This window comes from Citrus clementina, unplaced genomic scaffold (assembly GCF_000493195.1).
Source record: "Citrus clementina cultivar Clemenules unplaced genomic scaffold, Citrus_clementina_v1.0 scaffold_4, whole genome shotgun sequence".
NCBI classification, from domain to species: Eukaryota; Viridiplantae; Streptophyta; class Magnoliopsida; order Sapindales; family Rutaceae; genus Citrus; species Citrus x clementina.
Genome location: NW_006262274.1, coordinates 19,439,409 through 19,506,552, shown reverse-complemented (window position 1 = coordinate 19,506,552; position 67,144 = coordinate 19,439,409). Strand labels below are relative to the sequence as shown.

The window sequence follows — 67,144 nt, the reverse complement described above, 5'->3', positions numbered from 1 at the left end:
ATGTCAATTTTGTTCTCGTTCATGCTTCGATCTTCCATCCCTCCAAAGTCATTATATTCACTACTTTTCCAATCATCATCCCATTCAAAAGCCCCACATCCTTTGCACTTCCAAAACTTACGATTCGGATTTTCTCTCGTACGTGAAATTCGTAAGACCTTATTACTATTGCTACATTTTTCACAAGCTTTCACCTGTGTTCGATTTTCACTTGTGCTGCTACAAGACATAATGATTGAACAATTTCTCTACAATATAAACAAATAGCACAATCATTGTAGCACAAATATATACAACACATAATGGCAATTCCCAGCACAAAGTTATAATAATTCTTTTATCGTCCAATTTCCAGCACAACGCCATCTCAATTAGCCCCTCAGACTACCAAAAATGCAACCCAAATCAACCTATCCGAACTATATATCAACATAATTTAACAATTTCCAGCAGCAAGTTTTAACAGCAGATAAAATTCCAACAACAACTCATACCAAAATCAGCAACTCATCAATCCCAAATCAACCTATCCGAACTATATATCAACAGAATTTAACAATTTCCAGCAGTAAATTTTAACAGCAGGTAACTTCCAACAACAATTTGTGATAACAATTTCCAGCAGCAAATTAAACCAATTACCTCCACGAATTGATTACCCGACGAGATGCGTGAGAGAAACCCAACGAGATGCGTGAGAGAGACCCACGACAAGAGAAAGCCGAAGGAGAGACCAGTGAGATGCGCGTGAGGCCGGATGAGAGAGACCCACGGTGAGAAAGAGAGCCACAGCCGAAGAGAGACCCACGGAGAGAGAGAGAGAGCCACAGCCGAAGAGAGACCCACGCTCGAAAGAGAAAGAGAGAAAATCGAAGGAGAGAGCAATCCCACGATCCGTTTGGTGAGGCGAGTGTGTGAGGAGAGTGTGTTAATTTTGAAGTACAATATTTTCTATCATAGTTAGCACAAAACGAACCGTTTTGTGCTAACTGTGGTGCTAAGCGTGGTGCGTTTCTCATTTTCCAATAAAGATGCTTTCAAATTCACTGAAAACTAACTATTCATATTCTAAAACAAATGTAAATACACCATTCGAAAAACTAGACCAAACACAGCATTTAGTATTTTGGATAATCAATCAAGTACATTCTCCATAGTTTTCTTTTTGTCATCTAGGGCTAGTTTGAAATTACTTTTAAGATACTTAAAAGTGATTCTAAAAAGTTAAAAATTAATTTTGGTGTTTGGTAATTTTTTTAAAAAAAATTACTTTTAAAAATACACTTTATTTTACATTAGATTTTGAAAAACCTGAAAGAAGCAACTTTCCAAAATCTGAATTTGAGAATCACTTTTAAACTTGATACAATTCCATATATAGCCTCACATATATTATAAAAAATTAAAATTATCCTTATTAATTAGGAAATAAAGTCATTAACTTTAAAGAGATTATTATTATTACTACCAATTATATTGAGATAACAAAATAAAATTAAAATTAATAGTATAAAAATATTTTATATACATGTGCATAAATGTGTAAATAAATTTTATTCTACATTATGTCCAATTCAATCATTTATATTCTTACAACACTTTAACAATAAAATTTATCAAACAAATGTTATTACTTTTAAAACTTACAACACTTTTAAAAATAAATTTTACTAAACATTTTAAATGACTCTCTTCACGGTTGATTGCTTATACGTCACAAAATAATAGCAATTATTTTAAAAAATTGACCCTTAGTCCCCTTGATCATATTTGACAATTAAGATTACCTTAGTATAAGATTAATTTGATAAATTTTCTTTATTTTTTTATAAAATGACCAAATTATCGCGAAAACATTAGACCTGAATACAAAAGAAAAATTAATTAATTAACTGTGTAAATTAATGATTTTATTGAAGTTCAGGCAAACAGTATAGATTATATTAATTGTGGGAAATATTGAACAAAACGGGGGGGGGGGGGGGGGAGGTGAAACTGTCACTAGTCGAAAACTAATTGGGTTTTATAACGAATGCCTTCAGTCCATTTATATTAGACGAGGCCCATTTTACTACAAGAACAGAATCCACATTATAAAATTAAAACGGTCCCACAACCGCTTCTCATCTTGAAGAGACACGTTCTTGACTTCGTTGGAATTTAAAATCCAAACTCTCTTCTTTGTTCCCTCTAAAACCAACACTATGTACTCTTCAAATGCAATTGGTCATTTTCATGAAGAGTCACCATCATTGGCACAAACAGCGCCGCCATGTCCACAGCCTCCACCGCGGCCACCACCGCCACTTGCTTCCCGTTTGGCCAACACAACCACAAGCAATGACGCGATTGCTTCTGCACCAAAACCTTGGTCCACGGGTCTCTGTGATTGCTGTGACGACGTTAGCTCTTGTAATATACTGTCGCTTCTTGGATTAGTTTAATCGTTTCTATACCAATTAATTAGTTATTTTCATGTTTAATTAATTAATTAATTAAAACATATATTCTCTTACAGGTTGCTTAACGTGCTGGTGCCCCTGCGTTGCTTTCGGACGTATTGCTGAAATTGTTGACAGAGGATCTACCTGTAAGTTAATTTGATATTAATTAGTATAATTTGTTTCTATGATAATTGAACCGACATGCATATTATTGCTTAAATATTAATTGGGACAGTGTTTTTAATGAAAATTTAAAATGGTGCAGCATGTGGAGTGAGTGGATCGCTTTACGCCATAATATTGTGCCTGACGGGATGTTCGTGCCTGTACTCGTGCTTCTACCGATCAAAATTGAGGGGACAATATTTCTTGGAGGAGAGTCCCTGCACCGATTGCTGCATCCATTGTTGCTGTGAGGAATGCTCTTTGTGTCAAGAATATAGAGAGCTTACCCACCAGGGCTTTGACATGTCTATAGGTCTAATTACTTTCATTTCTTTCTTTATTGGTTACGTACATTTCTGATATGATTCCATTTTCTCAATACGAGAAAAACACTTACCTGGAACAGCACACTTAGGAACATTTGAAGAGAATGTCTTTGGTGCTCCTAGAGCATTACTTGTTAATTATTCAGTGTTCGCCATGTATGTATGTAAATTATTATAATTAATTGAAACATACAGATAATAAGTAATTTTTTTTTCCCACATTTGAATGAATATAGATTCATTTTGAAATTGACCAATCATAATAAAGAAAAACTGTGTCGTAAAACTTTTTTCTCAATGCTAAAATGTAAATATCCTGTTAATAATGTTCTAATTAAGCTTTTTTGTTGCTCTTGAATTAAATATAAGGTTGGCATGGGAACATGGCAAGGCAGAAACGATTGGCTGCAAAAGTGGAAGGTGGCATGACTCGTTAGAGTTCAAAGATGTGATGATAACCAATTTTTATTTCTAGGAGTTGTAGTTTGCACTTAATATATTTACATTTAGATTATTCTTTACTGAGAACATCATATTTTAATAAAATTTAAAAAAAATATATAAATTTTAATATCTTAGAAACATGAAAAATTATGGCTAAAAGTTTGTGTATCATTCATTTTTTGAAATAATGAGATCTATATACTTGCCCTTAAGAATTAAGATAGGACCTGTTTGGTCTATCTAATTAATCTATCGATTTTGTAATGTCCGGATTTAATTTGAATTCAAATCCTCAGATTTGTTTGCTTTATTCACATGTCATATTGCATAACGGATCTTTTTCATGCACCACAGCTGGTGAAAATATTCTATTATTCCATATCTCGTCCCGTGCGCCTCATATATGATGGCATGGGCTTTAATTCCTTTTCTTCCTGTCCCTTTACCCTTTATCAATTTTGAGATACAAAGGCGATGGATACGGCATTGGAATTAACATTGCTGGCCATAAGCCCATTTGCACAAGCTTCCACCTTCCAGATTTAGTTACCCACTGGCCCCAGGCCCCTCCCTCCTTTATTTTTTAAAGGATATTAACCAAATATCCACTAAAGTTTTTTTTTTTTTTTTTTGACATATCCATTTATCATCATAATTTATGACAACTACATTTTATCACTTAATATTTCGATTGTTATTATTTTATTACTAAAATTTTAAAATTATTAAAAAATTGATGAGGTCACAAGGGGTATTTAAGGAATTTCAAACTGAAGTTATCCTCTATTTTTTTTTAGTTGTTTTATGAATTTTTATATTTTTCTCTCAAACATCCAATTTACGAAGCTTTTCTTCTTTGTTTTAGTTATTAAAATTTTATTACATTAAAATATTTTCATAATAGAATTCTAGGTTTTTTGACAGAGTGACAATGATTGAAAATTTTTCATGCAACCAGAAAAAACTAATTCTTGATTTTATTTTCACTTGTACAAAACTAAATTTCGCCATCAATTAAATATAATAATATAAAATTATATGATTTTTTTTGGGGATTTCATTACAATTGAGCTTTATATGTTGATTTTTTTAATAAGTGAAAATAATCTCATAAATTAGTTTATTTATGGAGGATGCATGAAAAATTTTCCATTATTGTTACCTTGTCAGAAAACCTAGAATTCTATTTTGAGGATAGTTTAATATAATAAAATTGTAATAATTGAAATAAAGAAATGAAAAAAAGGGCTCGTAAATCAAAATTCTAGAAAAAATTAAAAATATGTAAAAAAAATTAAGAAAGTAAGAAAATAAATTCAGTTTAAAATTTCTCAAATACCATTATGACCTCCACAAAATTTTAACAGTGTTGAGATTTTAATAATAAAATGATAACGGCTGAAAAATTAGGCAATAAAATATAACTGTTAGAAAATCTTAATAGAAAAATGATATGTCATGAAACTTCTATATGGGTGTTTAATAATTTTTTTGAAAAAAAAAAAACGAACATTTTTGCTTTTCCTTTTTAATCTGCTTTTATGATAAAGTGGCTTGGTTTTGATTCATTCGCACAGAACTCAGATTTTGGAACATGCATGATTAATGTTAGGTGAATCGAATGACTCGTTGACTGTATCCAAAGCCTGGCTTTATTGACAAGCCAAAGCTTTTGACCTTAAAGTCTTAAAAATTGCTCCAGCTTTTCGGCTCCAAAAGATGTATGTGTAACGTTGAAAAGACAGCTACCATATTCCACGGCAGCCCTGAAAACATGGAGGGGGCCGGGCCTGATACTGAAAAAGCTACCATTATTGCAAGTTTAACCTGACGACTTGCCCAATCCAAGTCCCAAACATACACGTATCTTCTCTCCACTCAAAGAAAAATCCAGAATGCTAATGCCTCAAACAGTAGCCTTGAAAAGATGTTAATGGGAGGCAGCCTAACGTCTGGTCCACTACTGCATTGCCCATTGCCTCTGTTTCTCAAAATGTCGACAGTGTAATGAAAACTCATTCTTTAAGAGTTTGGTGCAAATCAAACGACATACACACATGATACGGCTGCAACATTTCATCTTTGACCTTCCGCCTACCTCTTAAGTTTGAATTTGCTGCGTGCACTTACAGGGCACTGTCAGCTTTGGATTGATCTATCGGCTTTAATTAGAATGTAGCAATATTTGTGAAATGGCGCTGCTAGTCAAGTGATCTTTTTTTTTTTTTAAAACTAATTAAGCATCAGGTTACTGTATTACACAGAGATATTTACAAATGACAACATATCATTGCACTGATATTTACAATCAGATATATACTTGGGACTTACATTATTATATTTTTATTCTATGAAGTACATGCCCAGCCAAATACCCTTCATGAGAAAGGGATGATATTTACAAATGACAACATATCATTGCACTGATATTTACAATCAGATATATACCTGAAACTTACATTATTATATTTTTATTTTATGAAGTATATGCCCAACCAAATACCCTTCATGGGAGAGAGATGTCTCTACTCCACTCGCATTTCACAAGGGAGAAAGACGTTATAAGCAATCTTCACACAATTATACTTAATTAAGGGAGTTTAAGTCCGTGAAAACTCGAACCATTACCATCATAGTCATTCTTTACTTTAAGAGCAATGGTTCACCACTGGGCTACAAACCCAAGTGGCTAGTCAAGTGATCAAATCTAGGAGTTGGTGGCGATTAATGGATGGAAATTACTGTGTTATTGATAAAAAATTTCAACAACATTTTGCTCCAGCCACGTGACAAACAATTATTGTTAGATACATTGGTTGTTGTTTATTTTAACATGTTTTTCAAATCACACACATTGCGTAACAATAAAATGGCATTTAAATTGTGATGGATCTCAACAAAGAGGATTTTTAGAGTTGTTTTGTGCGTGCAGGCCGTGACAATCCACCAAACAAGAAAGTGATGAAAATTACAAAAATGCGATTAATCTAATGAGAATAATATTACTTTATTGTTTGGATGAATATCAAAAGCCGCAGACCACCATCTCACGGGATCCACGTGATGACATGTGGCTAAAACCCAATTTGCCCATTTGGCATAAAAAGATATGATGGTGGTTTCTTATTCCACTTTTGTTATATACCCAAATTACCCCTTGCCGTTTCTTTCTTTTTCCTACATAAACTAGTATCAAGTATCAGGCATTCACTCAGGACTCAGCTAACAAATTTTCAAGTCTCATTCTCTTTCAGTGAGAAAAAAAGAAGAATGGCAGCCACTATAGATCCAAGTTTAAGCGGCTTAGAGATGCATAAAAATCTCAATCCACAGGGAGCTGTTATTGATGAAATTGAAGGGCTCATTAGAGTTTACAAAGATGGACATGTGGAGAGACTCCCTATTGTTCCATGTGTCACGTGTGCTTTGGCTCCGGACATGGGCGTGACATCAAGAGACATAGTCATTGACAAATTCACAAACATTTGGGCACTTTTTTATGTCCCAATCCTATGCCAAAGTACTAAACTTCCTTTGCTTGTCTACTTCCACGGAGGAGGATTTTGCGTCGGCTCGGCTGCTTGGAGTTGCTACCACGAGTTCCTAGCAACGCTAGCGAAGAAAGCCGGTTGCATAATCATGTCTGTCAATTACCGTTTAGCCCCTGAAAATCCTCTGCCAGCTGCTTATGAAGATGGGTTTACTTCCCTAATGTGGCTTAAACAACAGGCAACGTCATCATGTGGGGGTAGTGTTGACTGGTTGTCAAGGCAATGCAATTTCAGTAGCATATTCTTAGCTGGTGATAGTGCTGGTGCCAATATAGCCCACAATGTAGCCTTAAGGCTTGGTAATTCTAACAATAAAGTTGCAACCTTGAAGCCATTAACTTTCAAGGGTACGATTTTAATTCAACCATTTTTCGGAGGAGAAGCACGTACAAATTCTGAGAAGTATTTGGCACAGCCACCACGGTCGGCGCTGAGCTTGGCCGCCTCGGATACTTACTGGCGATTAGCCTTGCCTCGTGGATCAAACCGTGATCATCCTTGGAGCAATCCGATGTCCAAGGGCTCAACAGAGTTGGAGCAATATTGCGGGCTTTTGCCTTTGCCCACATTGGTGTGCATTTCTGAGATGGACATACTGAAAGACAGGAACTTGGAGTTTTGTTCTGCTTTAGGCAGAGCAGATAAGAGAGTGGAGCACGTGATGTATAAAGGTGTAGGCCATGCATTTCAGATTCTCAGTAAGTCTCAGCTTTCCCTTACTCGAACTCATGAAATGGTGGTCCATATCAAGGCTTTTATTACTACTCGCTCGTGAGATTCATTTATGGACTGAGCACTCCTATTTGACGGCACTAAGGTATTAGAAAGATAAAAATATGGGTGCTGTTCATACTACAAAGCCATTGTAACGTATAAAATAACACCACTGTTCATGCTACAATGTTATCATTTCTGTCTTCCTGATATTTTATTGCTGTTCAAATAGATCTCTCCATGTTGTCTCTTGTAAAAGTACTAATGAATTAAAATTTAATTGTTATTGTATTTGCTAGGGCTCATCAAATATTATTATGATTACTGCATTATCAGTACTGTTTCTTGTCTGGAAGTGTATATAGTATTCCACTGCTGTCATAGTTTTCATGATGATGCGGTGAAATCGATGAGGATCTTTTGTAAATCTACTAGATAATTAACTGTAAGAATCTTGATCTCTTGAATAATAACAATAATCTATGGTTGAGTTTTATTTATTTATGAATTCTTGTGTAATAATCACTAGCCACAATCTAATAATTTATTCGACAGATAAAAGCTCACATCATCATCAAATCCAAATCAAATCAGTGCGTGATGGTATGATAAGAGTTAAAATGAGTAGTGAATAGAGTTATTATTGTGGATTATTCCGTCAAGCACGAATGTAATGCCTATATGTAATCTTGCAATGATTTCCTTTAGAGAAAATGGAAGAGAAGAGGAGGAGAGGAGTTTGCACCAATTTCTCTTTGATTTCTTTTATCGGCCAAAGAGAACTTTTATGTAAATTCTGCAACATCTTAATTCTCGATGACTTAATTAATTAATTGAGATTTATTTTATAATAATTTTAATTTTATTTGATTATAATTGAATGGAAACTTTTGTAAAAATTAAAAAAAAAATTATCATCTTTTTAAATTGAAAATAATTCTCTCTATCTTTGAAGGATAGCACAGTTTGTTGGTCTCTTTCCATGCACAAAAAAAAAAAAAAGATTTTTTTTTTGAAGGGCAAACATCGGTGGTGGTAAAGGAAGCTTTGTTAATACAATAAATAGGTATACCCAGTTAGGGGACAAAACATCAACAGTTCAGTTTCTAGAAAATATGTTTAATTTAATGATGGGCTGAATAATGTTTATGGTTAAAAATATTAATACATTTTGAAAAAAGAAAAAGAATTTTATCTTAGGTAGTAGAGAGAATTTTGAGATTATTTTTTAATCATATCAAATATAATCGAATATAACGAGTTTAAATTTTTTTTTAAAAAAATAAAAGGTTTGGACAGAATGAAAAATCTCGTATCTACTAAAAACAACCTTATCTTTTACTTTTACTCAAGTGATGACGCAACATAGTAAGTAAAAAATATGGTAGCTTAACGACTTGCTATATGCTAACATATATATATCAGTAGATCAAATTTAATAGTAATTTAGTAAGTTCTTATGAAAATTCTTTCTGTAAATTCTGAACCAACTAAATGATATGGCAGAACCTGGCACCACACATCCCTTGAAACAAACAAATACTCACGCTAGACACCTCAATATTGGCAGGTTTGATGAGTTCAATGATGAGATCCGCAACTTTCATTTTACGCTTTTGAGGGCCTCAAACCATTAATAACCTTGCGAGTTTCACCAAGGAATCCACCAAATCTACCAAATGACATATCTATCACGATTAAAAGAAGGCACCATTTCAATGAGATATACTGAGATGGTATGGACATGCCATTTTGGCAAGTCTGGTGCTGAGATGGAATCCACTAGTGTAGGATCCACCGCCCACATCAGTCTCTCTCTTTGAAAGAAAAGCATGTAGGCTGTTTTGTCAAATCTTTATCCAAATTTTAGCCTACCCAAATTGACCCCACGCAAATTTTGAGAAGATATGATACCCTCTCCCATCAGTTGTGGCCTTTTCACATTCAGTTGTCTTGATTGATGTTTATAATGACCCTCCTCTTTGTCCCGAATTCTGGAGATAATCAGTGATCACACTAGGCAACAACGAATTATGAGACTGAATCTTTATCGTTAAGCGAATCTTTCTCTCTCTTTCTTGATTTATGGAATTTTTCGGTTGAATAATATGCCTAAACATTTTTTTAAGGACTAAAATTAAAGTTTACCTTCTTTTTCTTGTATTTGTAATTATTCTAAACTCGTAGAAAATATTTTAAGAAGCAAAGGTCGATATTTCTATTTTTGTAATTTTTCTCGTTATTAATTATTGCTTATACAATCGAGGCTGCTTGCTTTAATAAATGGCGTCCACCAAAAATTAAACATTGCTCCAAGTACAATTTCAACTGTAAGAATTTCTAAGAAGAGTAATGACTATATAGATTGATATGACATAATATTATTAGTTGAATTAAAAGTATATTACGCGATTTAGTTTAAATTTTTTATATTTTTATTAACTAATCATATCTCCCACTTCAATTTGCACAATGTTATTTTTTTTTTAATTTTTTATTAAGTGTTTGTGGGGTTGTGGCCCCATAATCATTCTTTTATATAAGAAAATCGAATATTACGTGCAGACTTTTCCATCTCCCGCATCACATGCACAAGTGCTAACACAAAATTTCTCGTACTGAATTTGATTTCAGAATAACACAGGTAAAGGTTTACATACTGTTTAGATTGATTCTAGGCGATTTACTTATTGAACAAATATGCGGCCAAGACCAATATGCATGCTACGAGAGATTTGGTGCTCGAATCTCAATAGCCTCAAGATGATAATTTGTCTTAATTTGCTGAGTTATTGTAACTAAGCTTGGCCTTGAAGTGTATTCTCGCATATATTTGTATATGAATCTTCTAAGAATTGGCACATGCGTAACACGTTTAATTAATTTTCTAATTTGTACAATTTTTTTCTAATATGAGACACATTTTCTTCCGGTGTCTATCACTTATATTTAATTAATTATGTGTTTATGAAAAAATGACGTACAAGCACTGAATAGAAGAAGCGGCTTCTTATAGCTGTGGTCTCTTCAATGGCATGGAGAAAATTTAAATACCTAAACACTCCCAACGACCATGAAGGTCCGAGGTCGAGGTTCCCCAATACCACTTTGACATCGTCCTTCTTCACTGAGAGTGGCTCAAAACTTCTTGCTCAAATGAATGTTCCACATATGAACTTACAGGATATTTAATCCCAGCTGCAGAAACCAAAGTATACATTCCAAATTAGTATAAATGACAATTTAAATGAAGCTATGTAAGTATATAAACCTTATATATAGTATGTCGATGGTAAAAGATAAAGAAGCTATAATAATCAAAATAAAAGAAAAGAAAAGCTTTTCTCCCCAGGGCACAAGAGATTAAAAGTTTACTCCAAAAGGAAATAATTCAGAATTTGCCCATTGCTAACTGTATATATGACATGATGAAGCTTATTGACTAGAAAATAATTCATACATGCAGCTTGAGAATGAGAGTCGTACAAATTATATGCTATGTTAAAACTTATAATTTTATATATGCAGCTTGAGCATATATATGAGAATGACATAAATCTCCAAGCTTTAATTACCTGAATACCTGAGTTTCATTGTGAAGGTTGTTTGTTTGTTTGTTTGTTTTCCCCCCTTCTTCTCCGTTTTCTTCTTCATTGGCTTCTTCCCTTTTCATCATTATTATTATTATTATTTCTTTTTGCTAACAATGAAAAGGGTAAGCTAGGTAGCTTAAGATGAATTTACTCAAAGCTTTAAGATTTGTATTTATAATATGGTAAGTTGGAAGAAATTAAAATATGGTGGTTGGAGGGTTGGCTACCGGTACGTAGCATATAAGCCTCAACCCCCGTACTGTACTCAATGTAACCATTAGATACTGAGGCTTACAGCTGATCACATCGGACTAGCAACGTGGGCGAAGGGCACAGGCTCTTGGCATCATTCACCAGTTATTGGTTTGTTTGCTTGCATATATATCATTATGTACGTGTTGGCTAAACCTGAACCCACTTTTATTTAATGGAACTGACCAGTGACGACTGAGAGCTACCATGCAGGCACATGCATCCTCTCGATCGGTCGAGCCTATCCCTAGTTTCGATTCTCGAAGAAAGTTGCTGCATCCATCAATCATCATCAATGCGACTATGTCAATTGTCAAGTCCCAATTAATAGTACTTTTTCTTTGGCACTTTTTTTTTTGCGCTATTATTTATGGCTACTGTTCGTTAAAGAAAAGAAAGTGTTTGGTTGAAAGGAAAATTTTAAAGTTCGAGAGAAAATATTATCAGACTGAATTCATTTATTATTATTATTAAATTGAAATGAGGAATTACATACTTTATATAATCGAGCCTAGAAGGTTCTTCAGCAACAAACGTATGGAAATTATCTTAACAACTTATAACAAATTATTGGCGGGAATCATTAACAACTTCTAAGAGTTGTCCTGCACGTGTAACTAATTGCTGACTCAGCTGCTGACATGGATTCATTCTTAACATGCCCCCTTAAGCTCAAAGTCTTGGACAGACATTGAGCTTAGCTCTCATATAAGCAAAATGATCAAAACCAAGTGGCTTAGTAAGCACATCTGCCAATTGACTTGAGCTTGACACATGTTCAACAGCAAATTCCTTCTTGGCAATGTGTTCTCTCACGAAATGAATGTCCAATTCAATGTGCTTGGTTCGTGAATGATACTTTGGGTTACTTGCCAGTGTCTCTGCACTTTTATTATCACAATACAGAACAGGTGTGCTGGTTAGCTGTATTCTGAGCTCCTGTAACAAGTATGAAATCCATAACACTTCTGAAGTTGTCAAGGCTAAGGCTCTATATTCTGACTCAGCTGATGACCGAGAAACAATATTTTATTTCTTTGATGACCAGGAAACAAGATTAGACCCAAGAAAGATGCAGTAGCCTCCAACATATCTTCTGTCATCAGGATCTGAACCCCAATATGCATCTGAGAAGGCTGTGAGAGAAAAAGACTTTGAATTGTAGAACTGAATCCCATAGGTAGCTGTACACTGAAGATATCTAAGTACCCTTTTGCAGGCCTGCCAATGAAGCAGGCACATGCATCCTCTCGATCGGTCGAGCCTATCCCTAGTTTCGATATATCAGGCCTTGTCAGAGTTACATACTGAAGAGATCCAATAACACTTCTGTAAAGTGAAGGATTCTCAAACAACTTCCCTTTATCTTTGTACAACTTATCAGCTACACTCATTGGAGTATTACAGCCTTTGCTGTCAAGCATGTGAGCCTTCTTTAAGATATCTCCAACATATTTTGTTTGAGATAGATGTAACCCAGCACTTGATGGAGTAACTTCTAAACCAAGGAAATAGTTGAAGTCACCCAAATCTTTAAGAGCGAACTCAGAGCCAAGAAGTGCAATAATCTTTTCTATTTGTGCACAGCTAGAACCAGTAACTAAGATGTCATCTACATAGATGAGAATGACTAAAATATCTGAACCAATGTGCTTAAGAAATAGAGAGGTATCTGACCGAGAGGTTTGAAAGCCCCACTGCAGCAGAGAGCCTCTTAACCTGTCATACCATGCACGGGGTGCCTGCTTAAGACCATACAAAGCTTTGTTCAACTTGCAAACATAAGTTGGATGTTGAGAATCAATAAATCCTTCAGGCTGATGCATGAAAACCTCTTCAGTTAGTACACCATTCAGGAATGCGTTATTGACATCCAACTGCCTTATGGTCCAATGGTTCATCACTGCAAGGCTCAAAATTATTCTGATGGTACAAGGCTTTACAACAGGGCTGAAAGTCTCAAAGAAGTCCACACCATAGGTTTGATGAAAACCTTTTGCAACTAATCTTGCCTTATACTTTGAAACACTTCCATCTGGGTTATACTTAACTCTAAACACCCATTTGTTTCCAACAATTTTGGTTGCCAACTCTGCTGGCACAAGAGTCCAAGTTTCATTGTTCCTCAAGGCATGTAACTCATCTGTCATTGCCATATACCATTTCTGATCTGCTAAGGCTACTTTGACACTAGCTGGTTCAACATCTTGTGTGGCTGTAAGATATGTTTTAGGCTTGAAAATTCCTGCTTTGGCTCTTGTAACCATTGGATGAGCAGAAACTATTGGCAAGGATGGTTGAAGAAGAGCTACTGAGGAGTTTTGGTTAGATATATGAGAATGAGCATTTGAAGAGAGTGGTGAAGGAGAAGTGTTTATATGTGGTAAGGAAAGAGAGTTTAGTGTTGGTGATACTGCTGGAACTGATGATGATGTTGAAGGCTGCTGTGATGAGCTACTGTCATGAAGAATACAGAATGAAGGAGAAGAAATTTGAACTGACTTTGATTCAGAATCAGAAGAGAGAAACAATTCAGAATAAGAAAATGCATGCTCATTAAATGTAACATGTATGGCAATGAACACTCTCCCTGTTTTATCTAGACATTTGTAACCCTTATGAAGAGGGCTATAACCTATAAACAAACACTTTTGAGAGTGGAAGTCAAGTTTGTGTTGATTATATGGTCTGAGTAAGGGATAGCAAGCACTGCCAAACACTCTAAGGAAGTCATAATTTGGTAATTGCTGAAACAACTTTTGATAAGGTGACTGGTTGTTTAGAACTGTGGTTGGCATTCGATTAATAAGATAAGAAGCTGTGTGAAAAGCTTCCCACCAGTAAGAAACAGGCATTTGGGCTTGAGCAAGAAGGGTTAACCCTGTTTCAACTATATGCCTATGCTTCCTTTCCACCACACCATTTTGATGATGTGTGTGAGGACAGCTGTGCCTAAATTGGATACCCTCTTGGCGAAGAAAAGAAATAAAGGCCTTGAACTCTCCCCCCATGTCAGATTGTAAAGCTTTGATAGGTAAACTGAACTGTTTTTCTACCAGGGTTTTGAAGTTTTTAAAGGTACCTAAAGCATCTGATTTTAGCACAAGAGGAAAGATCCAGCAGTACCTAGTGTAATCATCAACAAAAGAGATGTAATATCTATAGCCTTCCATAGAAAGTACAGAGGCTGGTCCCCAAAGATCAGTGTGGATTAATTCAAGAGGATATTTTGATTTGATGTCAGTTGCTGAAAAATGAAACTGGTGTAATTTGCCAAGTTGACATGCATTACAGAATTCAAGTTTTTGCTTATTATCACCAGTAAAGGTTATACAATTGCTTCTCAAGAGAGTTTGAACAACATGCTTGCTTGGATGACCAAGCCTATTATGTAAAAGACTGACTGAAACATTGCTTGAAGCATGAAAGTTTACTGGAAAACTAGACTTTATTTTCTCAAACAAAGGATCAACACAAACTTGCTGAGAAGAAAAAACTGACACCATTGAACTTGGTTGGAATACTGATGTATCAGAAGAAAATGACTCTCCACATGACAGTAGCTTATACAGTCCACCTTCAACAATCCCCTGAGCCAGCAGTGTTCCCTTCATTTTGTCCTTTAGAAAACAGGCATCAAAGGAGAATTCAATTGTTATATCACTGTCAGAAAGAAGCTTAGAGATACTTATAAGATTCTTGGTAATTTTGGGAACACACAGAATATCATGAAGATGAATGCATGAACCAAAAGAGGTATACAAACATGCATTACCAATATGTGTGATTTGAAGACCTTGACCATTTCCTACAAGTAGAGAATTGGTACCAAAATAAGTCTTACCATCAGTTAAGTTCTGAGCTGAGTTGGTAAGGTGATGGGTAGCTCCACTGTCAAGGTACCAGCTTTGATCAGCAACTCCCTCAGATGTAGCCATATAAGCTGACTTTGGTCCCTGATTTGGTTGATAGCCTTGAACTGGAAAGCTTGGAGCAAAATTTCTGTTAAACCTGTCTCTACACTCAGCAGCAGTATGATTAAACCTAAAACAAATCTGACACATAACACCTCCCTGGGCAAAGTTCTTTCTATTACCCCCAAAACCACCTCTGCCAAAACCACCAACATTAGCATTTCCATTGTTAAAGTTACCAGCAAAACCTCCATTATTAAAATTTCCACCAGTGTTAAAACCACCAGCAAAGCCTCTGCCAGCATTAAAATTCTGATTCCAGTTACCTCTTCCTTGACCTTGATATCCACCTTGATATCCACCTCTACCTCCAGAATTCTGATTCCAGTTACCTCCACCATTTTTGTTCCAGTTATTCTGATTATTACCATTCCCTTTCTTTTGAAAATTCCCAGTTTGAGCTACATTAGCCATAAAGTTGTTTTTAACTTCTTTACTGTCAATATTCTTACTGTTATCAAGCCTAGCCTCATGTGTCAATAAAATAGCTTAGGCTTCACTCAGATCCATGGTCAACATATTTGCTTCAATGTAAACAACTACAGGATAATACGAATGATCTAATCCAGTGATAAGATGAGTGATTAGATCAATGTTGTTAAGAGGACTTCCAGCTAAAGCAAGACCATCAGAGATAGTTCTAAGTTTTGTGAAATATTCAGTCATAGACACAGATCCTTTCCTTAGATTACTAAGAAGCATTTTAAGATGAACTTTTTTAGCCATTGATTCTGATCCGAACTGTTTTTCAAGTTTCTTCCATAGCTCAAGAGAAGTTTGAGAGCTTACCACGAGACTGAGGATCTCAAGACTCATTGAGGACATGATCCAGCTGAGTAGAAGCTGATCCTGACGTTTCCATGCAACATAATCTGGATTTTCACGACCTACTTCACTTGCTTCACCAGATCTAGATCTATTAGGAAAAAATTGATCTGGACAGAGCTTAGATTCATCAATGTAATTCTCAAGACCATTTCCACGAATTGAAGAGAGAACTTGTTGTTTCCAGATTGTATAATTTGTGCGATCAAGTTTGATTGGTGTGGTAAAGGTAAAGGAAGTTCCAGAAAGGATATGAGCTGAAGGATTCGAGCTTGAAGAAGCCATCACTTTGTAAACAGAGTAGGCTCTGATACCAAGTTAAAGAAAAGAAAGTGTTTGGTTGAAAGGAAAATTCTAAAGCTCGAGAGAAAATATTATCAGACTGAATTCATTTATTATTATTATTAAACTGAAACGAGGAATTACAGGCTTTATATAATCGAGCCTAGAAGGTTCTTCAGCAACAAACGTATGGAAATTATCTTAACAACTTATAACAAACTATTGGCGGGAATCATTAACAACTTCTAAGAGTTGTCCTGCACGTGTAACTAATTGCTGACTCAGCTGCTGACATGGATTCATTCTTAACACTGTTTGCTTTCGGTTTTTTTTTTAAACATATAACTTGGATATAAAATTATTTTAAAGTTTTTAATATTTTATTTAATACGCTAATTTTATAGTATCAATCATGGATGAGGATTTCTTCTTAACCTTTTAGTCACAGCGTATGGGTGGAATTTAGTTTCTTTATTTTATTTATATATTAACCATCAAATTTTACTTACATTTTTTACTCAATACAAAATTAGGTCACGAGGGAATCATAATTTGTTTGTCATAATTTGTCATTGATTTGCATATAAATTTAGCAGGCAATGGCATAATCGGAAGTTTAGTTTGATAAGGGTCATATATACTTTTTGTTGCCTCACACTATACAAAGGTAGAGCTATGATTAGAAATATAATGGGAGCCAAAAGCTCCAAGGGTAAACTTTTAATGGTCAAATTTAAAAGAAGTATATTAATTTGGGGTTAAAATATCACAATGTTAAAGCTTTAGCACTAAATCATAAAAAAAATGAAAAAACTTATTTTGTAGATTAAAATAAATATACTAGAGTTTGCAATAAGCAATTACACATGTTGCTGGACTTTATAATACAATGCTCGATTCTATTGCTGTATATGATACTAAAGTGGTTGATTAACCAAATGACATTGATAGTGTCATTACTTCTCATTTCCCAAATTGAGGAATTAGAATTTGAAATCAAAATTATTGATAGGGTTTACTTTATAAAATAAGCGTGGGAATTAGAATTAGAATTATGGGGCCCACGCCATTTATTAGTCTCCTATTATCTGGATTTCCTATTTGCCACATCAAAATTTTAAAATTTCAAAAATACCCTCATTCAATTAAAAAATATAAATAGAAAAAAGAAAACACAACAAAAATCTTCATTGTCTTCACCAAACTATCGTTGCCAAAATCAACATCGTCAGCCGTTGAGCAGCAGCAGCCCAATCCAACAATGACAGTCATCGCCAATGATGATGTCGACAATGACGATGACGCCAACAATGCTAAGATGTTAACAATGTTGTTATTGTTGATGACGATGACAAAGATGATGGTGATGATGATATTATTATTATTATTACTACTGCTACTACTATTACTACTACTACTACTACTACTATTAAAAAGAGCAATTATTCACCGGCCACTTGATTTTTCAATCTTTTTCAAAGATACACATTTCTTTTTTACAAATTTCACTGAAAGTTTACATTGTGTTGCACCCATCCACTTTCATCTTAACTTTGTTAATAGATTTAAAGGAATATTGATCAAATAACGTTTTTGCCCCCAAATATAAATTTACTGTTATGCCATAAATAAGTTTCAAAATAAAAATATTTGCATTACGATAAACAAACAACAAAGATTGAAAATATTTCAAATGGAACCACGAGCCATAGTTCAGTAACTACAAATTTTTAAAAACTTAAAATTTTGTAAATCACAGTTGAGATACATATCTAGGTAGGGGATAAACATGCATTGAATCATACCATCAACAATACTTGATGCATTTGCATCTCAACAGCTCTAAAACAACCTATTAATCCCCGATTTGGACTTGATTTTGAACAAAATTGAAGATCAACATGAACATGATACTGAAATGGGATCAAGATTGCTTGAACTCGCTAATGATTTGAAAGTAAAAATCGCTGATAAAGTAGAAATTCTAGAATACATCTGGGTATCATGTCAGATATACAACAAACAAATAATGTCATGACATGTGTGATTTATTTTCAAAAACCACCTTGCAAATGGTGGTTGTATTAAATTCAACTACACATGTCATTCATGTATCAATTAGTTATAATACATCTGATGTATTTTAGAATTTCTCTCCTGATAAAGATAGATTATTGGTCGAAATCGTGAAATCACTGAGCTTAGGTTTCAATCAGAGACTAAACGAGGCTAACTTGTCTTGCCTAATTGCTATTTGTGAAAACAATGTTGATTAATCACAGGCATCCTCAAAACGCGCGAAAAGAAGCAGAGATATGAGTTCGAGCAAGCAAGGGAGAATGGAGATATATCGGGACACAACACTGTTAAATGGCATCGTCCATAGGATGCTAAAAGTATCGGGTGCGGCTATGGAGCACGTGGTGACGATATTGTGGAGTGTGTGTTATTTGTTTTGAGATCAGACGGCGTAGGAGGCAATGGTGGTGGGTCACAAAGGTTGATGGAGATGAGACTTAACAATGACGTGCTTTTGTTGCTCGCTGTATTGCTTAACTGGACCACTGTTGCCTTTTTGTTCCCTTTCTATCGCGTCGAAACGATGCTGTTTTTTATGACAATTTTACTCCTATAATCTGAACAAGATTATAATGGCCTACAGATGGATGTGGATGGGTGCAACATAATATAAACTTCAGGTGGAATTTTGAAAAAAAAAATTTATATTTTTTAAAAAGTATAATAAACAGCTGATCAATGGATGATTGCCCATATATTAATGATAAATTTTTTTATAATTAATTAATATTGATGTTAACAATAATAATTAATAATAATAATAATAATCATCATCACAATAACTAAAATACAAAATGATAATTATGACAATAGTTAATTAATGATTTTTTAATAATTTATAACAATCTAACTTATTTCGATTTTGATTTCAAGATAAAATATAATGATTAATGACAATACAACTCCTTATGATTTCGATTCTTACAATTAAAGTAAATAATTTATTCTAATTTTTATTCCTCATTTTGATTCGAACCTATTTTGATTTCAGTTTAATACACACACCATAAGTGCAATGTGAAAATACAATACAGTATTACACACCATAATAAGAGCAGGGCTCCCCCTAGATTTTATCTAATGCAAATACATTTCCATTCCAGAAAATATAATGATAATAAATGTACGGACTCTGCATGAAATATTCTAGAACAGTTGCATGGATTTCAGTTGTATCCATCCCTTCGAATTGAATCAATTTCACGTGCGAAGGGCAGCTGCACCTGCCATCAGATTCCTTCAATTATTATTTTTATTGTTTTATTTCTTTTTTTGGGTTCCCCATACTTGCTTCTAGGGTTTAAGGCGTGCGTGCGAAAAGGACAGGATAAATAAATCATCGCAGATTTAAGAAAAGAGGTCTTCAAAATAGGTTTCGATATTCAACGAAGAATTGAAGATAAATATGATTCCTTTAAATTATAATTATATAAACAAACAAATCTACAATACTGTACTAGCTTTTTAGTTTTTACATCCAACTATAAATGATGAATTTTTTTCCCAAAAAATATATTTGTTTTTCACCTAATGATGCATTTCTTAGTTAATTGCATATTAAGATAATTATAAGCATTAAGTCTTAGGATATTTTGAAATTGTGTAATTATCGAATAAAGAGATGAAAATAAAATATTTTTTTATCTCATTTGTATATATGTAACAAAACTAAAATTGACAAATTTCGTTCTATCCCATCTCATTTTTTGCCAACCCTAGCTTGGTTTAGTTTATTATTATGTTATTGAATTATTGGATATTTTAACATAATTGAAGTTAGTTATTGTCTAAATCTATAATTTTTGAAAGATAAATCTTAATATAAATGTTTAATAAAAGCAAACAGACAAACAAAAAATGTTAATATAAAATTATATTTGAACATGCATATATTCAAGATAAAATTATTAATTTGATTATACTACTTTGTATTTATTTAAAATTTTGTTATATTGAATTACGATGATCCTTAAAAAAAAATTAAAATTCATTTATTTACATTTAGAACTATTCAAGATAGTGAGAAGAAAAGATATTTTTAATGAGACAGGATTAAGACAAATTTTTGTCTCAAAAAATAAAAGAGTAATGATACAGCCATAAACTCTTGTACAAACTGATGTGGCATGATAAGATTGGTTGAATTAAACATCACTTGGCCCACATGATTTATTTTTATTAATTTATATTTTCATTCAACCAATGAATTAATGCCACATCAGTTTGTACAAAATAAGTTTGTACAAGAGTTTGTGGCTGTATCATTACTCAAAATAAAAAGACGAGAATAAAATATTTATTTATCCCAATCGCATATACGAGATAGAATTAGAATTGACAAATCCCATCCTATCTTGGTTCATTGTCAACCCTACTTCTGATTATAAAGATACAGTATTAAAAGGAAAAAGATGAATGTCAAAGGTGATTCAAAATGTAATATCAAGATATTTACATAATACATACATACATACATATATATATATATATATAGAGAGAGAGAGAGAGAGAGAGAGAGAGAAAGAGAGAATCACATACCGCAATTACATCATAGAATCTCATAACTGTGAAATGTGAATCAAAATCTCCCTTACGAAACCGCACCAAACTCTTGTTCCCACACACCTCGACATCAGAAAGAGATGAAGTTTTCTTTAATCGATAAACAAATGTGCGTAAAAAAAATCCAGCGTCTCACCGATAGAGAAGATGACAACATTTGCATTCACCAATGAAAATACATTTGCAGGAATCAGTGACTCAATTGTATGGTGCACCCATCTACAAAAATCATTTCCCTTATAAAAATTGGAAGAAACGAACACAGCACTGAAACAAAATACAAGCCAAAGACAACGTATCTCCGAGTCAATGTGTTGTTTTCTAATAAACTATAACACATAAGTTCAGTAGCCCAAAATGGCTTTGCATGTTAGTCGGAAGATACAACTGCCCCAACACTCAGGCAACAATGATGGCACTAATCTGGTGAGCGAAAAATACCATCTCCAGCTAAAAGGTCTTCAACCTAAAAGGTCTTCAACGCTAGTGTACCTTCAGGGGGGGAATTCAAACAATAAACTCTGATCAGCCTAGCTAGACATCATCACATGATCAATCGACTGAATGGCTTGAGTGGCAAAAAAACGGACATCAACATCTGGATCCTCAGTGAGCTCAACCAAACAAGGACGGATTGTTTTCTCCACCATCTATGACAATAATTCAGAGCAAGACATGAAAAAAGGACTAAAGGAAACACAGCAAAAATGAAGCCCACATTAAAATTATTGACGTTCAAATGAAGCATAAAAGAAAATGGAGAAACTGAAAAAGTACTTACAGACTGGTCAACAATGGGAATGAGAGACTGTAGCACTTTTGCCACATTAAACTTGATGTTAGGTACTCTGCCAAAAGGTGAATCAGACCAACAATGAGAAACAAACTATTGACATCATTCATGTCAACCACGAGTTTTCATAAGTTCAGATACCTGTCTTTTGATGCATTAATGACCACTGGCAACAGTCTAGAACATGTGATTTCTGATCCCATGACAGGAGCAAGGAGAGAGATGGCACGCAAAATGGTCATCCGGTACAAGTAGTGGGGATTATTAATCATCTCCAAAACCTGCTCAGATGACAAAGCAATAATGAGCAGAAGAAAAAAGAAAATGAAAATAAGGACTGAAACAAAAGTGAGGTCGTGGTGGTTTTATCAACAAAACTGAAGGAAAAAGACAAAAGCTTCAAGAGATTCATGTGCAAACACATTACTCTGCAAGGTACCGTACATGCAACAAAATTACAGTATGCAACAAAGGCTGAGAAGGAAATCATTACAACACGACATCATCCTTTCAGATCTCGTTGGCAGTGGTAATGCCAGAAAAACCCAGCATCAGGATAAATTATTATGCCACAAGCTTGAGGCATGTATGAATTTCAATGAAATTCCCCTTCAAACTAAGGGTCAATTTGGAATTGCAATGGCTGATGAAATAAACTGCTGATTAAAAGAAAAAATAGCTCGGTGTTTGGTAGATTGAGCTGTTGCAGTTGTTGAGTTTGAAAAGCATAGCATATGCATTTGATAAATTTTATTACGAAAGTGCTATTTTATTATGAAATGACCAAAATAGACAAGTTTAAACTATCTTTTATTTGTATATTAGGGTTTATCGGAAAGTAAAACATAATTATGATTTTATTGAAATTTTAAGGTTATAATAAGAACTTTAAAAAGTTGTAGCGGCTTATTTAATAAGTTGCTTATAAAAAACAACCCCCTACTTACTTTTAAAAGCTTCTGTCAAAATGAAAAAACTTATAGACAACTCTTAAAAAATTTACCAAATACCACTTTTGTCGGAACTCATGAAATAAATTGCTTATAGCATTTCAACTGCAATCCCAAACAGGATCTAAAAGCTCTTTATTTGTGTTTCATTTAAAAAAATAAAAAGGTCTATCGGGAAGGCGGCAGCAATTAATTGTCGAAATCATTGGACAAACCTGAGGAATTATGTGCTGCATTGCCCACTCTGGACCAAATTCTTCAGCAAGACGCTTCAAGTTGTTAGCAGCAGCATCTCGAATAGAATAAACCTGCAACAAATATGCAGGTGAAATAGTTAATAAACTGCAAGGAGTTCACTTCAATGCAGTGCAATAGCAAGACAAACAAAAGTGCACAAATGTCAAACACTAATGGGAGACGATAAAATCATGCAAACAAAAAGTTACATAGACATTACAACTTGCATAAATGGATAAAACTGTTCACAATCATAACCAAAACATAAAGGAATCATTTTATGTTTTTAAATAGTGCAAACAAGATAGGAAACACAAACCTTATCCTGTAACCATTGCATACAAAGAGCACCAAGTTTGTCATCAAAGAATCCTACGCCCAACTGACTGGCCAATAAAGGAATGTACTCTATTATTGCAAGACGAACTCTCCAATGTCTATCCTCCGCAAGCTCAACAATGGCTGGTAATAGGGATTGCGACAGTAGATCAATTCCAATAACCTGCAAGAACATATTTGTTAAACAAGGCTGAAAAGTAAACAAAAATGAAGCAAATACAATAGAGTTGCATATGCAGTATCACCACTGACAACAGACTTGGTGGTAACATCTCAAAGAGTATAAGGACTGCTAAAAGGGGTAAATATCTACTTGCAGCAAACGGCATCCATCAGTGATACGAGAATTGCAATCAAACAACAGCTTCCAAAGAAGCAAGGAATGGAATACATTACTTTTCAACTTATTACAAGTTCAAGGGATTACAAAACTAAAATCTGTGACAAACTAAAATCAAAAGAGAAAAAGTTAAACAATCACCAAAACCAAATAGAACTAGAAATTTTATAATCAAACCTACTGAATTCTCTCCAGTATACATCCATGCCCCTTATCTGCCCATCCTCCCTATTCAAATACGCTATAGTGACTAGTAAGCTGATATGCAAACCACAGCATGGACTGGTATGCACATAAATCCACTCCCATTTATGCTATGGATGAAAGAAAAGGAAAAGGAAAATATACATGAATATACTATGAAATATGCGAACGTTATCAGCAGGCCATGATGATAGTTCGTTAAATGGTTGTCACTTCTAGCCACTCAATTCAAACAATATGTTACAAGTTGCGCTTATTTTTTCAAACACTAAACCTAATTTGTTCAATAAATCAGAATTCTCAACCAAAACCCAAAAATATAGATGCCAAAATTAGTAAGTACAGCATGTGACATAGAAGATTCAGGTTAAATCCTTAAGACACAACACACCTGATTCACTTGATCAAGCTTGCTGATGATATTGAGGCGCACATCGGGAAATTCATCCTTCAAAAGAGAGAGAAATATTGGAAGAAGCTGCTCAATTGTTGCATCCTACACAAACAGTAAAATGGAGTTGAATTACAATGCATGCAATTAAACCATTGTGCATTCGTATAGCAGTAGATAAAATTGGAAGATCGAGCATAGCTAAAACTACAGTAAACCTGAAAAGATTGAATTAAACCTGAAAGATTGAATGTAACCCGTCAAGCAAAAACCAGATAGCTAATGAGCCAAATAAAGATGAATAAGCCACTATAATACAAGGCATGACATGCTGGTAGGTCTTCCAAACCTCGAGCCTTCGTGACTAGTGCCAGACCAATATATGATATTCTTACCTTCCCTAGGACAGGAGCCATCCCCATGATTACTGAAGCCAAAGCAGAGCGGACATGCTGGGAGGAATCTGATGACAACTCCTGCAGAAGATTGTTCAAAGCATTGAGAACCAAATAACCCATCATCATAGAAGAAAAAAATTTCCAAATCCTCAAAGCATGAGCACCTTAACGCAAGGAAGAATATGTTGAATTGCAAGTTCTGGATTCAAAATTCGGCAGAACTTAGTGACTTTGCCAGCAGCCGCTATACGTACTTCAGCCTCATTATCTCGAAGTAATCGCACATATGCAGGAACCAAGTCCGTCCTTAAAACACAACCAAAATTTTACATAAATAGCACAAAGAAGAGACAAAATAAATTAGCCCACAACATCATGCATGAAAGCAATTCTTAACAGAATTAACACACATGAAAGGGGTATCTACTATTAAATTTCCAAGATATTAAATTGGTGAGAGACCATATGCTGTATTGGAAGTATAAAACTCAAACAGCATGTAATATATACCTAGTAGGCTCAGGACCCACAGCTTCACAAAGTTCATACAGTTGATTTGCAACCATATAGCGCACACGCCAAGACTTATCCTGTTCAGAGTCAATAATGAATTAAGAGCTTATGGAATGAAGGAAAGAAATATCAAGATACAGAAAGCAAAAAGGTTTTCCTTAGCATCAGGCATACAAGGAAAACTCAATCGCTTTATACAAAAATAAAAATCATAACGTTTCATGCAAATAATGTAACTAAAACAGCCACAGGATACTTTTCCTGTAACATGGAATCAGATCAGACTACAGAAATGTTGCCAATAAAATATGAAGATAATGATTGTTCACTACTACACAAAACCTGGGCATCATCATAAGCACCATTCTTCAGGAAAACCAATGAATAACATTCATTTGTTAAGCATTTCAAAAAGTATATCAAATTTCAAAGTGCCGTTATAATGTAGCCAAATTGCTCTCTTTCTCTGAAACCCAACTCCCCAAGTATCCATTTGGCATTGTAAACATCAACACACAGCGCCTCATTCTTCTCTTACAGCTGTGACCAACAGATTATTTCTCAAAAACATACAGAGCCAATTAGGGTAGGATATCAGAACAACAACATATGAATCCTCACAAAGTAGATTTAAGTATCTAGCCCTTATTACCTAAAAATTTATGATTTTTCTCTCCAAGGTAGGTGTGAATCTTATGTTGACATCAATAGCTAGCTGAGGGGTAACTACTCCACTTTAAGCTAATCTCATCTGAATTTCAGAGGGACACATAAAATTCATCCAAAGGTGAAAGAAGTACAAAGAGCAAGGGCAAGGAAAACTTAAAGAGGGTATAAATTTCTATATGCATCTTTATCTCAGATCTTGAAGCGTAGTACAGCAGTGAGCAGCTTGGGATTTCGGCCTTAATCATTTTTCTGTTGAGTTTTGTGCATTAGCCCTTCAATACTTTTAAATCTTCACTCCTCACTATAACTCCACACTTGTAATGCTTGTAATATTCTGTGTGTTGTTGAATCACCAAATTGACAATTTGCTAGTGGTGTCATAGGCAACCAAAGAATTGATCCAACAAGTTCAATTCACATTGCATATGGAGAAGTACATTAGAACTTTCCAGCAAAAGCGGGTTTATACAAATCAACTATAGAAGTGTCATCGACAGGAAAGACTTCTCCAAATACACACTAATCACAAATCAGATAACTAGCATTGAAGCAAGAATCATCAATACAAGCGTACCTGAGAGAAATTCACAATAACAGGGAGAATATGTGCTACACAATCCTGAGGTTCCAACAGCTTTCCAAGTGCTGCACAACCCTCAACAGCCAATAATCGAACAGAATCTTGATCTGAGACAAAAGTTAATTAAAAAACCTCATGTGGGTTATTCATATATGAAATGAACTTTAAAATATAACATGCATCTATGTAAGCAAAACAATAAGTTACTATTCACATAGTAATTTACTCGAAAATTTAATACATGAAATGAATGAATTATGTTCCGAACACCATATGACACATCTGTTTGACCATTCATACATTGTTTTGAACTCAACATGATTCTTTGTCAAGATTGATCAATATCCTAAGATCATTTATTTATTTGTTATTATTATTTGGAAGGATTTTTTTTTTGTGGGGGGGGGTGTTGTTGTTGTTCAGGATATTGCTTTCTTGACCTATTTACCACAATAAAACATATAGCTATGTGTCATGACGGAAAGTTTCTTAAACTATCCTCAGATAGTCATGTGGAAAATCTCACAATAGCATCAATCTGAGGCATGATCAAAATTAATCCTTTTGCACTGCACCCAAATCAATTCACTTGTCTTCTACCAATAAAGAAAATTACCCAGGAGTTATTCACAAGCCAACTAGGTTCATCCACCATCTAAGGACCATAAGTTTAAATTTATTGAAATAGCATCTCTTTGCTAATAAAGTTTTAAGTTTAGGAATATCACACAAAGTTCTGTTACTTGGGGAAAAAAAGAAAAAGAAAGAGGTCATACTTCAGTGTTACAATAAACATTTACTGTCTTCAATTTCCAGATTTCGGAAGATAATTCATGAAAGAAAAATAAGTAACAATAAACATAGACATGTCAACAAGCAGCCAGCCCACCACAATTGCTAGTGTTCGCATGAACCAAATGTTTTAGGAATACCAATCCTGTTCCAGTTAGTTCAATCTAATTGTTCATTTTATGTCTACCCCGACTTCTATTAGCAGTAATATATTATATTTTTCAAAGCCAAGAGTCCCATTGAATGCAAAAGAAATCCATCATGAAGTGTCAGCCAGAAAACCCCAACCCAAAAGATGAATAAAGCATAAAGCATTTTCATAGAATCCATCTCCTTGTCAAACCGGATGATCACAATAAGCAAACTGGAAAAAAAAGCCAGATGATTTTCACTGCATTGAATCTATCTCAGTGGAAAGACGACAGTCCTACCATTGGATTGCTGCCAGGCTATCATGCGTTCTCATTAAATCCATCCTTGACTTGCTGCAACTTTACTCTCCTAGCCATATTAATATAATTTTTATCTCACATTCAGAAGTATATTCATCTCAAATAAACTTTAATTACGTTGCATATATTTTGCACAGCTATTATAATTTCATGTTAGCAGCTCATACTTGTTTTACACATTGCATGCACCATACATGTACTGAAGTTGCAAGAAAGGATGCAGTACTTCTATGTCAGGACATAGGTAACCCTAGACAACAGTTATCAGGAGAGCACTCAATTCAAATAGGCAGCAGAGAATTCAGGTTGCATAATTAGAAGACACTTGAAGGAGAAGCGTGAACCACAAAGTGACAGGGGCAATATCCAACAATTGAAACAAATAGAAACATGTTCTCCATAAAACATAAAGTAATTATTTAATTACCATCCTGAGTCAGATCCTCAAATATTGACATGATGTCTGTCTTCAAATGAGCAGGTTCAACAGTTGCAGCAAATTTGCCCAGATTGGATGCAGCAGACCTCCTAACCATGGGCATGTCATCTTGACACAATTGGGTGTATATTGACCGCAATTCTGTCTTTAAAATATCTGGGGCACTTGGATAAGCAATGTGAAACAGCCCACATGCAGAAACCCGAGCCGTAAACCATTCACCAGCCGCTAGTCTCTGAATATACAAGGTTTAAAACATGTAGAAAGCAGAGACTCAGAAAAAACACATGAGAATAATGAAATACCTATCACAAAGGAATTAGGAAAAAGCAAGCATTCACACAGAAGCACGTGGTTACACTGCAAGAGATAATGTTTCTATATGCAGCCATAGCAAAAATATATAAGTAAATTCTTTTTTCAAGAAAAATAAATGCAGGGAACCGTGGAAAGACCTTCATACCCATCTCAAGTTACTCATATTAAATAGCTTGCTTGTTTTCTTTCAATATAACATAATTTCATTAAGGCAGGTAAGAAATGGACAATGTGAAGTACTAACAAGCTTCAAAAGCCAATACAGAGGTAAACACTCAGCAAGATGCATATTTTTCTAGATGTTTGGGAAAGTGCTTCACAAAATGAGGGCATAGTAAACAATTTAAAGGAAATGAAAATTCTTCCAAACAGACTGCAGTTTTGTTTCTTGAACATAGAAGATCAACATTACAAAACAAGAATTCAATAAACAAACACGAGAATGGTGTAATCTAACCTTGACCAGAGGAATATACCAATCAACCAAATCACTCTCCCTCATCTGAGACCCAATTCTACACAAAGACTCAACGGCTTTGTCCCTCACGCAGGTCTCCTCAACAGTACAAAGGGTCTCCAGAGGCGGAAGCAAAACATGGGCATGCTCAACTCCTCCCACATATGGAATGAAAACACCAAGCTCTTCTGCCATTGCAAGAAGTACCTCATCATCATCGTCATTGTTTTCGCTCAGAAATGGAATTAATTCCTTCCGAGTCCGCTCCTCCCCAAGAGCGCGTGCAATTGTTGACAGCCTACGTATTGAGTTCAACCTAAGCTGTATGTCATCATTTTTCAGCTCGTCTATGAGAACGGCTATTGGGTATAATGGTTCATCAACCATTGCCATTGTGTTTCAAAACGCTTGGAAAACCCTTATGATCAACTATCTACCCAGAAGCACTGCAAATCAGATGAATTGCAACTTATATATTATCACAAAATTCAACAAAAAGATTTCCAAAATTCAAATTCAAAACCGATTTGATGACTAATAAATGGTTTGAATTTTCCAGTAACTATAAGATGCCAATTCCACATTGTCCAGCACCAAGATCCCAAATTTTATGAAGTACTTTCATTCGGATAGTTTTTGGCTGACAATTAAACAGAGCATAAAAGGAAAAATCATGTGAAACAATAACGTTGAGATCTGCAACAAGCCCTAGAGTTCAACTCCAGAAACTAAGGTAACCATAAAGAAAACAAAAGGAAGAGTTTGAGGCCTCAAACACTAATGATGCGTTTGGTAACTGGGAAAACGAAAGAAAACGAAAACGAAAGTAAAATTGATCAGTTAACAAGGGCACGAGAAATTAAATAAAAGAAAAAAAAATAGTTACCAAATCAAAAGGTGCCTAATAGTACAACTAGGCTAAACTGAATTCAGTTTTTTCATTAATCATTTCTAAGAGTGACTAAAATCATTAAATAGAATAATTAAAATTTTTAAAATTTCTATTTTATTTTCTTGATTGAAAATTGTGCGCCAACTAATCATTAAGCGAGAATTAAATGTTTTAATATTGATTGGTGAAGATAAATAACAAAACTAATAATTAAAATTACGATAAATGGAAATGACTGAGAACTGAAGATGTTCTCACCGATCTCAATATCCTCCCGCAGCGACCTCTGCTCAGAGAGAAGAGAGAGATTTACGAATCTGTTTGTTTGCTTTCTAGTAAATTTCTTGTAATTATCTACCCAAGCCCACAAACCTGGGCCTGTGGTAAATTATCCTCGATGGGCTTTCTTCGGGCTCAAGTGAAAGGTTGAATAGCTAAAAGATAATTTCATAGTAATAATAGATCTCACAAATTTTTTATTTCAATTTTCATCCTAAATAATATGGTATTCATTAATTATCGATAATTTTTTATAAGATTTAATTGAATTAATTATATTATTTTTACTAATAAATTGATAAATGTCACGTCATTTGAGATAATTTTTTTAAATAAATAATTTCGGACGTACTATACTACTCATTATGTGCTAGTTGAGTAATAATTAAAAAATGTTAGATGTTATTAGGGGATTGCAGTGTTACTCCCATGAAATAGTTGAGGTGGAGCGCACATAACACGTAGTCTCTGGACTCATCTGGTAAAATCTTGACAAAAAAATATGTTTATAATAAAATTAACTAATGATGACAGAGATTTCGCCTATGAAAAAAATGTAAAACACATAGCTTTCGTATTTTGATTGACATATTGAGAAACTTTTTCCTGTGTTATTACATTTTCGAGCACGAAGATGTTTATTGATAAAATGTCAAATAGATTCATACTAAAATATTTCACTTTCACGGGTAATCATAAAATTTTATGTGAATCATGGCATCTTAGTAAGTTGTTTAGATGATTCAAACGTACGGCTTGTTTGATAATGAAGTGTTGTAGATTTTATGTTGCAGCTACTGTAACTACTTAAAAAATATATATATTTTTACACTTAAAATATAAATATTTGGTTAAATTTTTTTTGAAATACTGTAGACTAATGTTTCAATAAAATTTTTTGAAAATGGATTTTGTATGTATTGATTTCTAAACCCCATATGCTATGAAGAATTTCTATGACAAAACCTCTCCACCGCATTACTACATTTTTTATGCATATGGGGGGCAGAGCAAGCTAAAGCACCCACATTCACAAGTCACAAAGCATCAGCTTATCAAACTGTCTCAGTTAAAAACGACATGTCTTCAACTTATGGACCGGAAATAATGATCTTTAACGCTATCTCAGCGCTTCAACTGAAAGCATCTGCTAAGTCTGCTCCAAAATCCTACTTCCCCTTTCCCAATTGGCGGCTCAACCGGTTCCTTGAAATTTGCTTTTTCACATAGTTCTTCAAAGGCTTCAACAAGATTTTGGAGCCTCGCAACAAATTCAATCAAGAGTGAAGCAAATGTCGCTAGTGACAAAGAGCTGGCACTTTCATATACTTTTGATTCCTGTAAGCCAAGCGTGGACTCAATATTATGAAATGACATCCGTGGCCACGAGACTGGATTTCTCGACATATTTTCCGAGGAAATCCATTCTTGCATAGGAGGGTTCACGCCCATGTTTGGGTTATGCGCATCGCACACTTCGCTCAAGGAGTTAATCACTTTGTTTTCATCATCTTTGACTTCATTAAAGTTCTCAGAATCTTGCAGTTCCTTGCGCTGTGCTACGGCTGCCCAGCTTTCTGAATTGACCAGAAGATATGATTTTTGGTCTATCTTCATTTGCAACTCTTCTGCTGCCTCATGAACTTCAAATAGTATGCCTTCAGGGCTTAACCTTTCCATCTTCTCAACTTTGTCTCCAAGCTTGCGTAATACTTTAGCTCCTTCATTGCCAACATTTTGGAGCTCACTAGCAAAAACCTGTCTCTTCTCTGGTGGTGCCTGCACATTAAAATTTGCAAACCAAACATACGTCTAAATCCAGACTCCAAATACTTGCAGCCTAACACAAAATTTAGAATCCTGAATGTTTTTGCCACATATTTTGTTAACTCACTCAAGAATGAAACAAAGAAATGGAGCTTACAAAAAGGAATCACCACAAGACATCTGCTGCATTAGAACAGCGGAGAGAAAAATTACTGGTTATGAACAACAGAATCACATGGAAATGACTTGGCAACAGCTAAAGAAAGGGAAATCAATTTCAAAACTTCATAAGACTGAAACTATTTAATTTTGTTTGCAATATAATATGCAGATGCAGATGCAGATTTATACATTCAGTAGATTATAAGGATGTTTTATCTTCTCTATTTATCTCTTATTTCTAGAATCTAGACCTTTGTTTCTCACAGAAATTAGACATGGAATGAGGGCCATAGAATAGAAAGAGGTCCCTGACATGGCAATCACAATTTGTTGTTTGTTCTCTATGCTTTTTCATACCCTTCCTACCTCTCACTCAATTTTTTTTAATAAACTTAAATTAAATAAAACCACTATGAAAGAAAGTAAATTTTAATAAACCTAAATTAAATATAATACTCATAAATTCTACAAACTTCAACTTGATCAAGAGTTCTTCCGCTTTATTGCTAATGTTTCCTGAAGTATAAAGTTTCAAGGCAATTTGATTCATTAACTGCACTCTTTAATTAAGAACCTTGCATCTGAAATTTTCCTTTTTTTTCAATTTATTTCTTCACATACCATGTAATTCCCATGAATTTGGAAAGTGATAGCGTATATATAAAAAATTTAATTAAGATTAAGAAGAACAAAATAATGCTACCAAACCAGCATGCATGAATATATACTATTCTTTTGAATTGCAATATGGGAATAAATAAATAAATAAAATGCCAATTAACCAAATTTGATGGCAATTTGCAGAGTGAATGGGGAGAAGAAAAGGGGAGTTTTGGCATTTGAGACCATCAAAGCTGTGCTGACAAAGCTGAAACTATTAGTTTGTGAAAGGAGTTCGAGGATCGCAATTCAAGTGCTTCTGATTGAGAAAAATCTGGTGGGGATATGTACTGATTAAGCTGGTTTGCACCAATTATCAAGAAGAGGGACCGGCAAAAGATTGGAAAGATGGGACTAGAGCTAAACTTCATTAGTACATTGAAGCTCAGAAACTCACTATTAATGACTGAAACGACCAGTTACCTAGATGGGCTACCATTACTCCAAGAGAAATATGGTTCACTAGACATATTTGAGATAATCAAAGGATCCTTGAATGACACTTTCATTCTCCAAGTATGGATTTAACCATAAGCCTAAGTTGCTAAAACAGCAGCTAAAGCAATAAAATTAAAAAAAGCCACTTACCTGTATTTCAGAAAGTATACATCCGTGCATAGCCATGACCATGAATGCACAGTGCCTCAATGCACCGCTTACTTTAACATAATTTTTCCAGGGATAATTGAATGACCTGTAAGGGCCGTGAGGTGGCTCCCATATTGCAAACTCCATCTGCAGAGTACAAGAGTACAAGAGATCCTAACTTTCTGGTCTGTCAAAAGGACAGGTCTTACAGGAAAGAAAAAGAAATAAAAGATGACGGAGTTGAGGAAAGAACCAGCAAAGTTATACTGATTATACCAGAGATTCCTCTTGGCTCGTAGACTGTACAGCCGATCTATAGCCACTATACACTGGGTCATCAGAAGCTTGATATGTAAGAATTTTTGAAGGGACTCTCTCATATTCAACACACTGCAAGTAGTCACTAACACAACCTAAATCCAAGTCCAATATGATAAATCAATCAACTACTCATCAGAATTCAGCTCAAATCGAAGAGAACCAAATATCTAAGAAGCAAACGTCTAACCTTCCAAGGAAGTAGCGAGGCCTTTGAAATTTTTGACCACCAACTTGTGCAGATCCTCCCCTGCCCAGATGGGATATATGCACACATTTACAACCAAACATATCCCAGCACCGACTGCAATAAGCACTAACCGATAAAATGCTGTGCGGAAAAATGTTGTTGAAGTTCCAGACACAAGTACAATGCAATACGTCAACAAGAAGACTCGAAATCCGTATTCGTATGGTTTCAATTTGGGGTACAATTTAGCATAACTTGCACAGAATCCTGAAAAGGACAAAATAAAAATATAAGAACAACAATTCAAGAAATGGGCTCCAAGGCAATGATTGATAGATATTAATTGCTAACAAGATGCCAACCTGCTATAAAAATACTGATGACAATAATAACTTCCTGATAAGCCCCGGCATACAGAGAGAGCTCTGCAATGCCCAGAGCAAGGCCACCAGCAGAAAACGTCCCTAAAGCGCGATTGAATCCTTTATTAAGCGTTGCACCTACGTGAAAGAAATTGATTCAATAACATTACAAAATCACTTCCATATGCAAATCTCAATACGATTTTGCTTGTTTTAGTCGCATCGCATGATTGTAAACTAGTACCTACGCTGAATTCAAAAACTACAACGACAGTAAGAATTGCCCAGATCGAGTATTGGCTAACATTGCTGAGTGGCTCTTTGAAAAAGACAACTAATGATACAAGTGCCAATGACAAGCCCATCTTGGCAGCAAAAACGGCTTTACGAGGATCCTTACGACCCATGTCATAGAATTGAATAAAAATGTTTTGCAAATTGGTCCAAAAATTGATGACTCCGTCTGATATCCAACGGAAACATCTGCATTTGATTCCATCTTCGCTGGCATCGTCATCCGTGCTGTTCAGGCCAAAGTCTGAATAACCCTTTCTAGATAGCAATCTTTCTTTGCTCCTTTCTGCAAAACTGTGTCTGAATGATCCAATTTTCGCAGACATTTCTTAATCATAAGAAAAGGAAAAAAACAATATTTGGTTTTTAAATTAAAAGATGAAGAGAAGCAGTAAAGTGGGTGTCTGAAATGAATCAAAGTGAGACGATAGACATGGACACGTTATTGTACGTGATTAAGGGGAGCAATAATGATGGCGATACATACAACTGCAGTTTTTTTCTTAAATGGTACGTGCGAGGGTTGCTCACGACGTCGTTTTCTCTGTGCGGGGTGATTTTTTTAAAAATGATTGAGTGTTGGCTATTGGTTATCGGTCAACCGTAGGATGAGGTCAGACGGACGCGCCACGTGTCACATGCCATGGTTGAAAACTTCTTTAAACGACAAATCAAATTTAATAATATACACAAAAACCATTTGTCTTGGATCTACATTTGTTGAGCTCACTCAGTTGTCTTTTCTAGCTCAATTTCTGTTTTTATTGCAAAGTTGTTCACTCCTAATGGTATATCAGTATATGTTCAGTTGCATAGATCACATTTTTATTGATAACATTTTGAGTAACGTTCAGCGTCGACTAGTGGCGAGTCTTTTCAAGTGATCATTCATATTTAAATTTTAGAGAAAATAGAGGGCTAGGGCTAAAAAAAATAAATTTATACTTTGTCTACTCTCCTTTTTTTAAAAAAAAAAGAAGAACAATGCCACTTTGACCAAAACAAAAAAAAAAGATTAGAAAATTTCCACAAAAGGTATGAAAAGAACATTAAATACTTATAAACAACTTATTTTTTATCTAGGGATTTTAGTGTGGTTTTGTACTTCTTATATTCCCATGTTTAATTCCTATATTCCTTAGATATTAATTTGCTTTTTTTGATAAATAAAGTGACAAATATCCATATCAATTAAATAAGGAATGGTGGAAAAAACTGCAATAAGCCAATGATGTAAAACTCAAATGTTGTTCGTTGGGGTGGGCATTTCAAAACAAAACCGGTTAGGCGGTTAGATCAAGCCAACTTGACCGTATCGGCTCGATTTGATTCGGTTTGTAACAAGTTTGGTTCGACACACAAATTAAAAATCACAACCTGATGAATCTAGGAATTAAAACTGCTTATAAAATCTAAATTCGGTCAAATTGGTCAAATGAAAATAAATACCATATATATTATTTTAATGGCCTATCACACTATGTAGCTATATAGACAATACACCATATTATAACAAAGTTGATTATACTTGTATAGTAGATCTTAAATTAAAAATAGATTTGAAAAATGGGCTAGAAAATTAATTAATGATAAGTTCATGTCTACTCTGGTCTGAAATCTTATTTCATGTTGTATTTTATTGACTAGATTTGATGGTGGGAATCCGTGGCAGGGTTACCCAACCGCCCATTTTCTTGGATCTATCTGATCCGTTTTCAAAGTATTGAAAGGCTATTTGCCCTTTTAATTGTGAAATAGCTGAATCTAACAATAGCATGCTGTCGGGTTCCATTACAATAATACTTGACACGAGTTTAGTTGAAGAAACGAGATCAGATATTTGGTCCGAGTTTCGAAGAGGCATCATAACCAGAAGTATAATGATTCAATCCTTATTTAAAAATTTTCTACATGAGAAAAACAAGATAAAAAACCGCTCAATCTGTTCTTATCCCTTCTGTATTTAACAATGTTTTTGACTTGCCGTCGTATACTTTTCTCCGTAACACATCATTTTCAACTTTCAACCTTAGCTTTGCTGCCTGCCGGCACTTTGGTTGCGCCTTGGTGGCCATGTTTTTGAGTTTCGAATGATAAAATTTCTTCATTGTTTGCACAGTACAAATTCTCTAAAGGGTGTTCTGTGAAATTTAAGGATACCATCTAAATTCTAAAACTTCAGTATCGCTATCAGGTATGATGAAAAACGTATTAGACTTAAATTAAGCCATTAGAATTTTTAGATATGTCATATTTAGAAATTTAACAATAACATGTGTTAGGAGCAATGCTTAACAATCATTGCTCCATTTGGTACTAAGGTGTCGTGGCTTTTAAGCCACAACTACTACTAGAAAAATATAATAATTATGAAATAAATGTTAATAATGTATGATAAATTTGATTTTTAAATAAATAATTTTGATAAAAATTAATAAAAATATTATAGATTTTTTATCATACATATATTTGATTAATTTAACTTAGCTTTTAAGATACAACAATTAATATCTACCAAACACTTTAGTGTTGTAGTTTTTAAATTATAACTTGACTTAAGACATGAGAATTGTATGCTTGATTTGTCCATAAGCCAGTGTGACAACAATTAGTGATTGACTACCAGTTGTCGCATTTGTATAAGGTACTCATTAGATTTGTTACTAATTCAGTAACTTAGCTTAGTTATTTTGTTAGCTTTACTACTACAAATATAACACATTGTACAGATCTGATCACACATTCAACAATATACGAGATTCATTGCATTTCACTTTATTTTCTCTACATCCAAACGCTACATTTACAAGTTTAATAACTTGGGTTCAATATTCTGCATGTGAAAATTGGGAAAGTTCTCCCACTTGATAAATGAGGGTAACAAGATTCATGAAACCTAACCCTATTGAATTGACGGCCCAAGCAGGTTGGTAAATATGCCTTTAGCACGTAAAGAAGGCAAATTCCCATGATGGGCAGCCGCAACCAAGAAATATCATGAAACTTTTGTGAACCATTTAAGCCCCTAAAAAAAAACACAATAATAATAAAAGTTATGGTTAGATTATTAGGTCAAATGAAAAAGGAAACGATAAGGCAATTAAATCTGTCACGAGTTGATAAAAGAAATTAGCTTAATTTAGAAGTCATCTCTTTCTTCAAAATTAGTTTCCATACATGTGAAAGCAGTGAAGTTGTGACTTGTGAGCGCTGACGAACTTCAAAGGGGCGTTGGATTAGAATGAGAGTTACACGCCATTAGTTGGAAATTTGGCTACATCTGTGTGTTGCAAAATTGGGCCTCAAAAATGGGAAAGTACGCATAACCCCCAATCGGCAAACCCAACCCAACCCAACTGAAATTGTCTTGGCTCTCAAGAGTTGTTTTGCTTAAACTGCCTTTCGCATTTTTGATGGGCTGGGTTGCGTTGAGTTTCATTACAGTAACCAGTGGGCGCCCGCTTAAACTGCCTTATCTAAAAGCAATGGCAATTCTAACCAGTGAGGAGTGAACTGGTTGATAAATAAACAAATCTGTGCTTGCTCTCCTTCTCTTTGAAGAACACAAAATGTTATCATCAATGGCACTTCAATCTACTGTTAATGGTGCATTCACCACACGCTCCTCATTCCCTTCCCAAAAACTCACTGTCAAACCCACCAAAACCACCATTCTTCACCAAAATAGAACCAAACCCATTTCAAGAAACCAAAGGCTCGTTGCTTTAGCAACCCCAGAATCACTCACAGCTGAAGAAGCAACAACAACATCCACAGAGACCATCCCAGCAACCCCAGTAGAAACTAAGGTCCAAACCAAATCTCTCTCTCCCTCTCTACATATGTGTGTTTATGTGTACTGTTTCACTTAATAAAAGTTGTGTGTTTTCTTTTTCTTTTCTTCTGGGCAGAAGGCGGGGGTGTCAGTGAAGCAATTGGAGAAGCCAAGGCTGGTATTGAAGTTTATATGGATGGAGAAGAACATTGGTCTAGCTCTTGACCAGACGATACCTGGGTATGGCACCATTCCTTTGAGTCAATACTTCTTTTGGCCGAGAAAAGATGCATGGGAAGAGCTCAAGACAACTCTTGAGAGCAAACCCTGGATTTCCCAGAAAATGATGATTATACTTCTAAATCAGGCCACTGATATTATCAATTTGTGGCAGCAGAGCGGTGGCAATCTTACTACTTAGTTGGATGAAAATTCCGGTTTCTCTGTGAGTTCTCATCGTTTTTGTATTTCAGTTATTGGATTTGATTTGTATAATTGAAACCTTGTTCACATCTGCATTACATTGGACACGAGTTGGCTCTGTAATTTGGTTGGTGTTGGCAAATTTTTTAATTAATGGGCGTAATGAAATGATAATCATGTGTACTAGAAAGCCCGTTTGAAGACATATAAAGACTTGTAAGTTGACGGCTAAAATTAGCAAGCTTGTTTTCAGGTTGTTGCTGAGTAACTAGAATTTGTATGGAATTATGTCGATGAATTCAGCTATTGCAATAAATCCATGATGAGATATTTGACTGATAGTATAAACACGTTTGGAAACACACATCTCTATATGGTTAGTTAAATACGTGCCTGCTCCCATTATGTGGGTGAATCTTCGGCTTAATGAAGCGTGAAAAAATAAACACAATTATCGTGATTCTGTTTGTTCTTGGAGGTTTTTAGATTCTTGAAAATGGAACCTTATGTAACCAGTGCTTGCAGAAAATGGAAGGTGAGGACGTGAGGTGATCTTGGGATACAACTATACAAGGCGTTCATAACAATCACTATTGTAGAAATTCCAAATTTTCAAAAACAAATGCGGATAAACACTTGGGGTCTTATACATAACAAAATTCTCCAATCTCATCCGAACTTCATTGTAATCAATTACACATCTCAATCGATGAATCCAACAACAACAAAAATGAGACAAATTTATTTTCTCTCTTATAATTTCTATTTTGCCTCATGGAGTGATTGACAATCGCTGTTAATAACAAGTAGTAAATAACATTTCGGCTATTGCTCTTCATCAAGATTCAAAAAGAGAAGGTATGCAGTTAATCCAACCACCGGCACAAATCTAAGATAATTCACTGTTCCTACCTTGCTCAGCTGAACATTTTGTAGGTTGTCACCTATCAACCAAGCCTGGAAAATAATGTAAAGAAATATATCCCATATGAAGGCATAAGCCAGTCTTTCTGATCCTAGATAACTAACTAGGAACTCCCATCTCTCTGTTATTCCTCCAAAATCTCCATCCATCCGGCCATAGAGAGCCCAGAGTGTTGATAGCAGGCAAATGGCACCACCAATCAGTCCTACAATGGGTGCACCATTTGTCATCACAGAGGCTAGCTGAGAGCGATCCCTTGGTGTATCTTCAGAGCAAGCCTCATTGAGCCGAATGGCCATATAAGGAATTAAGAATGCTGGCATCAGAACAGGAATAAATCAAAAACTGCAGATAGCCTCAAATTCTTAAACAAAATTGAAGGGTAAAAATAAAAATCAAAGGGGGAGCTATAGTTTTATACTGCACATATATGTCCCAGAGGCTTTAAGTTTAAGGATCCTCTCCATTCCCCCATTGTTGAAAAGACAACCATCTCAAAGAGAAAAACAATCTACATAAGAGCAATAATGCTATTGTTTGGAACTACATCATCCTGAGAGATAACGCCGGGATCATATTATCATGGTTATCTCAGGCCTGGGAACCACAGCCTCAAAAGTTTAGGGAAAGGATGTATATATCTGACCTAGTCCAGCTAATGTAACAGAAATGAGAGAGTTTGCAAAGCTTACTGTTGGTAAGGAACATCTGGAAGCCCCATAAAACGTCAAGAGAACCCTTGTATCTGTCCCTCTTACAATCCGTGAATAGCAAAGGAGCAAACATAAAAGTCCACCCAATAACAAAGTTGAACAATCCTTCAGACATCTGATGGAAGAACCAATATCAGCATGGATGTTCATACTATGATGTAAATGCCTCTTGACAGCCACATGAAATTAAAAAGCATGGTCTAGATAATCAATGGCAATCACATACTGTTCATATAGTGATCCTTACCGGATGAAGCACTGGCGCATCAATCAGACGAATCCCGACTACTCTGCCAAAAGTTCATGAAAAAATTATGAAGTATAGAGCATGGAGAATGTTTCGTTTAAAATTCGATAATGAAAAGCAAATCAACTTTCAGTCCTGTTAGACAAGGTGAGTTCTGGAGCCCTTCATCCTCAACCCCCCACAAGTAAAGGAGAAAAACAAAAAGTACAGAAATGTCTACTCAGCTGATGAGGAAAAAAATTAATAAAATTTGATTCCCAATATTCAAAATGCCATAAATTAAAACGGACCAGATTTAACTGTTTTTAAAAAGGATTACATGAAGAAAATTTGTTTAAGAATTACAGAAATATAATGCTCCCTATGAAGTATAAAATGGCCCGAAACAAGTTGAGTTACAAATGAAGCAAATGAAGAAGATAGGAACACGTCCCATGATAATAAAACATGTTTTTCACATATCGATCAGCGTACAAATTGCATGCCCTGCCTTGTAGGTACAGCTCTTATGAGTTCCTTTTGTAAGAGATAACTTAATTCAAGAAGCCAGAGTTCTAACAATGAAGAACAAAACTCTGGTCGTTGACAGCTATTTGATTATTGGAATAGAAAAAGCATAAGAGTCATTGGAAAGAGTTGAGCTTACCAGAGTTCATCAAGGGCAAGACAAAGAAGAAGTTCAGAGAAAGGCCAACGAGAGAATTTACTGTTTCCGAACTGATGGCCCACACAGGATCTCCCTGTTAGATATACAAACTACTTAATCTTTCTTCTGTAAATACAGAACATAAACAATTGCTGAAGTGTTCGGTTTGACAAATTATTCCCCAAACAAAAACATATAAGACATGTCTCATGTGGGCTATGAAAGTAAGTTGAAGCATTCTTCAAAAGCATCATCAATATAATCAAAGACTTATACACAGTCAAATAACATGTACTAAATGATAAAAGAGCAATTGAATTTGAAAATGAAGAAAATAGAGACTGGCGAAAGGTTTTTGCACAATGTTATAGGGAAGAAACAAATTTTTCCTTTTACACAATGTTATAGGGAAGAAACAAAGTTACACAAACATAATAAGATAATTCAAACTCAGAAAACATATAAGAAACTTGGTGAAATACCCAATTAAAATGAAAGCAGAGACTTGACAAGAAAGAAATTGCAGAGTGCAGAGAGGTTAAAACGTACAGGAGCATAAGGAAGCAAGAAAAGCCACAAAATATAAACAGCCTCAGCAGCCCACAGGACAATCTGAAGCACTCGCCGTACGTTATCATTTCCCTCTGCAGAGGCTTTGCTAGCATCAGCAGCAACGGTTGGCTTGCGGCGCGCCGCGTGGCAAACGACAGTCCTCGTCAAATGTACTCTCCTTTGTTTTTGCACCGGGGGCAATGATTGGCTACTGATGGTTGCATTGTCAAAATGGCGGCGAGGTGGTTTCGAATTGAAGGATTTGGTCGAAAGAATTGAGTGATTTTTGAAGCAGGGCAAGGGAGTAGCTGCTGCTACGCTCATCGTTATCATTTTCGCATCAGCTGTGCTGTTAACAATTGCTTTTTCGCTAGACGTCTCGCGTCAATTCACTTCATTTCATCATACGTGGACAACTTCAGGCGCCAAATAGTGATGCATGAGAAGCGTAATATAACATCTACAGAAGGCTAAAATTGTAATTGTCATTTTCGAAAAGAATTATTTTTAGAAAAAAACAATACCCAACCGTTAAACGACACCGGTTAGAAGAATCTGTTTCGTCTACTTATTGGGTAAGTTTCGTTCTCGCCAAGCACAATAACACATATTTCATTTTTCCTTTTAAAATTACTTTCCCGCGCAGTTTCATTCATGGCTCCTAAATCCGACAACACCGAAGGTAAGAGTTCTTTCAATTTTGATTTTAGTTGGCTATTTTCCGCTTTCTGAATCTCCAGAGTCATATTTTATCTCATTTTCTTTTTCATTTTTTTTGTGTTAATTTTTCAGCAATCGTGCTCAACTACGTCAATGAGGTGAGTTTTCCTTTCGTGGTTCCATTAAATTATTAATTATTCGTGATCAGAAAAATAATCAGTTTTATGTACATATACAGTTACCCTCATTTTGACCGAGGGGTTTGTGATTTAATTGGAAATTATTTGCTTATCATTATTTTTGTCGTCGTTTTTTCTTTCTTTTTTATTTTTTAGATCTCAAATTTCCTGAGAAACGTCATTCCATAAATACTTTGTGCTAGAAAATAGAGATAATTCTTTCTTTAAAAATTGGCAAGCTCTTGTTCCTTGTTGATATGCCGATTTTGCTGTGTGAGCTTTAATATTGCTGTTTATTAATTTTATTTTTTCTTCTTACAGCAAAATCGGCCACTAAATTCTCAAAATGTGGCCGATGCTTTGCAAAAGTACAATCTTAAAAAGGCAGGAATTCAAAAAGCATTGGATAGTCTTGCTGATAATGGAAAGATTTCATTTAAGGAGTATGGTAAGCAGAAGATATACATTGCTAGGCAAGACCAATTTGACATTCCAAACAGCGAAGAGCTTAATCAGATGAAGGAAGAAAATGCCAAATTGCAGGAGCAGCTTGAGGAACAGAGGAAGGCAATCAGCAAACTTGAGGGAGGTATAGTTATTTTTAATATATCCATTTATATTCTGTAGAGGAAATTTCTTTGATTAGAAATTAATCGGACTTGAATCATTGAACTGGACATAAAAATGATGTTCAATTGGCATACATTGTTGTTTCAGAAATTAGGACTCTGCAGTCAAATTTGACCCTGGAACAGATTCGAGAGAAAGAAGCCCAATTGGTAAAGGAGGTATGTGGCATAAATTATGGATATGTTTGATTTTTTGTTGGTTTTAATTTGTGAAGAAGTATGGGGAAGACTTATGTTTCCTCTGCTTCTGTGTCAGGTAAAGGAAATGGAGAACAAATTGGCTAAATTGCGCGGAGGAGTAACCCTGGTGAAGCCAGAGGATCGAATGGCAGTTGAAGAGATGTTCTTGGAAAAATTAAGCCAATGGAGAAAGCGTAAAAGGATGCTCAGGGATATATGGGATCCCATAATGGAGAACTCACCCAAGAATCTGAAGGAATTTAAGGTACTTTCTGTCGTTTGTCTAGTAAATCAAAACTGTTTGCTTTTGCAGAACTTGTTTACAGTGGTTGATTTTGTTTTTCACAGGAAGAACTTGGAATTGAATATGATGAAGATGTTGGTGTGAGTTTGCAGTCATTTTCTGATCTGCTGCAGCGTGGTAAGAAGCCGAAAGGAGGCCGCTGACCCTATAAAAAATGTTACATAATCAAGGATCGAGCATTTAATTGGTATTGTCTTATCATTAATATGTTACAATATTTGTGGATTCTGCATCTTTGTAAGATCTAGATCTTTGTTTCTCCAAATACAGTGATTAGTTTATTTGTCACAAGCATTAATGTGTTAAAATTTTCTTTTACTACACTGAATGATACTTTTAACTGATTCTGTAAAGAGCTTTCTCCTTTTATGAGTTTTGGCACATGGAGAATATAACATTGAGCGGTTACTTTGTTAAATCTTCAATTAATGAGTTTTATGTTGGAGTACTTGCACGAACAGAACACTTACATAACCAAGGATATTCTTAGATTGGTAAATGAATATTTTTCTGCCCAAGGATGTCATTCTTCTGGTATAGGCGGTCTTTTTTTTTTTTTTTTGGGGGGGGGGGGGGGGGGGAAGATAATGGATGGATGCAAATGATTGATTTGGTATCAATGCATCAGTGATCATTGAGGCAGGTGCAGCATTGCATAGGGGTATTCAGCACATTCCTGATTCTGCCATAAAAATAAAACTTTATGTATTTCTTTCTATTCTATTTCATTTTTGGAAAAGCTTAGGCTCTTATAAATGGTGAAGATCTGCGATTGCACTTTTTTTAGCGTCATGTTACCAAGAGCATCCAACATAATGTACAAATTGGCCTTAGTTTGATGTAGATGTAAAAAGAATTAACTGCACACAAAAACTGACATTCAAAAATAATGACACAGTTAAACTGTTTGGAAATCTTAATGGAAGAATATGGAGCAGAAAAAGCTAATACAAATCAGAACTCACACAACTATATTTAGTATACTCATGCTTCTCAGTATCCACGCACTTGCCTAGTCCTTACTGAAATTGGTCCCTTCACCATATCTAAATGCTGCTTGCTTTGAAACTCAGATCCTTTGGCAGCATCTGCTGCAGGTTGTCCACTCTTCACCTTCAGAACGGCTTTAGAGCTTGAAGGTATCTGCTTAAGAGATGATCCTACGTCCTCCTTGTCACTGTCATAAAAAACTGTATCCTTCTCCAGTAGCTTGATAGGATCCACTTCATCAAATGACATTGTAGGCACATTTAAATTTTCTTCTGTTGAATCTGAATTTGAAGTAGACATTGCCCTCTCCAGTTCTGCTATATTCTTGCTTTTTTTTGACGACTCAGCTTGAATTTCACCATGAATTTCCTGATTTTTAGATCGGGAGACAATGTTCACAGGTTGCTGTCCATCAATTACCTTTCTTTGATGGTTACTAGGACTATCGTGATCACCAGGATCATGAGACCCAGTTCGAGAGAGTTCCACAGCTGCTCGTGCAGCTTCTGCTGCATAGGCAGCTGACTCAAAAGCTGCTTGAGCTGCATCAGCTACATCCTTATACTTCTTCCTTGCTTTCACTGAATCAGACAACCCATCCTCTTTCCTCATCTCTCTAGGTGAAGTTTCTGAACTGTCTTCTGGTTTACTGTGAGCCACGCTGCTTAAGTTCTGCATTTTCATAAATAAAACCACAAGATCATTAATATATAATTATCAATGTTTAGGTGCTCATTGTAACATTAGTATCGTAGTACTTTCTGTTTGTTAAACTTGGATACCTCCGTGGAAGCAGAAGAGCCTTCGTGAAGTTGCAAAGGAATGCCACTCTCAGCAGCAATCTCCTTGAGAACTTTTATTCTGTTCTCCAGATCCGGCGGTCTAGTTGACAGCTTCTGAATCATCTACAGGAACCAAAGAAATAATAACACGTCCAATAGAATTCAGTTTAAAATGTGAACATTGACAGAAAAAACTTTTCTCACTTTTGTGGTCCTATAAAGCTTTGAAAATGTATTTTGATAAATGTCTAAATTGCTGCTTTGACTAATGCTAATTCGTATGCGCTCATTGACAATGCAGGCAGACTCCGTTCTTTTTCTAACAAATATGTGAATCAAATTAATACCTTGGGGTTCACTCCACAATTGTTGCGCAATTCAATAGCACGGCCAACAAATTCCTTGCCATAATGAGACGTGAACAAGCCACGAATCTCTTGAAGCTCTGGGAATTCACCACACCTCGAAGCTGCATAAAGCAAGGTTGATATTGCCTCTTTCAATTCATCCGGGCACATTCTATAACCAAAACCGAAAAAAAAAAAAAGAACACTCAGAATAATAACAATATATAAAATAAAAAATACATAAAAATATTAAGAAATGGAAAAAGAAGCCAACTTCTCTTGTTCGATGAGATGGACCCTTTCGATCAATAAATTGCAGTAGCCTTCCACCATACCAAAAGCATCCAACATATTTTGCTCCTTCATCACATGCTCAACCTGCAAAAACCAAACCAGGTCATTAGACAAATGCAATTGAACTAATCAATAATTATAACAAATCAAACAGAAAAAGAGACCATGCATGAGTGATTTTGATTCTTCATGCATGTACATATGTCTTACGCGAAGGAGAGCACGTTCTTGAAAGCCTTGTTGGAGGAACTGAACGACGTCGGAACGTGCTTGGGAGCACTTGACTTGGCGCTGGTTTTTGAGAACGGCCAGGCGAGAGATTGCAAGGTTGACCTGCGGCTTGAATTTGTAGGTCTTGAAGTTGGTTTTTCTAAGAAGATAATCGAGTTTCTTTCCCATGCCGACGCCTGCTCTTCTGATGAGTAACTGAGCTGATCACGCTTCCAACGCAATCACCCAACGCACAGTGACAGAGAGAAGGAGAAGAAACAAGCAAACGAAGGCTTGTTTGCTCCTTTTTGAGATGACGAGTGAACGTGCCCGCGTAATAATATTACTGCTGTGTTTGCTTCTGATTTAAGTCTTTTCGCAAGGGCTTAATGGGACTTTTTTTAAACGCGTTTAGAGCGTTAACTTCGAGGAAATAGAGGCTCTGACCCCATTGTATTACTACCATAGAAGCGACTTTGTCCACTTGCAGTTCAGGAATGTTTCCGGAGGAATTTGTCCACTTGCAATTCAATTTTCGATTGAAGAGTTGGCAGAGTTTTCTTAGCTGAGATGGCATTCTCCGTCTTTGAACATATGATTGCATATCATTAACAAGGGCTGTGTAAAATAATAACCCATTTTAAATATTAAACATATAAATCACCAAATTACAATTTGAGATCTACATCTCCATATTTGATTTCACAATTTGAGATCGGCATCTACATATCTGATTCTACAATTTGAGATCTAAGTCTACATTTTAGTTCTACAATTTGATATCTACATCTACATATTTGATTCTACAATCTGAGTTCGACGTTTGCATATTTGGTTCTACAATGTGAGATCTACATCTACATATTTAATTCTACAATTTGAGATTCAAATCTATAGATTTGATTCTACAATTTGAGATCGGCATCTACATATTTGATTCTATAATTTGAGATTTATATCTACATATTTGATTTCACAATTTGAGATCGGCACCTACATATCTGATTCTACAATTTGAGATCTAAGTCTACATTTTAGTTCTACAATTTGAGATCTACATCTACATATTTGATTCTATAATCTGAGTTCGACATTTACATATTTGATCCTACAATGTGAGATCTACATCTACATATTTAATTATACAATTTGGGATCCAAATCTATATATTTGGTTTTACAATTTGAGATTTGCATCTACATATTTGATTCTACATTTTGAGATTACATCTATATATTCGACATCTACATATTGAGATCGAGGTTGTTATTTTTTATCTTATCGGGGTCCATCTTAATTTAATTATTTGATAACTTCATTTAATTATTTGATCGAATCTTATTGAGAATGAAGTTGGAAATTTTGTGGAGTTCATTTTGGCCTTATTGAGGTCCAATTGACTTTGTTCTGCTTGCCTTATTGAGGTCTAGCTTGATAAATTATTTTTGCCTTGTTGAGGTCCAACGTGAATAAATTGTATGATTCGATCTTATTGAAATCGAGGTCGCTATCTTGGCCTTATTGAAGTCTAATGTGAATAAATTATTTGATTCGATCTTATTGAGATCGAGGTTGTCATTTTTGGCCTTATTGATATTGAAGTTGTCATCCAATCTTATTGAGATCGACAGCGAGGTCATTTGATCTTATTGAGACCGTGGTCGTCGCCTGATTTTATTAAGATCGAGATATTGTTAAGTTGATTTTTTTTCTCTTTTTCTTTCATTATTCTTAAGTTTCCAAGACCAATCACAAGTTCTTGATCTTGAAAACTAGGGGACTTACGTTGGGTTCAGTTATTCTATGTGAGCCAACTACCCATGTTGAGAACATGAGCGACTTTTAAGGAGAATGAAAAAAGAAAATTAATCTTCCATGGAGAGGGGGAGGGATTTCGATTTTTTCATCTTTTTTTTTTTGTGTTATTTGGCTTGAGTTATTTCCCTTCCAGTCAACTATTAAATTTACTCCTAATTTAACTTAAGCATCGGAGGGTTCTAGCCGGAACCCCCACCGGCGAGTCCTAACTGATTTCTGTGGTTTTCAAGTTGCAGACTTGAAGTTCATATCAATATTCAAGCTTGGTTCGTACTAATTTCCCACCATAAACAAATTCAGCTGTTGAGGTCATTTTTTGGCATCAACATCTTGGCGCCGTCTGTGGAACGGTACAAAAAGCCATAAGAAAATGATGAGATTCATTGGATGGGAAATAGGAGGGCAGTATAACAAATTGTTTTTGGCAAGTACGGCTCGAAAGAACACTTCTCAGAGGTGAGAATCAGGTTCGGTTTCAATTTAATTATTTAGTATAACCAAAACTAAGGGGCGTGAATTACAGATTAATCATTGTTTTATTATTTGTTGATTATGATGGTGTTTCTCGATTCTGAGGTGATTGAACTACTTGTGCAATTTCTTTTCAAACAAATGCTAATTAGCCAAAATTATTTTATTTGATTGAGAAATAGCTGAGAATTGGGGAGAAATCAAATAACCGATAAGATTAATAGCAATGAATTAATGGGTTAATTTGATTGGACCCTATTTGGAGTGGTTTGGCATTACTCACTGGGTTCAAAAGCTTAGCATCTTGCTATGTACTAACCAATCCAGTCTTGTAGTTGTGGCTTTGGCGCAAGAGGTGTTTGATAAAATATCTCAGGGTGTAAGAATTATTCCGTAACTTTATTTAAAATAATTGAGTAAGATGATTTCTAAAGGTCACAACAACAATACCAGAAGATAGCTAAAAAGCAACATTAAGGATGTCCTGGCAACATAAAAAAGGGAAGTAGTTGTGGCAAAACAAGAATTGCAAAACAATGGTCCTACAAGAATCATAAACTGGTATATGACCAAGAGATTTTTACATTAATTATTTCCAACATAACTTACATTTTTTTTTATATGCTACAAGTTAGTAAATGAAGTAATAAGTTAAATAAAGAGTGAAAGCTTCAATGATCTTGTTCCTGCTAGATATATTTTATTTATTTATTTATTTTTATCTCGTTTCCAAGTCAAACTGGGCTGGCACCATACAAACTCGAAACTACACATATGCTTGGAATCCCTGTACATTTTTCCTTTTTTTTTCTTCTTTCAAAATTATATGTCTTGTTTATAAAGAGTTGACCAGGAAAATTTTAGTGGCAAGAAATTTGCTATTAACAAATGTAAGGAATGGATTAAAGGGAGAAGCTATAAAGAAAAAGGTTGTGGTTGTTCTTCGGGATTCACTTCGAACCTGCATGGATATCATGAATCCATTAAATTTACATTCATGGGAAGAAGAGAATCAAAGCCAAGACTGTGATCCTCAAGAAACCACTCTCCGCAAAGACTCCAATCAGGTGCATTTGTTTTAAACTTCAGTTCCTCAAGTAATATTTTCACTTAAAGTTTGCCTTTTGATTTGAGACATGAAATTAAAATACTGATTGGTCATTTATTGATAAAAATTTGGTAAAAGATAAATTTTTTGTAAAACTCTGGCTGTATAGCTTTTTATCAATCTTAATTTTGCATGTAAATCGTAAGAGCTATAGTCACAAAAGGTCTAGTATGATATCTTTGAGAGTATAACTATTTTTTAGAACTGATTTATGTTTGCAACACTGATATTACCAAAAATGCATGAAATGAAGCTACCTTTAATTTTATGATAATTGCTTGTTGAACATGCCGTGTGGTTATCCTTGCAAGTTACTGCATATACAAGTTAGTATATGCTTACTACATGTTGATGAAATAGCTGAGAGGAGTTAATAGACAACAAAGTACCATCTCAAGTGCATTTGTTCTAGATTTTAACTCCATCGATTATATTTTCACTTAAAGGCTATTGGTTAGTTGTTTTGAAATCTCTACTAGACTAATTTATAATATTGGTTGGTCAATTTATTTTCCTTGTTTTGATAAAAATGGGTAAACTCTAGCTCTGCAATTTTTATCAATATTGTTTTTGCATCAGAGCTATATTAACAAAAGGCTCAACATGATATCTGAAAGATGGTCATTTTAAAGAACCGATTTAGACTACTAATCCAAATCCTAAATGCGTGAAATTATATTGTCTTTAACAATATAGTAACTGAATGTTTGGAACTTGTGTTAGGCAATATAGCCATTATATATTGCGGTTAAACATGTAAATTTGTTTGCTTAAGAGAACTCTGCCATAAGCCAAGGACTAAAATCCAGGTTCTATTTCAATTTATTTAATATAAGCATGAAACTATTTGAAGAGCTATATATATATATATATTTGCTCAACTACTACTTTCGCATGGGAAAATATTAGATATTAGCTATATTTGTTTTCTTGAAACGATCGCTCTAGTTCACATTGCATAATTTCCAATAACTGTTGAAAACTGTTAGAAGTATGAAAAGGAAATAGCACAAATTTCTTAAGGCCAAGTGTTGGCCATGGCTGATTTTAATCGTGTCTTCGATCACAAAATCCTCATAGTCGACTAAGGATAGAAAAACTCATTGTTTATATATGGTTTGACTTTAAAGCATTTTCTTAACAAGGCTGAAATTTCTTTCTAGTTTTACTGCTATTTCTTGGGTTATGTTACAACATGAATTATACTACGAGGTGTTGCCGTAAAGTTTTGGATGCAAAGCTAAGCTCACGAGTTGTTGGTGAAATGACTTTTCTTATCAAAAATATCAAATACTACAAGCCCTTTGATCATGTGCATTTGTTCTAATTCTTAATTTCGTAGATTATCTTTCAAAGTCAAGTTACTACTTAAGCTTGAAATGCCTACTAGTTTCGGTTTTTATTCATTGTGATAATGCATGTGTAAATTTGTTAGTCTCATACGCACCAACAACATGATCAAATGCTATTCATCCTTGGACAATGTGCTATAAATCTTTGTTAGGAGCAAGTTTGATCTTTAAAGCAAAATTATATTTTTCAAAGGTAAAAAATACCATGAGGAAATAGTGAACTTCATGGTGATATGCTTATTATCTACCAATTCACTAACCATGATTTATTAGTTTAATTTTGTTAAGCTTACTTCAAGGTTGTGCCTAAAATTATATCCAACTATCAATTGGGTGTGCTTTGTCCAAAGTATTGCAATTGTCTACTATCACGTCTGTAGGCTATACAAATTTCATGGTATTTCTTATTGAATACTTTTGAAAAGTCAAATGGAATCAGTTAGGGTGAGGGAGACAATGTCACATAGTGTTTGAATATTTTGTGAATTATCTATTTACAGGGTACATCTACTTATGATATTTGTTAATAATTGCCTCTATCTAAAGTTCTAAGAATTGGTTATGAAGCATAAGTTTTCGGAATTGGAGATGTCATTGTTTATAAAGCATCCCGATTCCTCAATTAACTTTTCTGGGATTGCATATTTTACTGATATTACTTAAATTAAATGCTTGAAATGAAGCTACCGTTAATTTTATGATAGTTGATAAAAGTTCTGGAATTTATTGAACCTGCCGTGTGGTTGTCCTCGTAAGTTGTGGCATATACTAGTTATTTTTACATATGCTTACAACATATTTGATTTCTCAATACTGACTTTTGTCCACTTCGACTTCTGCGTTTGATTTTATAATTTAAGATCGACATCTACACATTTGATTCTACAATTTGAGATCTACATCTACATATTTGATTCTACAATTTGAGATCGGCATCTACATATCTGATTATACAATTTGAGATCTACATCTCCATATTTGATTTCACAATTTGAGATCGGCATCTACATATCTGATTCTACAATTTGATATCTAAGTCTACATTTTAGTTCTACAATTTGAGATCTACATCTACATTTTGATTCTACAATCTGAGTTCGACGTTTGCATATTTGATTCTACAATGTGAGATCTACATCTACATATTTAATTCTACAATTTGAGATCCAAATCTATATATTTGATTCTACAATTTGAGATCGGCATCTACATATCTGATTCTACAATTTGAGATCTATATCTACATATTTGATTTCACAATTTAAGATCGACACCTACATATCTGATTCTACAATTTGAGATCTAAGTCTACATTCTAGTTCTACAATTTGAAATGTACATCTACATATTTGATTCTACAATCTGAGTTCGACATTTACATATTTGATCCTACAATGTGAGATCTACATCTACGTATTTAATTATACAATTTGGGATCCAAATCTATATATTTGGTTTTACAATTTGAGATTTGCATCTACATATTTGATTCTACATTTTGAGATTACATCTATATATTCGACATCTACATATTGAGATCGAGGTTGTTATTTTTTATCTTATCGGGGTCCATCTTAATTTAATTATTTGATAACTTCATTTAATTATTTGATCGAATCTTATTGAGAATGAAGTTGGAAATTTTGTGGAGTTCATTTTGGCCTTATTGAGGTCCAATTGACTTTGTTCTGCTTGCCTTATTGAGGTCTAGCTTGATAAATTGTTTTTGCCTTGTTGAGGTCCAACGTGAATAAATTGTACGATTCGATCTTATTGAAATCGAGGTCGCTATCTTGGCCTTATTGAAGTCTAATGTGAATAAATTATTTGATTCGATCTTATTGAGATCGAGGTCGTCATTTTTGGCCTTATTGATATTGAAGTTGTCATCCAATCTTATTGAGATCGACAGCGAGGTCATTTGATCTTATTGAGACCGTGGTTGTTGCCTGATTTTATTAAGATCGAGATATTGTTAAGTTGATTTTTTTTCTCTTTTTCTTTCATTATTCTTAAGTTTCCAAGACCAATCACAAGTTCTTGATCTTGAAAACTAGGGGACTTATGTTGGGTTCAGTTATTCTATGTGAGCCAACTACCCATGTTGAGAACATGAGCGACTTTTAAGGAGAATGAAAAAAGAAAATTAATCTTCCATGGAGAGAGGGAGGGATTTCGGTTTTTTCATCTTTTTTTTTTTGTATTATTTGGCTTGAGTTATTTCTCTTCCAGTCAACTATTAAATTTACTCCTAATTTAACTTAAGCATCGGAGGGTTCTAGCTGGAACCCCCACCGGCGAGTCCTAACTGATTTCTGTGGTTTTCAAGTTGCAGACTTGAAGTTCATATCAATATTCAAGCTCGGTTCGTACTAATTTCCCACCATAAACAAATTCAACTGTTGAGGTCATTTTTTGGCATCAACAAATAATAACCCATTTTAAATATTAAACATATAAATCACCAAATTATAAGTTGAAAGGTTAATGTTACCTGGTTTTTATTTCATTTTCCAACAACAATTTGAGTCGCACCACTCTCGAACTATATCTTAGATGTAAAATGTACACTTTTTATTATTGCTTGTCACATTATTCCGTCATCTGTGTGACATTTTTATTTATTTATTTTGGAGAAGTGCGGCATTCCAAAATTAGTATCAGACACTTCGGATATCAAACTTTGTAAAAATGATTCTACTTATTCATATCAAATATCATGTGGCTTGTCGCATTAGTTTTTGTGTTTGATTACATGAAACATAAGAATAAAAATATTGGGTTTAATCAAGATATTTGATTGTCATTTAGATTAATTGAACATGTGATAGAACATGGAAAGTCCAACATCACCTGAGTGATAAATTTTATTGCTACTATTATTATTACTATTATTTATTTATTTATTTATTTTTAAGAAAGAGATCTTATTGAATATACAAGGAAGCACGACCGAAATTACTCCATCCTTTCTTATTATTAGAAAAACTTCCTCAACCTGCCTAGCAAGAAATTTAGAGACATTACTTGTGACGTTACATCGAATAAAACTGCTATGGGTCCACGTTCATAATCCAAATTGGACAGAATTCTTCTATAGTAACACAGACAAGAAAAATCTATCAAGTAATTATATACATCGGAAATAGTCAAATGTGGACTGACGCTCGCGCCTTGAATCTAGAAGTAAATGTCTTTGCAATCTGTTTTTGTCGGTTAGCAAGTGATGACTTTTCAATCGATTGCTGATACGCTACCTCCTCACTTGTCAAATACTCTAATGGGCGCTTTCCATAATTTCTTAACAGAAATCCAGAATGAATTTTATTATCAATCTCAAAACACTTATTCCCAGGCTCCAAAAGGATTTTAAGATATAGCCCAACAACGTAACAACTCTTTTCGCTAACAACTCTGGCGTGCTTTCCAAACAGAATCGGGTTATCATCCAGTGTTGTTTTTCATTGGGTAATTCGTTTAATCGGGATAAGTTTCAAAAAGTTGATCTACAAATTCACCTGCCTTTTAACTTGTATTCAAATATTGAAATCTATCAACTCTTTTCAAGAAATTCTTGCAACGCTCATTTCTCGTACAACAAAGGGTTCATATGGGATTTGACTTTGGTGCTGAATTGAATTTTTTACTAGCCATTTCAAAAATATAATTTTTAATTTTTAAATAAAAAATAATTTAATTAAATTTAAACGTATATTACTATACATACACATACACATACACATACACATACACGTGGCAGAAAATTATGAGCAGCTGACCACAACTCAACACTGGTTCAAATTTGTTCAAATGCAATAGCATTTAGAACAAACGTAAAATAGACCAACATTACTCCCTTCAAATCTCCATCTTTTACAATCTTTTCAGGTCTTTTGACTTGCCGAAATTCGAATTATATCCAGCTCAACCAGATAACCAAGACCACGTAAGATATTTGTGTAGTTAAGCTCAACCATGATGACATGTTTGGTTTGATGAAATGAAAGAAGGAAAGGAGAAAAGAAATAAAACCAGGAGATGATTCCATATCAAACTAAATGAATTGAGATTAACCATCCTTTTCCCTTATTTCCTCACCCTCTCCTCCCATTTCTTCTAATCAAACATGCACTAAAAGTATTTGATAGAAATTTACAACTATGATTCAAAAACTCCATTAATTTTATCTCACACTAGAATGATAAAATCTCTACAATATCTTTTTTTTCCTTTTCTCACAAAGCCTAAGTACAGAATTTAGCTAGAAATTAAACAAGGAGATGATTCAATATCAAACTGAACAATGAATTGATATTAACCACTTTTTTCCCTTATTTTCTCTCCCTTCTCCCATTTCTTCCAATCAAACATGCACTGAAAGCATTTGATGGAAATTTACAACTGTGATTCAAAAACTACGTTAATTTTATCCCACACTTGAATGATAAAATCCCTCAAATATCATTTTTTCCTTTTCTCACAACCACTGCAGCTTAAAAATCACAACACCTCAATAACACAACACCAAACAGAGACTAAGTACAGAATTTAGTTGTCAGCTCTTGTACAAAATTATAAGTTCAATGAACAGAGACTTATTTGTAAAACCATTTATTCAGGGATGTCCTTTCCCTCCAAATCAATTGTCTCACAAGGTTTGCACAGCCACAATAACGATGCTAATGATGAAGGTTTGCACAGCCACAATAACGATGCTAATGATGATGTTAGCGTGACCAACTCTTCACATTGTCAAAACTCACTTAAAACAAACTAAACAAATTTGTGACCAAATCTTCAACATCATTAATCAATAAAGTTCCAATATCGCAACTAATGCTAAAAACTGGTCATCTAATACCACTTCTAACTAGTGAATATTACTATGATAAATCTTGCATGACAATCCAAGGGACGTCATGCAGTAATGCAAAATCGCAAATAGGTATATATTATGATAACACCGCGTGTGGGCTTATGATGATACATTAAAACTAACCCTTATATAAAAGAAAAATTAAAAGAAGAAAAATTTTAAAAAAATAATGACTCGTTTTCAGGGGGGAAAAAAAGGAATTAATATTTAACATGAAAAATAGGAGAAATTATAACAGAAGTTCAATACTTAGAGGACCTGAATTAGAAGTGCATTTAAAGAAAATGAAAGTCCTCCAAACTGAGGTTCGTGACTTCCATCAGATCCAGAAATCAATTTGACCATATGCTTATATACATGCAACCCCCCACACTAAAAGATTGATCAAGAAACCCAAGCCACATCAACCTATATGGCAGATTAACTTCTTTTTGATGGGAAACAGAAACTTTTAAATGCAGACTAACTTAACTAACATATCATCAAAGTGAAAAAACGTAACTTGACCGCAAATTGTAAAAGATTGACATGCAATAGCAAATACATGAACAGCAAGCAACATCAAAACTTGTCATTGTTGTTTACCAGTATATCAAATCAGATGCAAGGGTGAAAAAATGTTAGTTTCTGAAAACCGAGTAAAATGATCTAAGCACTGAAGAACTGACAAATCAACAGACAAGCATAACGATATAAAATAGCACTTAATACATGCAGAGAGAAAACAAAATGACTTTTATTTACACTCTAAATATATTAAAGACTGTCAACATAATGAAAAAACACAAGATGAATCATCCAAAAAAGCCATTTTGCAGTGATGATGCATCAATCCATTACACATACAACCAACTAAAGAACTGAATTTTTCTCCCCTCATTGGAGAAGAATGCCAAAACCCAGACCCCTTCCCCTTTTTTATGGAGGGGGCCAAAAGTACCATAGACGCCTTAAATATTTATCATGCAAAATGCAACGAAAATGTCTTGAAAATGTCATTGGAGAAGAATGCCTTAAATATTTATTTTTCATTAGCATTTTTACAAAAAATACAGTCAGGTTGGCTATTCCCAAATCAGCAGCAGTTTCTTCAAATGGAGAATGTTATTTAGCCTTTGGGAAAGTAAACAAAGCTAAAAAAGTTCATTGTTTTTAGCTCTCGTGGTTGATTCACATATGCTGAAATGTCACATGACTTAAAATTTGTCATTTTTTCATTCAAAGAACAGCAATGCTTCAAAAACTTAAATCATGTTTACGACATTTTCTTTTCCCTATTTTATATTCCAAAAGTAACATTCCAAGATACCTCTAATAATTCAAGAGGAGGCTCTTTACAACCTCTCTTTCAAGGTTTGGACACATAGCTATTAGCCTCCAAAGAGTATTGAAAAGAAGGGGGAAGAGAAAGAGAGAGAAAGAGAGTTACATCTTGAAAGTATTGCCTGCTGCCTTCAAGCAATACTTTTCCCGTGTAAGCAAGAACATTTGTTTCCCTCTATTCTGCTTTTAGCTGTAAATATTAGGCCTAAACCAAACAGCATCTATGTGTAAACAGTTCTACCCCTAGAGAGTATTGCAATCTTGAGAAGGCCCCCCAGAAATTTAGAATCCTAGGTTTGTTTGAAGAGCAACAGAACTACCTCTTACCACCCTAGGCATAGTGAATCAGATCATTTATGCCATCCCACTTAACAAATACAAGCAAGAAATTCCCTAGCATCCACTAAGCTGCGATAAAAGGTCCACTGAAATGGATTAACAATAGTGTATCCCTTTGCAGGTTATGTCTTATCTATATGTCAGTATAGGCTGTTGGCGGGAGCAGCATATATTAGCAAATGCTATTATTCTTGCTCGGAGAAAAGGATGTTCTAGCCCTCCAGGAACAGAGGTTCCTAAACTAGCGGTTTTACCACTGCCTCACTCCAAATGTCCCATAAATCCATGAATACCAAATTATATGTACTTGTTCTCCACGGGCAATTACAGCTAGTCTTATTCAAGATTTCTTTTTTTCTCATGTAAATTTTACATAATAGTGCTAATGTTATTAAGGATGCAGCCATAGATAAGAAAACCAGATATACAAGAATAATACAACACGTTCTTCAAATATCCAAACACGAAAATTTACTAGGCAAAAAAACTATAGCATTATCAACTAACAGGATAACCCTGCATCATATTCCCATAATAATGTTACAGCAGTACTTAATAAAAAAGAAATCTTGAATAAGACGCGCACAAAAAAAATAAAAAGCCACATGGCACATTCTGTGTTTAGTAAATTCAACCCCATAGATTCATGCTGGAGGTTAACCACCCAAGCTCCTCCAGAAAAGAGAGTCAAAAGGTGAGAACACATACAATTTCCAGACAATCTCTTTGAAACCCATCATATCAAACTCCCACTGACATTTAATAGAACAGTCCAGAACATAAAATGACTTCACTCAAGTATCATCTTGTCAAAAATTAAGGATTTGACTCGTTACATACTTATATTGTCTATCCTCTTTCTGCCATTTTATCTATAGTAAATATAAATTAAGAACCAACAAGCCATAACTTAAAGACTTACAAATCATCTCATAGGCATACAACAGTTTCACGCTTTAAGCAGTAGGAACACAACTCACAAACAAGGAAAAAAAGAAAAAAGAGATTAAAGCATACAAGATGCACTCTGCCTATATGCACCTCAAAAGTTGCCAATGATATTACATGTGAAAAAATACTATAAATATATGATACCTAGCATCAACGACCATAAGCTAAATCAAAATGGATAAAGTTGGGATGAGAGTAAGATTATAAATACTTACAAGAGCTTCAGAAATGTGATGGCTGCACCTAGAAGACGGGAAAAAGTACAATCAGAACATTGACATTCTAAAGAGTACACATTGCACATTGCGTAGAACCTATTCAATTAAATAAGCAGCAGAAGATTCAAATTGAGATACTTACCGAAGCACAATTTAACTTCAACGCTCAATCCAAACACCTCCGGTGCAACTTCCTCCAGAATGATCAGATCATGGATCAGATGTAATGCAAAATTCATTAGGACGTGGATTTAATTTTTTTTCTTTTTTTTAATAAGAAGAAGGGGTAAAAAAATACACATGCAAGCAACCAATTAATCCTGATTAGCAACTTCACCAGGAAAGAATTAAGGAAACAATATAATAGATTTCCAAAAACAAAAAACTGACACGTAACACACACAATAACATTCAGAATCACAAAATCATTTAGATCGTAATACCATCACTGACTCAAGAACAGAATTTTCATCTTCACATAACTAATAGAAAAGTATAAATGATAAGACAAATAATTGGCAGAAGTTCTAGATGTACAAATTTCCCTTCTAATCCCAACAACTAATTCTAGAATTGCTAAAATAACAGTATCAAGACAAGGACTTTCAATAGTGCACGATAAGCTCCCAATAAACAAACCAAGGTACCTTCTACTGGGTGCCATTAAAGCACATAAGCACTGGAGGATTGCCTCATAAGCAGTGGCAGATATCCTGAATGAAAGATAGAATTAGACACTCTGCGGCCCAATGATTCAAAAATAATAGCAGTAAGAGATTAAGGAAAACGATAAACAGAGATTAGCCAATAGAATGGAATGTGGGTATTGCAAGAGAAATGGAGGTTAGTCGCAGTTCAGAAAAAGGAAACCCTCCTTGCCATCTTCAGCAAAATCTCTATGGACAAATCTTCTTTTATGAACTCTATAGCAGGATATGTTTCTTTCCACGTGCATTAATTTAAAATGCATAAGAATATCAGAAGTACAAATCTAATGATGACGAAGCATAAACAATTAGATATAATAAACTTTGACACCAGCCACAATTAACAACAATTACAGTGCAAAAAAACGCCTTTGGCTAGTTGTCTTACAATAGGAACAAGTACATTCCACTGAAAGAACTGCCAGAAAGGAGTACTCCTGATGATTCCCTCTTTTGCTTCAACCATGCCCACAGTGTGTTCAGAGCTCATAGGCCAGCGTAGAAAAATAAAGACAGATAATGCCCAATGATTAGATATCTAAATATGAATTAGGCCATAATTTACAAATATCTAGCGCAACAGATTTCTGGAGTCATAAAATCAGCAACATTGTTCACTTGCCCGAGATGAAGGGATGCGTCAATGCTTGTGCCACTGTCATCCTCTTCTCTGGATCCAACACAAAAATCTTGTCTAGAAGATCTTTGAAATTGGCTAACATCTTAGGATCCTCACCAGGAGAGGCTGTAACAATAGATCCAATATCTTTCGGCTTAATATTGAAAATTATCTTCTTTATAGCCTACAAGCACAGAATTAAATGCTTAGGAAACATTAGAGCAGACCAGAACTAGACAAATTACCATTCATAGTAAGCATTGAAGCAAATATAGGAGACCATAAGTGTACCTTTTTAGTAACAGGATCCTCTTCTGTAGCATGAAAATTCAGATCCTGATCAAAGTGCTGATCGGTAAATGCCCCCTGGAAAAGAAAGCCAGTATAAAAATATTATCAGCAGAAGACAATAGTGTAACATCTCAGTAGCAGATTAAAACAAGTACAGAAGACCTGATGCAGGACTAAAGCAAGCATATCCAATTCTTCCATAAATCCAAAGCATAGGATCAAAATTCAACATTCATATTCTTAAATCATACGCCACAGAAATCAAGTTGTAAATTAAATGGACGTACACTGAATAAAGGAACCTTTACCTTACGTAGCATCTTCTTCGGGAAGGGGCCCTTCAACTCCATGTGAAGACGTAGCATGTCATTGTTTGTAGCACCTGGGAAAAGAACCTTTCCAGTATAAAGCTCATACAAACAGCAACCAACAGACCAAATATCCAGTGGATGATCATAAGGCAAGCCAAGAACTGTCAAAAGAAATTAAAGATAGGAAACACATTACAAACTAATTTTAATGTTCTAAACAGAAGAAGCCATCAACTACACACTTGTCAAGTACAAAATACCCAACAGGCTAAATTTTAAAAATGGAAAAAACAATAACAGTCATTCAAATAGCCGAAGTAGACGCACGAGGAAAAACTTACTTATTTCAGGAGCACGATAAAAACGGCTCACAAGGTAAGGTGTAATTTCATTTTTTCCAGCAAACATGGCATTGCCGAAATCACAAAGCTTCAGAACATTCTTTGCCTCGTTTACCTGAAGCAACAAAATCAAATTTTATTTCTTAAAAATAAAGATGTAAAATTAATTGAAATAGCAACCAATCATAAAGTATCTTAATCCTACCAGCATATTATCAGGCTTTATATCACAATGAAGAACGCCGCAGTTTTTGAGATGCTTTAAGGCAATAAAAAGCTGCTTTGCGTATGCTCTGACTGCAGTAAGTTTAAGACCAATATTGCGACCAAACTTCTTTAAAACCTCACGCAGATTCATGTGAAGAGATTCAAAAACTAAACAAAGATGATTCCTGTACTTAAAACTTGAAGCAAAGCGAATACAATGGCGTTTATTCTCTGGATCTGCACCTGCTAACTTCTTTAAAATCTGAACCTCAGTCTGACCAGCCTTGTTCCTGTCAAATATACGTAATTAACATGTCAAAGCCAGATCTAGACAAATCTATTAAAAGAAAAGAGGCCAAAACAACTAGCTCATAGGCATTTGATAAAATGAGTACTCACATTGTTTCATTATTACGTATGATTTTTATTGCCACTTCTTCTGGTTCGCCATTGCCAGCCTTAAGATCCTTTGCACGAACTACCGTTGAAAAAACACCTTTCCCATGGGCAGCAGTGACTTCATACCGTCCATCAAGTATTTCACCGAATCGATAACCTGTATAGGATAAAGTAAATGAGGGAAGAAAAATTGGCTAAGTCGAGAGAAAATGGAACACAAAATACTGATGCATCAAACTTCAGACCACAAACACTTCCAACATCTCTACGTGTTTAATTTTATCTATTACTTTCTAACTGAAGAAGGCTACAAGGAAATCATCATAGATGAACTGTATTTAGCAAATTTTCATCAACCGATTATGAAAATCAGCTACTGCAAGTAATGAGAAATTGATCAATTTATCAGAAAGTAAGTAGAAAATTTTGTTTAAAATACAAAAACAAGTAAGCGTTGTTTAGCAAGGGCAAGTCAGAAGATATCGATTTTTTTTCCCTACATCGTACGGCACAATGAGTGAAATATCAGACAAGCTTCTCAGCAGCAGTTTGTCATGTGACATAGTACACAATGACAAAGGCAAAACAATTTAGAACAAGGAATTACCCACTGTAAAAGAATGTAAAAAAGTTAGTTTCGTCCTACCAAATAGCTATTGTTGAGAAGGTTAATGCTATTACATTGTAACCATAGAACTGGGAAGTGGGCTTCCTTTCAATAGAGAAAATACAAGCCATCTTCGATCTTCCTCCATACTGGATAATGGAAAGGGAAAAAAGATTCTCCCCACTTTTTACGATTCCCATTCTAAGGAGTTATGAAAGAAAAACCCCACAGTGAATTTCTTTAGAGTTTTGAAGAGGTAATTGCTACATAAGTATGGCATTCAAGGTAAAAAAAAATCACATCAATTATCACAGAGCAATAATTTTTAAAAGAAAAAGAGAGAAGACACAACTTACTATAGTACCCCTCTGCATCATCCCAGTTGTCGTGAAGACCACTCCTTATGATTTTTAAGCCTTCTGCTTTGCCCTTCAAAGAACAAAACATTAAAACTCAGCAGAGTGATAGAGGAGATAATTGGTTGATATTCATAATCATCGTCTCAGTTTCCAAAAGCACATACTTGATGAACTCCAACAAAAATTCAAGAAGTGAATAAACAATAAGATATCACCGGAGTACTACAAACCGGAATTCATTATGTATGACGAAAATGACGAACAAAGTGTTGTTTCCAAAGTCAGTTGCCTATCAAATACTAATTGAATGCATTAGCTAAAGCTACAGACAATTGAGTACAATCACCTTCGACTAAAATAGAAAGTTACAAACTAAAAAGAAAAATTATCCCAAGCAAAGTATTTAAGAAACACCAAACAAGTATCAAAGTTATGTTTAGGGCTCTCGGCAGCAGGACCAAAAGATAAGTTCAGTTGGGCTGCCCAAAGAATATCGATCAGCATCTTTAAAGTGTCAGAAGAATGCATTTAAGGAGATAGCAAAAGAAAAAAGGAAAAACCAAAAGGTCAAACCATTAAATGACACAAACATAACAAAAGTGAATATCTTACATAAATAGCCAGAAATTATAGAAAGTAAAAAAAAAAATTATAAAGGAACATATTCTATCAAATTGGATAATATGAAAGTTGCATTGCAATGCATGCAATCAACAATCAGAAAAAGAGAACAAGTAAATAGAATATACCACAAAAAACCACCAAACTTACCGTTTTACGAACCCCAACAGGAGTCTCTCCAAATATATCATCACAGGGAATGTGGTTTGATGTCTCACTCTGCACAATCAACAAAGAAATATCAAGTTAGAACAGGATACAAGGGTCAATAAACAGACATTTGTTATTTTTAATATACAAAATAGTAAATCGGAGAGAACGGACAGACCTTTGGAGAACCATCTCCGAGGCCCCCACGAACAGAAGTCTTGTCCAAAGCAGTGACTCCATTTTGTGGAGGTGACTTCTTCACTGAAAATGATTGGTCAGCAAGATGGACATTCACACCATCAATTCTACCATTGGAATCATTCTGTAATTTATTGTTAACATCGGTGGATTGACTTGAATGCTCTGAAGGTTTTTCATCAGTTTCCACATCAACTAAATTAGAGTCTTTTTGCTGCTGTAAATGCTGGTTTTTATATTTTTCAAGAATGGCCTGCCTTCTCTTTCTACTTTCCTCCATAATTCTATCGAGATCTTCTTCTTCCTGTTCCTCAAGCTTCAATGCAACCCTCTCTTCAAAATCATCTTGCTCATCCTCATCTTTTGTTATTTTGTCCCCAGATCCTTCCATAGAATAACTGTTGGAACTATGAATCTTAGCTAGATCATCCTTCCTTGTTCTATCGCCATAACTTCCTTTATCATCATCGTGCTTCAAGTGCCTAGAATGTTTATACCTATCTCGATTGCTATAACTGTCTTTGGGACTTGCACCCTTCTCCCTGTCGCTCTCAATATCCCTACCTTTATCTCTACTTCTATCTCGTCGTCTCTCCCTTTCCCTCTCCAAATTATTATCTCTAACTCTGTCCTTTTCCCTATCCCTTTGTCTATCCATGTCCCTATCATTGACCCTGGCTCTATCCCTGCTCCTATCTCTTTCCTTCTCTCTTCTCCTCCCCCTATCAACCTCCTCATATCTGCTCCTATCTCGTTCCTCCCTCCCACGGTGTATGTCCCTGTCCCTACTCTGTTCTCGATTTTTGTCTCTTCTTCGTTCCCTGTCCACCTCCAGATGCTTGCTTTTCTCCCGTTCCCACTCCCTTCTCCGCTCCCTTTCTATCTCCCGACTATGATGCCTATCTTCTCGACCAACATATCTGGTAGTATAACTAGTTCTGTGCTCCCTTTCATCATCCCTCACCAAATCCCTACTACCGTGTCGTTCATTCCTACCGCGTCGAACCAGTCTCTCATCTTCAGAGTCGTTAGCATCCCGTTCATGATAATTGCTTCTTTTTAAAGGGGCTTCCTCTTCCATCACACTTTGGGAACGAGATCTTTCCTTAACAACATCATGTGACCTTGATCTACCCCTTCTAGTATGATATTCATCATAAGATCTATCCCGTGACGGTGAGCACAAAGCTGGGCTATATTTATCCCCAGAGCTTTCAGAGGACACTGACTTTCTCCTATCATGTAAATAGCTTTGATCATCCTCCATTGGATCAAAATCATGATAACTATTACGCTTTGCACTTCTTCTTGTAGGGGACTTAGATTCCCTCCGCTGCTTATAGTTCTCGCTACCATTTTCACGAGGTAATTCGCCATTGCCATGCTGCTCATTATAAACCTTATCACAGATAGAACTACTAACTACATCATCACCAATCTGTTTCCCAATGTTGTCTTTCATAGCATCTTCACCAACACCCTACAAAAAAATGTCAAGCAGATTGAAAAAGGATTTGAAATACATCAATGTCTAAAACTATAACACAAATAAATATAAAAACACATGTACTGAATAATAAAAATATAAATAAAAACTTGTAGACAGCTCTTACAAATAAACAGTAAGCCATCAGTCTCTCCATTGAAACGCCTAGGGGAAACTTCTTTTGCAATTGACTCAAGCAGATTCTTTTATATGCATGAGACACTCACTCAGGTACTCTAAACAAGCTCTCACAAACCAAAAACTCATCATTCAATTCCATAAAACAAAGAAAGAAATTCTCCTCTGTTTGGCTACCGAGAATTGTTCAAAGATATAACAGAAATTTGAAAAAAGAAAGACAAAAAAATTTAAATTTATGATTGTCAATAATTCAAACCCAAGCAAGGAAAACGTTTCCGTAAAACAGAAAAAAAAAATCAAGATTTGAATTTCCGAGACTTTTCTATTCACACAGTTCTCTGTAGCCAAACAGAAAGTAAACCAACAATGTCAAATTTGAACAATAAAGATTAACTAGCTTAAGGGCAACCAGAACACACCGGATTTCGAGAATTGACTCCATCACGAAGACCAACGGCCTGGATTTCACCAGACTCAAATTTCTTGGTTTCAAGATTGTCCTCGTCAAGAATTTCTCCTTCCTCCACATCATCATCAATCCGAACACTATTATTATCCAAAACAGGAGGAGCAATATCTTCACCGCCGTTTTTGGTTTCGTTTTCGTGCTTCTTGCTTCGGTGGTGACGATGACGGTGATGATGGTGACGGTGTTTGTGTCGTTTCGAAGACTTCTCGGCTTCGTCATCCGATGCGGATCGACGATGCTTACGATGAGAATCTTGCTGTTGCGCGTCGCTAGCCATTGGGTTGAATTTGTCGAAACCTAGGGTTAGGGTTTTTTCTTCCTCAATTATTTAGGTGAGCGACTGGCTAACAATGAGAATCGAGAGCCAGAGACAAAACAAGGCAAGTGAATTTGCAAATCCAGAACACAAAAGTGAATGCGGGAGGCTTCCGTGTTTGGGTTAATGGGCTTTTCGTCGTATTTCGTTAGGTTTCCCAATTGGGGCCGGCGGCACGTGTCACATCGAGTGGGTACATCATTTTTTATACACACGTGCGATAATAATTCAATTTTTATGTTGCACTTACGTTAGAAGTAACGTGACTTTGGGCTCTAATGAGAATACAATTACCCTGACTATCGTTTCCTTGAATCAAGACTTGCTTGTTTTTAACGTGGTAGACAATATCGCATCATTAATCCGGTTCAGAATCCGGGAAATTTACAAACTAAACACAAACTTTTTGTGATTTTCAAAATTAACCCCTCTGGCCTTTTCTATCTAACTTTAATCCTTGTTATCTGCAAATCATTTTTTCTCTCAAATTTGGTGGTTTGGTCGTGATAGCATCAGAATATTTTCGAGGTACTTAGTAATATGTCGACGGCAGATACATTTCCGACATCACTTGGCGTTGTTTTGAAGTTTTCGATTATCGGGTTTTCTCACTCAAGCTTGACGATTGTTGGTTTGGACATTAAAGCAAGCTTCTTCTTCTTTTTTTTTAGATTGAATCTTATTTAATTGGTTATTTGAGTGTATTTTGATATCAAAAGGAGCATTACGATTGCATTGAGCATGAAAATTGACAAATGTTTGATAAGATTTGGGTTTTTGTTAAATATAGTACATGAAATATTTATTAAAATGCCTCTTAGAATATGTTTTGTTTTTGGTTAAGTTTGGTACATGTTGTTTTGATTTCCCAACAGTTGCTTCAAATTTTGCTTTACTTGATGGAATGGTGTTAATGGAATAAGGAAGTAGAATAGGAGCAGTGGCAATGGAAGATGGAATCGGGAATTGGTAGCAAGCTCCCACCATGGAGATGGGTGATGGGCGCCTGTCGTCT

General features: G+C 34.9%; 9 protein-coding genes across 15 annotated transcripts; 4 read left to right on the top strand and 5 right to left on the bottom strand.

The window, feature by feature from the left end:
* Nucleotides 1-2,195: 2,195 nt before the first annotated feature.
* On the top strand, nucleotides 2,196-3,372 carry LOC18045263 (protein PLANT CADMIUM RESISTANCE 11). Its single transcript, XM_006437643.2, has 4 exons — nucleotides 2,196-2,412; nucleotides 2,519-2,590; nucleotides 2,710-2,922; nucleotides 3,305-3,372. The coding sequence occupies exons 1-4, from the start codon at nucleotides 2,205-2,207 to the stop codon at nucleotides 3,370-3,372; spliced, it is 561 nt and encodes a 186-aa protein (XP_006437706.1). The 5' UTR covers nucleotides 2,196-2,204.
* Nucleotides 3,373-6,589: 3,217 nt separating this feature from the next.
* Nucleotides 6,590-7,875, top strand: LOC18045262 (probable carboxylesterase 6). Its single transcript, XM_006437642.2, has one exon. It carries the CDS (start codon nucleotides 6,650-6,652, stop codon nucleotides 7,703-7,705), a length of 1,056 nt encoding a protein of 351 aa, XP_006437705.1. The 5' UTR covers nucleotides 6,590-6,649; the 3' UTR covers nucleotides 7,706-7,875.
* A 13,346-nt stretch (nucleotides 7,876-21,221) lies between these two features.
* On the bottom strand, nucleotides 21,222-30,297 carry LOC18045261 (serine/threonine-protein phosphatase 2A 65 kDa regulatory subunit A beta isoform). The gene is made up of 13 exons (XM_006437640.2): nucleotides 30,234-30,297; nucleotides 29,084-29,529; nucleotides 28,297-28,543; nucleotides 26,620-26,732; nucleotides 25,374-25,453; nucleotides 25,028-25,169; nucleotides 24,861-24,941; nucleotides 24,466-24,570; nucleotides 23,511-23,693; nucleotides 23,170-23,262; nucleotides 22,146-22,285; nucleotides 21,993-22,059; nucleotides 21,222-21,861 (listed from the first exon to the last, which is right to left on the bottom strand). Exons 2-13 carry the CDS (start codon nucleotides 29,474-29,476, stop codon nucleotides 21,742-21,744), a joined length of 1,764 nt encoding a protein of 587 aa, XP_006437703.1. The 5' UTR covers nucleotides 29,477-29,529; nucleotides 30,234-30,297; the 3' UTR covers nucleotides 21,222-21,741.
* An 846-nt stretch (nucleotides 30,298-31,143) lies between these two features.
* On the bottom strand, nucleotides 31,144-35,071 carry LOC18043583 (aluminum-activated malate transporter 4). Its single transcript, XM_006437639.2, has 6 exons — nucleotides 34,546-35,071; nucleotides 34,302-34,439; nucleotides 33,940-34,206; nucleotides 33,708-33,844; nucleotides 33,432-33,578; nucleotides 31,144-32,033 (listed from the first exon to the last, which is right to left on the bottom strand). Exons 1-6 carry the CDS (start codon nucleotides 34,919-34,921, stop codon nucleotides 31,380-31,382), a joined length of 1,719 nt encoding a protein of 572 aa, XP_006437702.1. The 5' UTR covers nucleotides 34,922-35,071; the 3' UTR covers nucleotides 31,144-31,379.
* A 2,975-nt stretch (nucleotides 35,072-38,046) lies between these two features.
* LOC18043581 (30S ribosomal protein 3-1, chloroplastic) lies at nucleotides 38,047-38,979 on the top strand. 2 transcript variants are annotated; one of them, XM_006437638.2, is made up of 2 exons: nucleotides 38,047-38,404; nucleotides 38,507-38,979. In XM_006437638.2, exons 1-2 carry the CDS (start codon nucleotides 38,165-38,167, stop codon nucleotides 38,789-38,791), a joined length of 525 nt encoding a protein of 174 aa, XP_006437701.1. In that variant the 5' UTR covers nucleotides 38,047-38,164; the 3' UTR covers nucleotides 38,792-38,979. The 2 variants fall into 2 exon arrangements, with proteins under 2 accessions (XP_006437701.1, XP_006437700.1); XM_006437637.2 differs by having other exon boundaries at nucleotides 38,048-38,404; nucleotides 38,510-38,979.
* A 442-nt stretch (nucleotides 38,980-39,421) lies between these two features.
* On the bottom strand, nucleotides 39,422-42,274 carry LOC18043582. The gene is made up of 5 exons (XM_024186070.1): nucleotides 41,874-42,274; nucleotides 41,325-41,418; nucleotides 40,679-40,716; nucleotides 40,411-40,546; nucleotides 39,422-40,034 (listed from the first exon to the last, which is right to left on the bottom strand). Exons 1-5 carry the CDS (start codon nucleotides 42,207-42,209, stop codon nucleotides 39,619-39,621), a joined length of 1,020 nt encoding a protein of 339 aa, XP_024041838.1. The 5' UTR covers nucleotides 42,210-42,274; the 3' UTR covers nucleotides 39,422-39,618.
* Nucleotides 42,275-42,492: 218 nt separating this feature from the next.
* Nucleotides 42,493-44,346, top strand: LOC18043580 (homologous-pairing protein 2 homolog). The gene is made up of 6 exons (XM_006437636.2): nucleotides 42,493-42,558; nucleotides 42,669-42,694; nucleotides 43,037-43,304; nucleotides 43,433-43,503; nucleotides 43,601-43,789; nucleotides 43,873-44,346. Exons 1-6 carry the CDS (start codon nucleotides 42,531-42,533, stop codon nucleotides 43,969-43,971), a joined length of 681 nt encoding a protein of 226 aa, XP_006437699.1. The 5' UTR covers nucleotides 42,493-42,530; the 3' UTR covers nucleotides 43,972-44,346.
* Nucleotides 44,347-44,675: 329 nt separating this feature from the next.
* On the bottom strand, nucleotides 44,676-46,828 carry LOC18043529. Its single transcript, XM_006437634.2, has 5 exons — nucleotides 46,452-46,828; nucleotides 46,222-46,325; nucleotides 45,948-46,119; nucleotides 45,601-45,723; nucleotides 44,676-45,490 (listed from the first exon to the last, which is right to left on the bottom strand). The coding sequence occupies exons 1-5, from the start codon at nucleotides 46,638-46,640 to the stop codon at nucleotides 44,822-44,824; spliced, it is 1,257 nt and encodes a 418-aa protein (XP_006437697.1). The 5' UTR covers nucleotides 46,641-46,828; the 3' UTR covers nucleotides 44,676-44,821.
* Nucleotides 46,829-58,755: 11,927 nt separating this feature from the next.
* On the bottom strand, nucleotides 58,756-66,229 carry LOC18043528 (serine/threonine-protein kinase prpf4B). 6 transcript variants are annotated; one of them, XR_002906083.1, is made up of 13 exons: nucleotides 65,764-66,229; nucleotides 63,698-65,197; nucleotides 63,520-63,588; nucleotides 62,746-62,818; nucleotides 61,783-61,939; nucleotides 61,382-61,673; nucleotides 61,177-61,291; nucleotides 60,833-60,996; nucleotides 60,525-60,599; nucleotides 60,003-60,417; nucleotides 59,555-59,620; nucleotides 59,050-59,101; nucleotides 58,758-58,932 (listed from the first exon to the last, which is right to left on the bottom strand). XR_002906083.1 is itself a non-coding variant. In XM_006437627.2 (10 exons), exons 1-10 carry the CDS (start codon nucleotides 66,088-66,090, stop codon nucleotides 60,229-60,231), a joined length of 2,961 nt encoding a protein of 986 aa, XP_006437690.1. In that variant the 5' UTR covers nucleotides 66,091-66,229; the 3' UTR covers nucleotides 59,631-60,228. The 6 variants fall into 6 exon arrangements, 1 of the variants encoding a protein (XP_006437690.1); XR_002906084.1 differs by having other exon boundaries at nucleotides 59,050-59,097; XR_002906085.1 differs by having other exon boundaries at nucleotides 59,050-59,620; nucleotides 61,382-61,473; nucleotides 61,627-61,673.
* Between the last annotated feature and the right edge of the window lie 915 nt (nucleotides 66,230-67,144).

Bases quoted from the DNA above. Each gene is read 5' to 3' on its own strand.
- LOC18043528 (XM_006437627.2), bottom strand. From the start codon at position 66,090: ATGGCTAGCGACGCGCAACAGCAAGATTCTCATCGTAAGCATCGTCGA. The intron at 61,940-62,745 runs GTAAGTTGTGTC...TATCCTATACAG, and splicing joins TGATGCAGAGGGGTACTATA to GTTATCGATTCGGTGAAATA. The intron at 61,292-61,381 runs GTAGGATTAAGA...TTGTTGCTTCAG, and splicing joins TAAAGCCTGATAATATGCTG to GTAAACGAGGCAAAGAATGT.
- LOC18045263 (XM_006437643.2), top strand. From the start codon at position 2,205: ATGTACTCTTCAAATGCAATTGGTCATTTTCATGAAGAGTCACCATCA. The intron at 2,413-2,518 runs GTAATATACTGT...ATTCTCTTACAG, and splicing joins CTGTGACGACGTTAGCTCTT to GTTGCTTAACGTGCTGGTGC. The intron at 2,591-2,709 runs GTAAGTTAATTT...AAAATGGTGCAG, and splicing joins TGTTGACAGAGGATCTACCT to CATGTGGAGTGAGTGGATCG.
- LOC18045262 (XM_006437642.2), top strand. From the start codon at position 6,650: ATGGCAGCCACTATAGATCCAAGTTTAAGCGGCTTAGAGATGCATAAA.
- LOC18043583 (XM_006437639.2), bottom strand. From the start codon at position 34,921: ATGTCTGCGAAAATTGGATCATTCAGACACAGTTTTGCAGAAAGGAGC. The intron at 34,207-34,301 runs GTTGGCATCTTG...TGTCCTTTTCAG, and splicing joins CATCAGTATTTTTATAGCAG to GATTCTGTGCAAGTTATGCT. The intron at 32,034-33,431 runs GTAAGTGGCTTT...TTTAATGTGCAG, and splicing joins GTATACTTTCTGAAATACAG to GCACCACCAGAGAAGAGACA.
- LOC18043581 (XM_006437638.2), top strand. From the start codon at position 38,165: ATGTTATCATCAATGGCACTTCAATCTACTGTTAATGGTGCATTCACC. The intron at 38,405-38,506 runs GTCCAAACCAAA...TCTTCTGGGCAG, and splicing joins CAACCCCAGTAGAAACTAAG to AAGGCGGGGGTGTCAGTGAA.
- LOC18045261 (XM_006437640.2), bottom strand. From the start codon at position 29,476: ATGGCAATGGTTGATGAACCATTATACCCAATAGCCGTTCTCATAGAC. The intron at 25,454-26,619 runs GTACGCTTGTAT...GACTCTGAACAG, and splicing joins TTATTGTGAATTTCTCTCAG to GATAAGTCTTGGCGTGTGCG. The intron at 24,942-25,027 runs GTGCTCATGCTT...AATCTTCTGCAG, and splicing joins ATATTCTTCCTTGCGTTAAG to GAGTTGTCATCAGATTCCTC.
- LOC18043529 (XM_006437634.2), bottom strand. From the start codon at position 46,640: ATGGGAAAGAAACTCGATTATCTTCTTAGAAAAACCAACTTCAAGACC. The intron at 46,120-46,221 runs GTTGGCTTCTTT...TTTTGGTTATAG, and splicing joins CATCTCATCGAACAAGAGAA to AATGTGCCCGGATGAATTGA. The intron at 45,724-45,947 runs GTATTAATTTGA...TGGTTCCTGTAG, and splicing joins ATTGTGGAGTGAACCCCAAG to ATGATTCAGAAGCTGTCAAC.
- LOC18043580 (XM_006437636.2), top strand. From the start codon at position 42,531: ATGGCTCCTAAATCCGACAACACCGAAG. The intron at 42,559-42,668 runs GTAAGAGTTCTT...TTAATTTTTCAG, and splicing joins TAAATCCGACAACACCGAAG to CAATCGTGCTCAACTACGTC. The intron at 43,504-43,600 runs GTATGTGGCATA...CTTCTGTGTCAG, and splicing joins AAGCCCAATTGGTAAAGGAG to GTAAAGGAAATGGAGAACAA.
- LOC18043582 (XM_024186070.1), bottom strand. From the start codon at position 42,209: ATGATAACGATGAGCGTAGCAGCAGCTACTCCCTTGCCCTGCTTCAAA. The intron at 40,717-41,324 runs GTAAGCTCAACT...TTGGCAGAGTAG, and splicing joins CTTGCCCTTGATGAACTCTG to TCGGGATTCGTCTGATTGAT. The intron at 40,547-40,678 runs GTAAGGATCACT...TTCTTCCATCAG, and splicing joins ATGCGCCAGTGCTTCATCCG to ATGTCTGAAGGATTGTTCAA.